The sequence below is a fragment of the Somniosus microcephalus genome, chromosome 28, assembly GCF_052327205.1.
Source record: "Somniosus microcephalus isolate GS21.2 chromosome 28, FLI_Smic_1.0, whole genome shotgun sequence".
In the NCBI taxonomy this organism is placed as follows: domain Eukaryota; kingdom Metazoa; phylum Chordata; class Chondrichthyes; order Squaliformes; family Somniosidae; genus Somniosus; species Somniosus microcephalus.
In genome coordinates, this window is record NC_141014.1 from 17,970,459 (window position 1) to 18,042,547 (window position 72,089).

Sequence of the window (72,089 nt, forward strand, 5' to 3'; positions counted from 1 at the left end):
AGCAGGTCCAACAAAAAAGCTGAATTCCAGCGGTGATTGGCCACCCACCCACCACCTTAAACATTCACTCCCTCCGCCACCGGCGTACCGTGGCTGCAGTGTGTACCATCTACAAGATGCACTGCAGCAACTCGCCAAGGCTTCTTCGGCAGCACCTCCCAAACCCGCGACCTCTACCACCTAGAAGGACAAGGGCAGCAGGCACATGGGAACACCACCACCTCCAAGTTCCCCTCCAAGTCACACACCATCCCGACTTGGAAATATATCGGCCGATCCTTCATCGTCGCTGGGTCAAAATCCTGGAACTCCCTCCCTAACAGCACTGTGGGAGCACCTTCACCACACGGACTGCAGCGGTTCAAGAAGGAGGCTCACCCACCACCTTCTCGAGGGCAATTAGGGATGGGCAATAAATGCTGGCCTTGCCAGTGACGCCCACATCCCAGGAACGAAAAAAAACATTCTTCTCCAACCAAGAACACTATGGCCCAGATCTCGCTGGAGCGGGCCATCCCGCGGCGTGCCTCCATTAGTTAGACTTTCTCCCTCACCCTTCAGCTTGAAAAATGTCTGCGCCGCAAATTGCTGGAAGTGCGAGCTGATAACGGCGCGGCGACGAGAACGAGGAATCTGAGACCTCGGTGAATGGTCGCACCAACAGTCTATCTCCTCAACCAATGAGATTTAAGGATTGAGAAAGAAGCAGAGGAACGACGGAGAAGGAAATCGGGTGAATTAGAGTCAAATTAGATACAGAAAGAGAAATACAGAGAGGGAAAGAAAGATTGGATTAAGAGAGAGAGAGAAAAACAGAAAGGAAAAGTAAGACTTTTTTTAATGTAATTTTAAATTTTAAAAATCTCTAACAATAATTTACTACCTGCAGGAGTGAGACTCCACAGTTTCAATTGTTCCCTCTCTGGGCCAGAGAGGTTGAGTGGCATAAATCTCGCCCTTAAAAGAGTCCTTATGTTGTTAAGTACCAGCACAAACTTTCTGCGGAGAATTTAATTTGCTTTAACAGCATCAATGCAGCAATTTATTGCTTCTCACGGCGAGGTTGTCGGCGCGCTCCAGTTTTTGCGAGGCTAACGGCCGATCGGCGCAAATCCTCCAGCAACTTGTGGCGATTCGCAACTCTCGGGGTAGCTCTTCCTTGCCACGTATTGCTGGAGGATTTACACACTCGTAACGGCGAGCCCCATTAAACTCACCTTTGTATTCTCAGCAAATTCATGATCTTTGCAGCCAGGGAACATCATCCAAAAATCTTGTTAAACTAAAATCCAGGAACTGCCATTCAACCTCCTGAATGAGAATTACAAGTGTCTGGGCTCCACTTAGTGAGAAAGATCTCAATTATGCAGAGAGCGTCTTCCTTTGATGAATCTGGCTCGTGCTGTGTTAATTACACAGCAGTGATCGATCCAGAACGCACACACACATCTCACAGCAGAGTCCCGTTCTCTCCCTCCCCACCACGACTGCACTCTATCTCGCCCTCGTATCTGGCCCGCGCGCGGGAGCCACACGATGTGACAGCTGGGACGGAGCCGCGGTGAGTGAAGGGCCCATCGCCGAGGACTGAGGTAGGTTTCGGCTGACTTTCATTTGCAAAAAATAACGCAAAATATGGATGGCGGGTGTTTTTCACCTCACAGGGTGAGCCAAGAGCCAAACTAGGGTCGTATTCCCTGGAATTTAGGAGGTTAAGGGATGACCTTATCGAAGTTTTCAGGATATTAAGGGGAACTGATAGGGTAGATATAGAGAAACTATTTCCGCTGGTTGGGGAGTCTAGGACTAGGGGGCAGAGTCTAAAAATTAGAGCCAGACCTTTCAGGAGTGAAATTAGGAAACACTTCTACACACAAAGGGTGATAGAAGTTTGGAACTCTCTTCCGCAAATGGCATTTGATTCTAGATCAATTGTTAATTTTAAATCTGAGATCGCTAAGATTTTTGTTAACCAAAGGTATTAAGGGATTTGGGGCAAAGGCGAGTACATGGAGTTAGTCCGCAGATCAGCCATGAGCTCACTGAATGGCGGAACAGGCTAGATGGCCTACTCCTGTTCCTAAGACAGTGAACGTTCGTGGGCTGTTCCACCATGAGTGCATCATATCCAAGCCTGTTGTTGCTGACTTCACCCGAACCACCTACACAGGCAGGGCCGTTGGAGGGTTGATAGGGAGTGGGATCCCTGGACCATTCTCCCCTCTGTTGCCCTGATTCAGATAAATGCTGAAGCCTGGGATTAATCCCAAGGCCTGCCTGGTCGGCATGGCTCACCACCACACAGCGCGGCACCCCTGACCGTCAAAGCCAACAGGCAGCCCTGTCCAGACACTTCGCTCCAAGCATTAGTCAAACGGTTTAACATTCAACGCAGGGTTTTATTCTTAAGATCGCCTGTTTAATTTTTAACCCCTTTTGAGAAAGCGAGTTGATTCTGTACCCGAGGTGTTTCTGCTGTCAGTTACATCAGTGAGTTAAAAAAAAATACACCAGGTTTCAGCTGATGTCACTGGGCTTGACGCTGGGGAATTGACAGCTTTATATAAGGAATCTTCAGCAATATGGGACACAGATAATGCAGAGAAGCAGTGTCAGTGGTTTTTCTGTGAGTGAGGTCTTTGTCCCTTCTCCCTCAATAAGAGCTCCTGGCAAAAGACAAGTCTTCATTGCCAGAGAACTGGGAAATTGCCTTTTTCACGAGGTGGTGCTGATTCCTGCTCGTACGCTTGAGTGATCTGTGGAGTTCAGAGACCAGAAAGGAAAGAGAGAGAGAGGGAGTGAGAAAGAGGTTGGAGAGAAAGAACTAGTAGTAGCAAGAGAGACGAGGAAGGGGAAAGGGACAAGTAAAGAGAGACAAAACGAGAGAGAGGAGGAAGCGACCAAGACAAAGAAGTCTGGAGAAAAGGAGGGACAGAGAGTGAAAGATGGATAAATAGAAATCGAGAAACAAGGGGAAGAAACAGAACGAAGAAAAGGGGCAAGAGGGAGAGAGACAGATAAGGAAAGCGAAGGGCAGAGAAAAGAACGTGAGGAGAAACGGAGAGAGCAAGAAAAAGAGAATGCTTTTAATAGCCGTAGATGCGCACTCGAAATGGCCTGAGGTCATCAAAATGTCCTCCACCACCACGGAGAAAACTATTGCAGTCCTGCGGACCATTTTTGCCAGGAATGGCTTGCCAGAACAGATTTGCTCCGATAACGGACCACAGTTTGTGTCCGAAGAGTTCCGGAGGTTTATGAAGAAGAATGGGGTAAGGCATTACACATCCGCCCCGTATCATCCAGCCACAAATGGATTGGCTGAAAGGTTCGTACAAACCTTTAAGAAGGCAATAAAGGCTATGTACAATGACAACATTCCGCTGCAGCATAAGGTGGACAATTTCCTGTTCGCCTACCGGAATGCGACACATGCAGTCACCAACCAGGCCCCGGCCATGATGTTCTTTAACCGAAGGTTAAGATCTCGCCTGGATTTGCTCAGACCAAACGTACGAAGAGATGTTGAGAGTAAGCAATTCCAGCACATCCATGAGAAGCCAACAAGGAGCTTCAATGTAGGGCAACCAGTCTTGGCCCGCGACTACCGAACAGAAAAATGGCAGCCAGGAACGATATGCACACGGCAGGGCCCACTAATGTACACAGTGGACGTTGGGGAGAACATCGTGAGACGCCATGCTGACCAGATCCTAGAGTCACAGGAACAAGTCAACCCCATGTCTCGCCCATACGTACCTGGTGAGGAACCCGACGTACAGGTCGCATCTACCCCAGAAACAGTAGCATCGGAAGCTGATGACCCAATCGACGACAGGGTGCCAGAATCGTCTCCGCACCAAGAGCGAGACACTCGGGAAAGGCGCTATCCAGAAAGTATCAGGAAGCCTCCCCAAAGACTGAATATATAAATGGACTATTTTCAGCTAACGTTGTATGTTAAAAGTGTTAATTGTAATTAGTTTGATATTTAATTGTTAAATGAGTGTTATGGTACTGTTAATCTAAAAGGGGAGGAATTGTAATGTATATACCTTTAAGGGGGGAACTACTTTTTACAGCTCATGTATACTGCAGTACCGGCAGTAACCACACCTGTATATAGCACTGAGTAGTAATCTGTACAGTTCAGTTCCAGAGTGAGCCACATTGAGTAAACACCTGTTGTACCTCTCTCCTGCAGTCTTGTGTCTTACTACTGACGGACACAATATCGACCGGCGATTTTTTTTCCTGAATTTTTATTGCCAATTTGTTATTTTCAGATTTATATTTCAAAGTTGGTTCTAAGCTCCTATTTCATTCGATCTCTCGTGTTGCAGGATCCCACCGGATTTCATTCCATTTGGCAGCCAATTGTTCCATACAATCTGCCCTCTTCCTGATTGGACTCGTGTTCCACCGCCTTAGGACGAGAGGCCAGACCGAGGCCCTGTCTGCCTGTTTGGGGGGTCCCCAGGCTCTATTTGAAGAAGAGCAGGTCCAACAAAAAAGCTGAATTCCAGCGGTGATTGGCCACCCACCCACCACCTTAAACATTCACTCCCTCCGCCACCGGCGTACCGTGGCTGCAGTGTGTACCATCTACAAGATGCACTGCAGCAACTCGCCAAGGCTTCTTCGGCAGCACCTCCCAAACCCGCGACCTCTACCACCTAGAAGGACAAGGGCAGCAGGCACATGGGAACACCACCACCTCCAAGTTCCCCTCCAAGTCACACACCATCCCGACTTGGAAATATATCGGCCGATCCTTCATCGTCGCTGGGTCAAAATCCTGGAACTCCCTCCCTAACAGCACTGTGGGAGCACCTTCACCACACGGACTGCAGCGGTTCAAGAAGGAGGCTCACCCACCACCTTCTCGAGGGCAATTAGGGATGGGCAATAAATGCTGGCCTTGCCAGTGACGCCCACATCCCAGGAACGAAAAAAAACATTCTTCTCCAACCAAGAACACTATGGCCCAGATCTCGCTGGAGCGGGCCATCCCGCGGCGTGCCTCCATTAGTTAGACTTTCTCCCTCACCCTTCAGCTTGAAAAATGTCTGCGCCGCAAATTGCTGGAAGTGCGAGCTGATAACGGCGCGGCGACGAGAACGAGGAATCTGAGACCTCGGTGAATGGTCGCACCAACAGTCTATCTCCTCAACCAATGAGATTTAAGGATTGAGAAAGAAGCAGAGGAACGACGGAGAAGGAAATCGGGTGAATTAGAGTCAAATTAGATACAGAAAGAGAAATACAGAGAGGGAAAGAAAGATTGGATTAAGAGAGAGAGAGAAAAACAGAAAGGAAAAGTAAGACTTTTTTTAATGTAATTTTAAATTTTAAAAATCTCTAACAATAATTTACTACCTGCAGGAGTGAGACTCCACAGTTTCAATTGTTCCCTCTCTGGGCCAGAGAGGTTGAGTGGCATAAATCTCGCCCTTAAAAGAGTCCTTATGTTGTTAAGTACCAGCACAAACTTTCTGCGGAGAATTTAATTTGCTTTAACAGCATCAATGCAGCAATTTATTGCTTCTCACGGCGAGGTTGTCGGCGCGCTCCAGTTTTTGCGAGGCTAACGGCCGATCGGCGCAAATCCTCCAGCAACTTGTGGCGATTCGCAACTCTCGGGGTAGCTCTTCCTTGCCACGTATTGCTGGAGGATTTACACACTCGTAACGGCGAGCCCCATTAAACTCACCTTTGTATTCTCAGCAAATTCATGATCTTTGCAGCCAGGGAACATCATCCAAAAATCTTGTTAAACTAAAATCCAGGAACTGCCATTCAACCTCCTGAATGAGAATTACAAGTGTCTGGGCTCCACTTAGTGAGAAAGATCTCAATTATGCAGAGAGCGTCTTCCTTTGATGAATCTGGCTCGTGCTGTGTTAATTACACAGCAGTGATCGATCCAGAACGCACACACACATCTCACAGCAGAGTCCCGTTCTCTCCCTCCCCACCACGACTGCACTCTATCTCGCCCTCGTATCTAGCCCTCGCGCGGGAGCCACACGATGTGACAGCAGGGACGGAGCCGCGGTGAGTGAAGGGCCCATCGCCGAGGACTGAGGTAGGTTTCGGCTGACTTTCATTTGCAAAAAATGGGCAACGCAAAATATGGATGGCGGGTGTTTTTCACCTCACAGGGTGAGCCAAGAGCCAAACTAGGGTCGTATTCCCTGGAATTTAGAAGGTTAAGGGGTGATCTGATCGAAGTTTTCAGGATATTAAGGGGAACTGATAGGGTAGATAGAGAGAAACTATCTCCGCTGGTTGGGGAGTCTAGGACTAGGGGGCAGAGTCTAAAAATTAGAGCCAGACCTTTCAGGAGTGAAATTAGGAAACACTTCTACACACAAAGCGTGGTAGAAGTTTGGAACTCTCTTCTGCAAACGGCAATTGATTCTAGATCAATTGTTAATTTTAAATCTGAGATCGCTAAGATTTTTGTTAACCAAAGGTATTAAGGGATTTGGGGCAAAGGCGAGTACATGGAGTTAGTCCGCAGATCAGCCATGAGCTCACTGAATGGCGGAACAGGCTAGATGGCCTACTCCTGTTCCTATGTTCCTAAGACAGTGAACGTTCGTGGGCTGTTCCACCATGAGTGCATCATATCCAAGCCTGTTGTTGCTGACTTCACCCGAACCACCTACACAGGCAGGGCCGTTGGAGGGTTGATAGGGAGTGGGATCCCTGGACCATTCTCCCCTTTGTTGCCCTGATTCAGATAAATGCTGAAGCCTGGGATTAATCCCAAGGCCTGCCTGGTCGGCATGGCTCACCACCACACAGCGCGGCACCCCTGACTGTCAAAGCCAACAGGCAGCCCTGTCCAGACACTTCGCTCCAAGCATTAGTCAAACGGTTTAACATTCAACGCAGGGTTTTATTCTTAAGATCGCCTGTTTAATTTTTAACCCCTTTTGAGAAAGCGAGTTGATTCTGTACCCGAGGTGTTTCTGCTGTCAGTTACATCAGTGAGTTAAAAAAAAATACACCAGGTTTCAGCTGATGTCACTGGGCTTGACGCTGGGGAATTGACAGCTTTATATAAGGAATCTTCAGCAATATGGGACACAGATAATGCAGAGAAGCAGTGTCAGTGGTTTTTCTGTGAGTGAGGTCTCTCTGTCCCTTCTCCCTCAATAAGAGCTCCTGGCAAAAGACAAGTCTTCATTGCCAGAGAGCTGGGAAATTGCCTTTTTCACGAGGTGGTGCTGATTCCTGCTCGTACGCTTGAGTGATCTGTAGAGTTCAGAGACCAGAAAGGAAAGAGAGAGAGAGGGAGTGAGAAAGAGGTTGGAGAGAAAGAACTAGTAGTAGCAAGAGAGACGAGGAAGGGGAAAGGGACAAGTAAAGAGAGACAAAACGAGAGAGAGGAGGAAGCGACCAAGACAAAGAAGTCTGGAGAAAAGGAGGGACAGAGAGTGAAAGATGGATAAATAGAAATCGAGAAATGAGGGAAAGAAACAGAACGAAGAAAAGGGGTAAGAGGGAGAGAGACAGATAAGGAAAGCGAAGGGCAGAGAAAAGAACGTGAGGAGAAACGGAGAGAGCAAGAAAAAGAGAGAGAGAGGGAGAAGGAGAGAAATAGAGAGAGAGAGGGGGAGAGGGAGAGAAATAGAGAGAGAGAGTATATACCCAACAAATGTCAAATCGATTGACACCTACAGAATGTTGGAAAACTGTACCTTTTTGCTATGTAAGCTTTGGCAATATGGTTCTCTGTAAACTTTCATGCCAATAAAGCATTTGAACTGAACTGAACTGAACTGAGAGAGGGAGAGAAGGAGAGAAATAGAGAGAGAGGGGGAGAAATAGAGAGAGAGAGGGAGAGAAATAGAGAGAGGGAGAGGGAGAGAAATAGAGAGAGAGGGGGAGAGAAATAGAGAGAGAGGGAGAGAAATAGAGAGAGAGAGGGAGAGAAATAGAGAGAGGGAGAGGGAGAGAAATAGAGAGAGAGAGGGAGAGAAATAGAGAGAGAGGGAGAGAAATAGAGAGAGAGAGAGAGAGAGGGAGAGAAATAGAGAGCGAGAGGGAGAGGGAGAGAAATAGAGAGAGAGAGGGAGAGAAATAGAGAGCAAGAGGGAGAGGGAGAGAAATAGAGAGAGAGAGGGAGAGAACTAGAGAGAGAGAGAGGGAGAGGGAGAGAACTAGAGAGAGAGAGAGGGAAAGGGAGAGAACTAGAGAGAGAGAGGGAGAGAACTAGAGAGGGAGAGGGAGAGAAATAGAGAGAGAGAGGGAGAGGGAGAGAAATAGAGAGAGAGAGAGGGAGAGGGAGAGAACTAGAGAGAGAGAGGGAGAGAACTAGAGGGAGAGGGAGAGAAATAGAGAGAGAGAGGGAGAGGGAGAGAAATAGAGAGAGGGAGAGGGCGAGAACTAGAGAGAGAGAGGGAGAGAACTAGAGAGAGAGAGGGAGAGAGGGAGAGAAATAGAGAGAGAGAGGGAGAGAAATAGAGAGAGAGAGAGGGAGAGGGAGAGAACTAGAGAGAGAGAGGGAGAGAAATAGAGAGAGAGAGGGGGAGAGGGAGAGAAATAGAGAGAGAGGGAGAGAACTAGAGAGAGAGAGGGAGAGGGAGAGAACTAGAGAGAGAGAGGGGGAGAGGGAGAGAAATAGAGAGAGAGAGGGAGAGAACTAGAGAGAGAGGGGGAGAGGGAGAGAAATAGAGAGAGAGAGGGAGAGGGAGAGAACTAGAGAGAGTGAGGGAGAGGGAGAGAACTAGAGAGAGAGAGAGAGAACTAGAGAGAGAGGGGGAGAGAAATAGAGAGAGAGAGGGGGAGAGAAATAGAGAGAGAGAGGGAGGGAGAGGGAGAGAAATAGAGAGAGAGAGAGAGGGAGAGGGAGAGAACTAGAGAGAGAGAGAGGGAGAGGGAGAGAGAGAGAGAGGGAGAGAGGGAGAGAGGGAGAGAGAGGGAGAGAAGGAGAGAACTAGAGAGAGAGGGAGAGAGGGAGAGAAGGAGAGAAAGAGGGAGAGAGAGAGAGAAGGAGAGAACTAGAGAGAGAGAGAGGGAGAGGGAGAGAACTAGAGAGAGAGAGGGAGAGAGGGAGAGAGAGGGAGAGAGAGAGAGGGGGAGAGAGAGAGAGAGAGAGGGAGAGAACTAGAGAGAGAGAGGGAGAGAGAGAGAGAGAGAGAGAGAGAACTAGAGAGAGAGGGAGAGAGGGATGGATCGAGAGAAGATCTTACTGTCCTGGGCTGAGAATGGCAGCGATTCCCCAGTGCTGGAGCAGAATTCCACATCGCTGGGTAAGTCTCACCGAGCACTCGGGGACATTTACATTTTTATTTTTGAATTAGCTGGGGTTTTTTTTTCCAAGTTTGTGGAAGTTGAGCGCTGCTGGGCTGGGAACGGTTTTTTAGAGCGGGTTTGTTGTAATCCGTTCTGTGGCTCTGCCCACTCCCCATTCATTTCTTGTATTGATTGGCACCGTGAGACTGTGAGCTGCTATGTTAAAAATACATTTGAGTGACGTTTGCAGATAAGATGCTCCTCGGGTCTTGAGTGTCCTGATAATTAATATACTCAGATATCTGACAGCTACCTGCCGATTTACTGGAGCTGTTTAATTGACACTGGGATTGGATCTTGCTGGGTCTCGATACCCTCCGACTCTCTGCACCACAGCTGGTTGAGGTGAACAGTCCACTCTCAGGAGAAAGATGAGCCACAGACAAAGAAAGAAAGACTTGCATTTCTATAGCGCCTTTCACGACTTCAGGACGTCCCAAAGCCCTTTACAGCCAATGAAGTACTTTTGAAGTGTGGTCACTGTTGGGAAACGCAGCAGCCAATTTGCGCACAGCAAGCTCCCACAAACAGCAATGTGATAATGACCAGATCAGCTGTTTTTAGTGATGTTGGTTGAGGGATAAATATTGGCCCAGGACACCGGGGATAACTACCCTGCTCTTCTTCGATATAGTGGCCATGGGATCTTTTATGTCCACCTGAGAGGGCAGGCGGGGCCTCGGTTTGACATTTCATCCAAAAGACGGCACCTCGGACAGTGCAGCACTCCCTCAGCACTGCACTGGGAGCGTCAGCCTAGATTTTTGTGCTGAAGTCTCTGGAGTGGGACTTGAACCCACAACCTTCTGACTCAGAGGCGAGAGAGAGTGCCGCCCATTGAGACACGGTATAAAAGGGGCTACTTTGTTCTCTCTTCTCCTGAATGCACTGACACTCACTGGAGTGCAATTTCACAACCGCGCACTGTGCCAGCCGTGGCTCAGTGTAACCGCGCACTGTGCCAGCCGTGGCTCAGTGGACCCGCGCACTGTGCCAGCCGTGACTCAGTGTAACCGCGCACTGTGCCAGCCGTGGCTCAGTGTAACCGCGCACTGTGCCAGCCGTGGCTCAGTGGACCCGCGCACTGTGCCAGCCGTGACTCAGTGGACCCGCGCACTGTGCCAGCCGTGGCTCAGTGGACCCGCGCACTGTGCCAGCCCTGGCTCAGTGTAACCGCGCACTGTGCCAGCCGTGGCTCAGTGGACCCGCGCACTGTGCCAGCCGTGGCTCAGAGGACCCGCGCACTGTGTCAGCCGTGGCTCAGTGGACCCGCGCACTGTGCCAGCCGTGGCTCAGTGGACCCGCGCACTGTGTCAGCCCTGGCTCAGTGTAACCGCGCACTGTGCCAGCCGTGGCTCAGAGGACCCGCGCACTGTGTCAGCCCTGGCTCAGTGTAACCGCGCACTGTGCCAGCCGTGGCTCAGTGGACCCGCGCACTGTGCCAGCCGTGGCTCAGTGGACCCGCGCACTGTGTCAGCCCTGGCTCAGTGGACCCGCGCACTGTGCCAGCCGTGGCTCAGTGGACCCGCGCACTGTGTCAGCCGTGGCTCAGTGGACCCGCGCACTGTGCCAGCCGTGGCTCAGTGGACCCGCGCACTGTGCCAGCCGTGGCTCAGTGGACCCGCGCACTGTGCCAGCCGTGGCTCAGTAGACCCGCGCACTGTGCCAGCCGTGGCTCAGTGGACCCGCGCACTGTGCCAGCCGTGGCTCAGTGGACCCGCGCACTGTGCCAGCCGTGGCTCAGTGGACCCGCGCACTGTGCCAGCCGTGGCTCAGTGGACCCACGCACTGTGCCAGCCGTGGCTCAGTGTAACCGCGCACTGTGCCAGCCGTGGCTCAGTGGACCCGCGCACTGTGCCAGCCGTGGCTCAGTGGACCCGCGCACTGTGCCAGCCGTGACTCAGTGGACCCGCGCACTGTGCCAGCCGTGGCTCAGTGGACCCGCGCACTGTGCCAGCCGTGGCTCAGTGGACCCGCGCACTGTGCCAGCCGTGGCTCAGTGGACCCGCGCACTGTGCCAGCCGTGGCTCAGTGGACCCGCGCACTGTGCCAGCCGTGGCTCAGTGGACCCACGCACTGTGCCAGCCGTGGCTCAGTGTAACCGCGCACTGTGCCAGCCGTGGCTCAGTGTAACCGCGCACTGTGTCAGCCGTGGCTCAGTGTAACCGCGCACTGTGCCAGCCGTGGCTCAGTGTAACCGCGCACTGTGTCAGCCGTGGCTCAGTGTAACCGCGCACTGTGCCAGCCGTGGCTCAGTGGACCCGCGCACTGTGCCAGCCGTGGCTCAGTGTAACCGCGCACTGTGTCAGCCCTGGCTCAGTGGACCCGCGCACTGTGCCAGCCGTGGCTCAGTGGACCCGCGCACTGTGCCAGCCCTGGCTCAGTGGACCCGCGCACTGTGCCAGCCGTGGCTCAGTGGACCCGCGCACTGTGCCAGCCGTGACTCAGTGGACAGCAGGCTCAGCACCGGGTCAGAAGGTTGTGGGTTCAAACCCTCTTCCATTCCTTTGTACGCTTTCATTTATTAGTTTTAAACATATTGGGGATGAGGGGTGGGGGAAAGGCCGTTTCACTGAACGGGGCAGCTGGAGAAAACAACAACAACTTGTATTTATATAGCACCTTTAATGTAGTAAAACGCCCCAAGGCGCCTCACAGGAGCGTTACCAAACAAAATCTGACACCGAGCCAGATAAGGAGCTATCAGGGCAGATGACCAAAAGCTTGGTCAAAGGGGCTGTGTCATTTATCTTGCGTCCCCTCACTACCACACTTTCTCCGCCTTTCCCTTTTCTCCTCCCCTTTTCTTCCCCTTTCTCCCACTTTTCTCTCGCTCCCCCCCGCCCCTTTTCTCCCCCCTCCCGCCCCCTTTTCTCCCCCCTCCCGCCCCCTTTTCTCCCCCTACCCCTTTTCTCCCCCTCCCCTTTTCTCCCCCTTTCTCCCCCTTTTCTCCCCCCTCCCTCCCCCTTTTCTCCCCCTCCCCTGTTTTTCTCCCCCCTCCTCTCCTCAAGGTGCTGATCCCTGCTTGCTTACAATTCCCACCGCACTGGCTCCCCGTGGGGGAGCTTAGACAATGAATGTCAGCAGGCTGTTCAACCATTGGGGGCTTCACAGCTGAACCCAATCTGGTCCTCACCCGGCATCCACACACGGCGTTTCCCAGCAGGACAGGGGTCACCGGAGAGACCACCAGGACGGGGAGGGGGGTCTTTTTAAATTGCCCGAGCCCGGGGCTGTTGAGGCAGGTTGAGCGCTGCCCTGCCTGAGAGCAGCTTACTCCGCACAGACCAGGGGTTGGGTTACCCGCATTCCTGGAGACCTTGGCCATTTATTATTTTAGGGCAGCTGGGTCTCTGGCCAAGATCGCGAGTTCCAACTGATCAAGAGCGTCTCCCCTCGAGCCTGCTCCGCCATTCAATGAGATCATGACTGATCATCCAAACTCAGTACCCTGTCCCTGCTTTCTCCCCATATCCCAACCCAGACACACGTGCGTTCCAGCAGGGTATTGACCAGGAGTGGGGACCTTGGCTGATTTTCTCCCTCCCTGAGCCAGTGGTACTGAGGGCAATGTTACTTTCCCTGCTGCCACCCAAGCTGAGAACAGCGAACTCCGCACAGACCAGGGAGCCAACTAGGATCATCTATTTCTAAGATCAGCCAGAACCAGCGAAGCCATCGAGAGAGCCTCTGACTGTTTGTTAACAGGCGTAAGCCCTCCTCCTCTCTGCATTGACTTCTGACGGTGGGACACCTCTTAAGACTATATTGTGTTTTGAGATCAAGGACACACCATGGACATCATGGATGTGTTGGCTGTGGCTCAGTGGGTAGCACTCTCGCCTCTGAGACAGAAGGTTGTGGTTTCATAGAACCATAGAGTAGTACAGCACAGAAGGAGGCCATTCAGCCCATCGAGTCTGCGCCGGCTCTTTCGAAGAGCGATCCAGTCAGTCCCACTCCCCGCTCTTTCCCCATATCCCTGCAATTTTTTCTCCTTCAAGTATTTATCCAATTCCCTTTTGAAGGCTACTATTGAATCTGTTTCCACCGCCCTATCAGGCAGTGCGTTCCAAATCCTTACCACTCGCTGCGTAAAAAGGTTCTTCCTCACGTCGCCTCTGGTTCTCGACCCTTCAGCCACTGGAAACAGTTTCTCTTTATTTACTCGATCTAAACCCTCCATGATTTTGAACACCTCGATCAAATCTCCTCTTAGCCTTCTCTGCTCCAAGGAGAACAACCCCAGCTTCTCCAGTCTATCCACACAACTGTAATCCCTCATCCCCCGAACCATTCTAGTAAATCTCTTCTGCACCCTCTCCAGAGACTTGAACACAAAAATCTAGGCTGACACTCCCAGTGCAGTACTGAGGGAGTGCTGCACTGTCGGATGAGACGTTAAACCGAGGCCCCGTCTGCCCTCTCAGGTGGACGTAAAAGATTCCACGGCCCTATTTCGAAGAAGAGCACAGGAGTTCTCCCCAGGGTCCTGGCTAATATTTATCCCTCAAACATCATCATAAAATAAACAGATTATCTGGTCATTTATCACATTGCTGTTTGTGGGATCTTGCTGTGTACAAATTGGCTGCTGCGTTTCCTACATTACAACAGTGACTACACTTCAACAACAACAACTTGCATTTATATAGTGCCTTTAACAAGAACATAAGAAATAAGAGCAGGAGTAGGCCATACGGCCCCTCGAGCCTGCTCTGCCATTCAATAAGATCAAGGATTTTCCATTTTGGATACTGCTGGGGGAGATGGTTTCTCAGGGGAATGCAGCAAGAGCCAAGTCCGTGGCACTACGAGTGGCTCAGCTTCACAGGAGGGGAAGAAAAAGAGTGGGAGAGCAATAGTGATAGGGGATTCTATCGTAAGGGGAACAGATAGATGCTTCTGTGGCCGCAGATGTGACTCCAGGATGGTATGTTGCCTCCCTGGTGCCAGGGTCAAGGATGTCACTGAACGGCTGCAGAGCATTCTGAAGGGGGAGGGCGAACAGTCAGAGGTCATGGTTCACATTGGTACCAACGACATGGGTAGAAAGAGGGATGAGGTCCTGCAACAAGAATTTAGGGAGCTAGGTAGCAGATTAAAAAGCAGGACCTCAAAGGTTGTAATCTCTGTATTACTCCCGGTGCCACGTGCAAGTGAGTATAGGAATAGGAGGATAGAGCAGATGAATGCGTAGCTAAAGAGTTGGTGCAGGAGGGAGGGCTTTAGTTTCCTGGATCACTGGGTCTGCTTCTGGGGAAGGTGAGACCTGTACAAGTCGGACGGGTTGCACCTGAACCAGAACGGGACCAACATCCTTGCGGGGAGCTTTGCTAGTACTGTTGGTGGGGGGGGGGGGGGTTTAAACTAACTTGGCAGGGGGATAGGATACAGAGTGGAGCTATAGTAGGGAGTGATGCACAGCCAAATATAGAGGAAAAAACAAGTCAGCCTGGAAGGCAGAGCAAATATGTAACGGCATAAGGGAGTATAGCAAGGCTGGATGGCATTTATTTTAATGCAAGGAGTCTTGCGAGTAAGGCAATCAAATTGAAGGTGTTGAGGAACACATGGGAGTATGATATTGTTGCGATCACAGAGACATGGCTGAGGGAGGGGCAGGACTGGTAGCTCAATATTCCGGGGTTTAGAATCTTCAGGCGAGACAGAGGGGGGTGTAAAAGAGGAGGGGGTGTCGCAATATTAATCAAGGAATCAATTACTGCTGTAAGGAGGGATGATATCTTAGCAGGTTCCTCTAATGAGGCAATATGGGTAGAACTTAAAAACAAAAAGGGGGAAGCACTTTGCTGGGAGTGTACTATAGGCCCCCAAACAGTCAGGGGGAGATAGAGGAACAGATATGTAGGCAAATCTCAGAGAAGTGTAGAAATAATAGGGTAATAATAGTAGGGGATTTTACTTCCCCAATATTAACTGGATAGCCAGAGTGTGAAAGGCTTAGAGGGTGCAGAATTCTTAAAGTGCATCCAGGAGAGCTTTTTGAGCCAGCATGTAGAAAGTCCTACAAGAGAGGGGGCGGTACTGGACCTAATTCTAGGGAATATAGCCGGGCAAGTGGTAGAAGTGTCAGTGGGAGAGCATTTTGGTGACAGTGACCATAATTCGGTGAGATTTAAGGTAGTCATGGAAAAGGACAAAGATGGACTGGAAATAAAGGTTCTAAATTGGGGGAAGGCCAATTTTAATATGATAAGGCAGGATCTGGCCAAAGTGGACTGGGATCAGCTACTTGTAGGAAAATCCACATCAGAGCAGTGGGAGTCATTCAGAAAGGAAATAGAGAGAGTACAACGCCAACATGTTCCCGTAAAGGTCATGGGTGGGACCAACAAGCCCAGGGAACCCTGGGATGTCAAGGGATATACAAGAATGGATTAGGAAAAAAAGGGAGGCTTTTGGCAGATACAAAGGACTAAAAACAGTGGAAGCCCTAGAGGAGTATAGAAAGTGCGGGGGGGTACTTAAAAAATAAATTAGGAGCGAAGAGGGGGCACGAAAAAACACTGGCAGGCAAAATAAAGGAAAATCCCAAGGTGTTTTATAAGTATATTAAGGGCAAGAGGATAACCAGGGAAAGAGTAGGGCCCATTAGGGACCAAAGTGGCAATCTGTGTGTAGAGCTGGAAGATGTAGAGGTTTTAAATGAATATTTTGCATCTGTGTTCACTATGGAGAAGGGTGATATAGGCATAGAAATCGGGCAGGGAGATTGTGATATACTTGAACAAATTAATATTGAGAGGGAGGAGGTACTAGCGGTTTTAGCGGGCTTAAAAGTGGATAAATCCCCAGGCCCTGATGGGATGTATCCCAGGCTGCTGTGTGAGGCAAGGGAGGAGATTGCAGGGGCTCTGACACAAATTTTCAGAACCTCTCTGGCCACAGGGGAGGTGCCAGAGGACTGGAGAACAGCTAACATAGTACCATTGTTCAAGAAGGGTAGTAGGGATAAACCAGGAAATTACAGGCCAGTGAGCCTAACATCAGTAGTAGGGAAATTATTGGAAAAAATTCTGAGGGACAGAATTAGTCTCCACTTGGAGAGGCAGGGATTAATCGGGGATAGTCAGCATGGCTTTGTCAGGGGGAGATCATGTCTGACCAATTTGATTGAATTTTTCGAGGGGTGACTAGGTGTGTGGATGAGGGTAGTGCAGTTGATGTAGTCTACATGGACTTCAGTAAGGCTTTTGACAAAGTCCCACATGGGAGACTGGTCAAGAAGGTAAGAGCCCATGGGATCCAGGGCAATTTGGCACACTGGATCCAAAATTGGCTTAGTGGCAGGAGGCAGAGGGTGATGGTCGAAGGTTGTTTTTGTGACTGGAAGCCTGTGTCCAGTGGTGTACCGCAGGGATCGGTGCTGGTTCCTTTGCTGTTTGTAGTGTACATTAATGATTTAGATATGAATGTAGGAGGTATGATCAGTAAGTTTGCAGATGACACGAAAATTGGTGGAGTGGTAAATAGTGAGGAGGGAAGCCTCAGGCTACAGGACAATATAGACGGGCTGGTCAGATGGGCAGAACAGTGGCAAATGGAATTTAACTCTGAAAAGTGTGAGGTGATGCATTTTGGGAGGACAAACAAGGCAAGGGAATACACAATGAATTGTAAGATCGAGGAAGGACAGAGGATCAGAGGGACCTTGGTGTGCATGTACATAGATCCCTGAAGGCAGCAGGACAGGCAGATAAGGTGGTTAAAAGGGCATATGGGATACTTGCCTTCATTAGCCGAGGTATAGAATGTAAGAGCAGGGAGGTTATTATGGAGCTGTACAAAACGCTAGTTAGGCCACAGCTGGAATACTGTGTGCAGTTCTGGTCGCCACACTATAGGAAGGATGTGATTGCATTGGAGAGGGTGCAGAGGAGATTCACCAGGATGTTACCTGGACTGGAGCGCTTCAGCTATGAAGAGAGACTGGACAGGCTTGTGGTGTATGTAACCGTTCCACCTTTAAGAGAACTATTTTAAGAGTTGCACTACTTTATCTTGGCTGCTGTATACTGTAATACCGGTGGTGACCACACCGGTATATAAGTGCTGTGTAATGATTTATTGGGCAGTTCCGCCCTGACCTTCGACTAGTAAAGACCTGTTAAAATTTACTCTTGTGGTCTGTGTAGTAATTCTCACTATAACACACAGACTTAACAGTGGCGACGAGGACGATCTTACCCTGCGGCAGAGATACATCCAAGGCAGTTGACGGGCGTTGAGAGGAGGCATCCGCCCTCATCATCCTGCTGAGAAAAGACGCAGGTCTGAAGAGCAAAGGAAGAATCCTGACACGAAGTCTTCCATCAGCAACAGGCAGTGATCACCCCTTCTATCACGGTGGTGGGTAAGCCGATCAGCGACGAGTAGCAAGTCGGCCACGTTGGCTGTGAAGTAGGGGAGGGAAAAACGGAGGATATAAGGGCGGAGAACTCGACCACGGCCAGGGAAAAGAGCCGGACAGAAGTCGGGGCCAGAGGCGCTGAGACTGGGGCAGCGTAAGGCACGGGAGCCGCGGTGAATGCAAACGCAGCCGGTGTAAAAGACCGGGCTGCAAGCGGGCTGGGAGACGCAACAGCGTCGAGAGAGAGCTCGACCGCGACCGGTGAAAAAGGCCGGGCAGCTACCGAGGCCGCGAGGCGCAGCGACCGGGTCAGTGTAAGGCGCGGGAGAATTTTTTTTTTTAAAAACCGCGGAGAACTCAGCCGCAGCCGGGGGAAAGGACCGGACTGCAAGAGGGGCTGGGAGGCACGATTTGAAAACCGCTGTGGGAGGGCGAACGCAGCAATACGGCAATCGCCATTACAGCCAGCGGGGGAGAAAGGCAAACTCGTAGGCGGGGGAAGAAGACAAGCGTGGGAAACCGCCATTTTGAAAAAAAAAATAAAAGAAAAATTTCTTTTTGTTTCTCAAGAAGATTGCGAGGATGCCTAAGCGTGGTAACATCAACGATTTTGATCCCGATGTTGAAGATTGGGCCACGTATGTAGAACGCATAGAGATATATTGTAAGGCAAATAAAATATCAGATGAAGATAAAGCACTAACCTTACTAAACTCAATGGGTGCGAAGACATACGGGCTATTGAAGCATCTTCTATCACCAGCTAAACCGGCGGATCAGACTTTCGCTAAAATTGTTGCTGTCCTGAAAAATCATTTGAACCCCACACCGCTGATGTTAGCGGAACGATTTAAATTTTATGCGAGAACGCAACTGAAAGAGGAAAGCAACGCGGAGTATTTAATTGAACTGCGTAAGCTAGCGAAATACTGTCAGTTTGGGGAAAGTCTGACAGAGGCACTAAGAGACAAATTCGTGTGTGGATTGTCGAAAGAAGGAACACAAAAGCGGCTGCTTGAAGAGAATGATCTTACACTTGATAAGGCTGTCACTATTGCAGCATCGCACGAAGCCGCAGCGAGAAGCACTGCGGAAATGCAGCTGAAGGCAGCGGTACTCAGCGTAGATCAAATGGCTTTGGGTACAACGAAATGTTATCATTGTGGGAAGACAACACACGATCAGAACCAATGCTGGTTTAAAAACCAGGAATGTAGAAAATGTGGCAAGCTTGGTCACATAGCTAAAGTATGCCGGTCAGGAAAGAAGACCAGCAACAAAAAGTCACCGCAGAAAAAGTGCAGAAAGGTACATAAGGTGGCTGAGAAGAGTTCGGATGAACAGAATTCGGATTCAGACTCCAACAACAAGGAACTGGGTAGTCTGAGAATTCACAATGTGAGTAAGGAAGCTGACCTACAAACTATCTGGGTCACACTGCAGATAGCAGGAGTCCAAGTGAAGATGGAATTGGACACCGGATCGGCGTTGACGGTCATGAATAAGCAAGATTACAAAAGGTTATTCACACATATTCCCCTACGGGATATGGAGATAGTATTGCAGACATACACGGGGCAAAGAGTATACCCCATCGGAAAGATAAAAGTCAAAGTGATACACAAGGGCAAAGAACACCAAGGAATGGACTTATATGTACTACCTGAGGGAGGTCCACCACTTCTGGGATGGGAGTGGATCAGGAAAATAAATATGGACTGACACTCCCTAAAAGCAATGATGGTAGATTCCGGAAAAAAAATGTCAAACCTGAACGATTGTCCAGAATATTGGATGAGGCTAAAGAGGTGTTCCAACAGGGACTGGGAACACTAAGAGGAATTAAGGCAAAAATCAAGATTGCAGAACATGCAAACCCAAAATTTTTCAAAGCCAGACCGGTACCTTATGCGATACGACCTGCTGTGGAAGCTGAGCTGGAAGGGCTAGAACGTTCCGGAGTACTGTCTAAGGTGGACTGGAGTGAGTGGGCCACGCCCATTGTTCCCGTCATGAAGCGTTCATCGAGTAACAAGCCAGGGGAACCGGGGAAGGTCCGCATCTGTGGAGACTTCAAGATCACAGTTAATCCGGTGCTTCACACGGTGCAATATCTGCTTCCGCGGATTGAGGATATCTTTGCTTCATTGTCTGGCGGGAAACACTTCACCAAGATAGACCTGGCGCAAGCATACTTACAGATGGAAGTCGAGGAAGAGTCGCGCCAGTATCTCACAATCAACACGCACAGAGGCTTGTATCGATATAATAGACTGGTTTTTGGAGTGGCTTCGGCTCCAGCAATTTGGCAGAGGGCCATGGAGCAGGTATTACAGGGAATTCCAAACACTCAATGTTACTTGGACGATATCCTGATTACAGGAGATGACGATGAGGAACACCTTGCAAATTTGAAACTGGTGCTCACCAGATTGAAGGAATATGGACTTCGAGTTAATCGCCAGAAATGTGAGTTCTTTCAGAAACGGATCTCGTACTGTGGTCATGTCATTGACCAGGAGGGGCTGCACAAGTCACCTGACAAGATCGAAGCTGTTGTGAAGGCTCCCGCTCCGGAAAATGTATCCCAGTTGAGGTCGTTCCTAGGGTTGATTAACTATTACCATAAGTTTCTGCCAAATCTATCCACGGTGCTGCACCCGCTGAATGCTCTTTTGCAGAAAGAAGTACCATGGAAGTGGAGCGAGGACTGTAAGAAGGCCTTTCGCAAAAGCAAGGCATTGATCACCTCAGAGGAAGTGTTGGCTCATTTCAACCCAACGCTACCTATTCGTTTAGCTTGTGATGCTTCTCCTTATGGTATTGGAGCAGTACTCTCACACAAGTTGCCAAATGGCTTGGAAAGGCCAGTCGCATTTGCATCCAGATCATTGACCTCCGCTGAGCGCAACTATGCTCAGATAGATAGGGAGGCTCTCAGCCTGGTGTGGGGAGTAAAGAAGTTTAATCATTACCTGCAGGGCCAGAAGTTTACACTGCTGACAGACCACCAGCCGTTGGTATCCATATTCAACCCTAAAAAGGGCGTTTCCATTATGACAGCGCAAAGGCTACAGAGGTGGTCCCTTTTCCTAGGGGCACACCAATATGACATAGAATACAAAGGATCAAAACAGCATGGGAATGCTGACGGTTTATCGCGCCTACCGTTGCCAGCGGTAGAAGAGGCGCCTACAGTGGACCCAGTGGAGATGTTCCACTCAACCATAGTGGAATGTCTACCAGTAACAAATTCTACCATCGAAAAGGAAACGAGAAATGACCCGACTCTCTCATGAGTCTACGATTTAACGGTGAAGGGATGGCCAGCACATGGCGAACCAATGTTCCCAGCATTCTCGCAAAGAAGAGAGCAGCTGTCAGTGTGCCGAGGAACTTTGATGTGTGGATCCAGAATGGTGATTCCACCCAAACTCCAGCATAAAGTGCTAAAGAAGCTTCACGAGGGGCATCTGGGTGGAGTGAAAATGAAGAACCTAGCCAGAGCGTTTGTGTGGTGGCCAGGTATCGATGGAGACATCGAAGAAATGACCAAGAGCTGTCTAGGATGCCAGAAGGTCCAAAACGCCCCACCACAAGCCCCTCTACATCCATGGGAGTGGCCCTCATCTCCATGGCAAAGGGTACATATCGACTTTGCTGGTCCATTTATGGACTCAATGTTCTTAATCGCGGTGGATGCACACTCCAAGTGGCCGGAGGTAATAAAGATGTCCTCCACCACCACGGAAAAAACCATCACAGTATTAAGGACCATATTTGCCAGGAATGGGCTGCCGGAACAGATCTGTTCTGATAATGGACCGCAATTTGTGTCCGAAGAATTCAGGAAGTTCTTAAAAAACAATGGGGTTAAGCACTACACGTCCGCCCCATACCATCCCGCCACCAATGGATTAGCTGAAAGGTTTGTCCAGACCTTCAAGAAGGCCATAAAGGCCATGGGTAATGAAGACATAAATCTACAACATAAGGTAGATAACTTCTTGTTGGCGTACAGGAATGCAACACGTGGTTACAAACCAAACTCCCGCCATGATGTTTTTCAATAGAAGACTAAGATGCCGGCTGGATTTGATCAAGCCAAACATCAGAAGGGACGTAGAGAACCGGCAATTTCAAGGCATGAATGAAAGGCCAACTAGAACCTTCCAGATAGGTCAACAAGTTTTGGCCCGGGACTACCGTACCGAGAAATGGCAGCCTGGAACTATTTGCACACGACTAGGACCGCTGATGTATACCGTGGACATTGGTGAAAGCATAATAAGGCGCCATGTTGACCAGATCATAGAGTCATCCGAAAAGGGACAACCTACTCCACAACTCTATACGCCTAATGATGAAGCAGAGATACCCATAGTATCTACCTCTGATCCGGTGATACTGGAATCAGATGAACCCGACACTGGCATTCAAGCCAAATCGACCTTGCCAAAAGAACCTACTACACCACCGAAAACTACTACACCACGAGGCGTTATCCGGACCGAGTCAGGAAGCCTCCAGAGAGACTGAATCTGTGAACTGTTTTTACATGAAGTTGTGTATATATGTTATTATGTTATGTTAATGGGGAATATATACTGTTGAGCTAAAAAGGGAGGATTGTGGTGTATGTAACCGTTCCACCTTTAAGAGAACTATTTTAAGAGTTGCACTACTTTATCTTGGCTGCTGTATACTGTAATACCGGTGGTGACCACACCGGTATATAAGTGCTGTGTAATGATTTATTGGGCAGTTCCGTCCTGACCTTCGACTAGTAAAGACCTGTTAAAATTTACTCTTGTGGTCTGTGTAGTAATTCTCACTATAACACACAGACTTAACAAGGCTGGGGTTGTTTTATGAGGGGCATAGATAGGGTAGATAGAAAGGAACTTTTCCCTTAGTAGAGGGGTCAATAACCAGGGGGCATAGTTTCAAGGTAATGAGCAGGAGGTTTAGAGGGGATTTGAGGAAAAACTTTTTCACCCAGAGGGTGGTTGGAATCTGGAACTCACTGCCTGAAAGGGTGGTAGAGGCAGGAACCCTCACAACATTCAAGAAGCATTTAGATGAGCACTTGAAACGCCATAGCATACAAGGCTACGGACCAAGTGCTGGAAAATGGGATTAGAATAGACAGGGCTTGATGGCTGGCGTGGACACGATGGGCCAAAGGGCCTCTTTCTGTGCTGTATAACTCTATGACTGTATGGCTGATCATCGACCTCAACTCCACTTTCCCGCCCCATCTCCATATCCCTTGATTCCCCTAGAGTCCAAAAATCTATCGAGCTCAGCCTTGAATAGACTCAAAGACTCAGCATCCACAGCCTCTGGGGCAGAGAGTTCCAAAGATTCACAACCCTCTGAGTGAAGAAATTCCTCCTCATCTCAGTCTTAAATGACCGACCCCTTATCCTGAGACTATGCCCCCTAGTTCTAGACTCTCCAGCCAGGGGGAACAACCTCTCAGCATCTACCCTGTCAATCCCCCTCAGAATCTTGTATGTTTCAATGAGATCACCCCTCATTCTTCTAAACTCCAGAGAGTATCGGCCCATTCTACACAACCTCTCATCATAGGACAGCCTCTCATCCCAGGAATCAATCTAGTGAACCTTCGTTGCACCGCCTCCAAGGCAAGTATATCCTTCCTTAGATAAGGAGTCCAAAATTGTGCACTGTACTCCAGGTGTGCTCTCACCAAGGCCCTGTTACGTAGTAAAACACCCCAAGGCGCTGCACAGGAGTATTTTAAGACAGCATTTTTTTTAATGGACTGTAAATTGCTTTGGGACATCCTGGGTTGTGAAAGGCGCTATGGAAATGCAAGTCTTTTGTCTTTTTAAGGTGAAAGTAGTTTGCTGTTTGCTTGCGTTACTGTTACTGGTTGCCATTGATTGTTTTACAGATGTTCCACATCAGTTCTCTTACACCAGTATCATCCTGCCTTCCGTGTTTGGGATCATCTGTCTCTCTGGGATCATTGGGAACTGTATCGTCATCATTACGGTCAGCAAGAAGTCTAAGTTTCACTGGTGCAGCACAGTGCCAGACATCTACATTGCCAACCTGTCCATTGTGGACCTGCTCTTTCTACTGGGAATGCCCTTCCTCATCCATCAGCTGGTAGGCAATGGTGTGTGGCACTTTGGCGAGACTATGTGTACAATCATCACTGCCATGGATGCCAACAGCCAGTTCACCAGTACCTATATCCTTACCGCTATGTCCATTGACCGCTATCTAGCTACTGTCCACCCCATCTCATCTTCTCGCTTTAGGAAGTCCTCCATTGCAACGTTAATCATATGCCTGCTTTGGTTTCTCTCGTTCATCAGCATTACCCCAGTCTGGATGTACGCCGGGTTGATCCCTTTCCCCGGGGAGGCGGTTGGGTGCGGCATACGTTTGCCCAACCCTGAAACCGACATCTACTGGTACACCTTGTACCAGTTCCTCTTGGCCTTTGCTGTGCCCTTCATGGTGATCAGTGCGGCTTACGTCAGGATCCTACAACACATGACCTCCTCGGTCGCACCCACCGCCCAAAGAAGTGTCCGACTGAGGACAAGAAAGGTCACACGGACTGCCATTGCCATCTGCTTGGTGTTTTTTATTTGTTGGGCACCCTTCTACATATTGCAGCTCGCCCAACTCTCCATTGCCAAACCTACGCTGTCCTTTTATTACGCCTACAACATAGCGATAAGTCTTGGCTACGCCAACAGCTGCCTCAACCCATTCGTCTACATCACCCTGTGCGAGACTTTCCGAAGAAAGCTGGTTCTAATGGTGAAGCCCCCCCATCGCCAGAGACACGTCAGCAGCCTGCAAATCCCTGACAGCCATCTAGAAATGAGGCACGAGATCTCATCCCGTGAGGAGGACAGGTAGAAGGTGAAACTAGGGCCGTGAGCAGGGCCAAGCCTCAGGTTGGACAAGGTTTGAATGGCCTCATTCCCACATTACAACAGTGACTACACTTCAAAAATACTTCATTGGCTGTAAAGCGCTTTGGGACGTCCTGAGGTCATGAAAGGCGCTATAGAAATGCAAGCCTTTCTTTTTTATCTTTTCATTCAGAGACTTTTGTGAGCTTTGTATACTGTAAGCAGGCCCCGTAACCACTCCAGCACTTCAATATCTGGACCTATTTAGCAAACCTGTGTATTCAGGAGTCAATTGAATCAATCAAGGATTGATTACATTAAGTGGCTTCACAGGTTAAGCCCTCTGCATCATCATATAAAGGACTTAAGCCCCTCCTGTAGATAGAATCATAGAAAGTTACAGCACGGAAGGAGGCCATTTTGGCCCATCGTGTCCGCGCTGGCCAACAAAGAGCTCTCCAGCCTAATCCCACTTCCCAGCTCTTGGTCCGTAGCCCTGCAGGTTAGAACATCCCAAGTGCACATCCAAGTACATTTTAAATGTGGTTAGGGTTCCTGCCTCTACCACCCTTTCAGGCAGTGAGTTCCAGACCCCCACCACCCTCTGGGTGAAGAAATTTCCCCTCAAATCCCCTCTAAACCTTCCACCAATTATTTTAAATCTGTGCCCCCTGGTTTCTGACCCCTCTGCTAAGGGAAATAGGTCCTTTCTATCCACTCTATCTAGGCCCCTCATAATTTTATACACCTCAATAAGGTCTCCCCTCAGCCTCCTCTGTTCCAAGGAAAACAAGCTCAGCCTATCCAGTCTTTCCTCATAGCTAAGATTCTCTACTCCCAGCAACATCCTTGTAAATCTCCCCTGTACCTCCTCTAGTGCAATCACATCTTTCCTGTAATGTGGTGACCAGAACTGCACGCAGTACTCTAGCTGAGGCCTAACTAGTGTTTTATACAGTTGTTGAATATATTCAAGACAGAGATCGATAGATTTTTGGACACTAAGGGAATCAAGGGATATGGGGATAGGGCGGGAAAGTGGAGTTGAGGTCGATGATCAGCCATAATCTTATTGAATGGCGGAGCAGGCTCGAGGGGCCGAATGGCCGACTCCTGCTCCTAATTCTTATGTCCCTCAGGGAGGGTGGGTGAGGCAGCATGATTATGGTAACAGTCTAGGGTGGGCACTAACAAGGCTGATCTGTGTCTTAACTCCATTAACAAATTAGGGAGTGGGGGATCAGCCACGTTTACCGCTCCTAGTTGTTATCCGGTGACCCCCTGATGGGCGTTTGCAGCTCTGGGTGTTGGGTTCGAACAGGACTGGGCTCGACTGTGACGCCCCAGTGGTTGAATAACCTAGCTGCTGTCAAGGCCCACAAATAAACAAAACCCACTTGGATGAAAAAAAAGGAGGGATGGGAGGAGAAAACTGGCAAGAGAGAGAAAATGAATGTGACTCACATCAACTGAGAAGATGGGCAAGTGTCACCAGACCTCTGTCGCTGCCTCTCACAGCAGGTACCAGGAGATATAGCAACAGAGGAACAGGAGGAGGCAATTCAGCCCCTCGAGCCTGTTCTGCCATTTAATTAGATCACGGCTGATCTGTATCGTAACTCCATTTATCCGCCTTGGTTCCGTCACCCTTAATACCCTTACCCAACAAAAATCTATCAATCTCAGGTTTGATATTTTCAATTGAACCCCCCGCTCCCCCCCTCCCCCCGGCCTCTACAGTTTTTTGGGGGAGAGAGTTCCAGATTTCCGCTGCCCTTTGTGTGAAGAAGTGCTTCCTGACATCACCCCTGAACGGCCTGGCTCTAATTTTAAGGTTATGCCCCCTCGTGGGTGTGATTGACATTGACTCAAGGTCCAATCCCACCCCTTCTCGCTGTCCTAGCCATTGTTCTATTGCTTCCATAGTCAGTCTGGATGAGGTCAGAGGCCAGTTGTCTGGAAAATCATGGGAGCGAATCCCTATCCTGCACCTGTTGGCCGCCCCAACACCCTTTCTGTTACCACGGCAGCGTGTGAGAGTTTGCGATGGACCTCGGAGATCGGCGGCAAGGTGGAGTTGAGGTAGAAGATCAGCCATGATCTTATTGAATGGCAGAGCAGGCTCGAGGGGCCGAATGGCCGACTCTTGCTCCTAATTCTTATGTCCCTCAGGGAGGGTGGGTGAGGCAGCATGATTATGGTAACAGTCTAGGGTGGGCACTAACAAGGCTGATCTGTGTCTTAACTCCATTAACAAATTAGGGAGTGGCGGATCAGCCACGGTTACCGCTCCTAGTTATTATCCAGTGACCCCCCCGATGGACGTTTGCAGCTCTGGGTGTTGGGTTAGAACGGCTGCTGCAGAGCTTGACACAGCGTGAGCTCAAGTCAAGAACTTGTGAGATGGAAAGTCACCGGGTTGGGGGGTGGGCGGGGTGGGGGGTGCGGTTTGCTAACCTCTGCACCCCGATTCCCGGTACGTGTTTAGGCCACTCGAAGCTCTGCACTGAAACCCTGCTTCATAAACTCTCTCTCGGTGAGGCCTCCATCAATGGCGCACACCAACATACAATGGCCAGTCAGGATGCCATTCTGGAGAATCCTTTCAATGCTGTCCTCATAGACAGACTAAGTGAGTGGGTAAAGCTATGGCAGATGGGATTCAGTGTGGGCAAGTGAAAGGCCATCCACTTTGGACCCAAGAAAGGCACATCAGAGTATGGTGGGAAACTAGGAACTGTGAAGGAGCGGAGAGATTTGGGAGTCCCAAAGTACGCACATCACTTAAAGCTAGTGCACGGGTACAAAAAGCAATTAAAAAGGCTACTGGAATGTTGGCCTTTATCTCCCTGGGGCTGGATTACAGAGGGGAGGAAGTGGTGCTTCCGTTGTCCAGAGCCTCGGTCAGACCCCATCGGGAGCACAGCGTTCAGTTCTGGGCCCTCAGGAAGGAGATAGTGCCCTTGGAGGGGGGGCAGCACTGATTCACCAGAACGATACCCGGGGTTAAAAGGGTTAAATTAGGAGGACAGGTTGCATCGACTAGGCTTGTATTCCCTCGAGTACAGACGATTGAGGGATGATCTGTTCGAGGTAATTAAAATGTTAAAAGGATTCGATAGGGTAGAGACGGAGAAATTATTTCCTCTGGTGGGGGAATCCAGAACGAGGGGACATAATCTTGAAATTAGAGTGAGGCCATTTAGGAGTGAAATTAGGAAGCACATTTTCACACAACGTGTAGTAGAAATCTGGAACTCTCTCCCCACCAGGCTCTGGATGCTGGGGGTCAGTTGGTGCTTTCAAGATTGCGATCGATAGACTTTAGTTGGGTAAGGGTATCGAGGGATATGGAGCAAAGGCTGACGAAAGAGATAGAGAATATGATGAAGCAGAAAAAGCGCACGTATGACAGATGTCAGGTTGCAAATACATCTGAGAATCAGGCTGAATATAGAAAGTTCAGAGAAGAAGTGAAAAAGAAAATAAGAGGGGCACAGAGAGGGTATGAGAATAGAATGGCAGCCAACATAAAAAGTAATCCAAAAGTCTTCTATAGGCATATAAATAGTAAAAGGCTAGTAAGAGGAGGGGGTGGGGTCGATTAGGGACCAAAAAGGAGACCTATGCATGGAGGCAGAGGGTATGGCTGAGGGACTAAATGAATACTTTGCATCTGTCTTTACCAAGGAAGAAGATGCTGCCATAGACATAGTAATGGAGGAAGTAGTGGAGACACTTGATAAGATAAAAATTGATAAAGAGGAGGTATTAGAAAGGCTGGCTGTACTTAAAGCAGATAAATCACCAGGAGCAGATGGGTTGCATCCTAGGATGCTGAGGGAATTGAGGAAGGAAATTGCGGAGGTACTGGCCATAATCTTCCAATCCTCCTTGAATATGGGGATGGTGCCAGAGGACTGGAGAATTGCAAATGTTACACCCTTGTTCAAAAAAGGGTGTAAAGATAAACCCAGCAACTACAGGCCAGTCAGTTTGACCTCGATAGTGGGGAAGCTTTTAGAAATGATAATCAGTGACAAAATTAACAGTGACTTGGACAAGTGTGGATTAATTAAGGAAAGCCAGCACGGAATTGTTAAAGGCAAATCGTGTTTAACCAACTTGATGAGTTTTTTGATTAGGTAACAGAGAGGGTTGATGAGGGCCATATGGTTGATGTGGTGTATATGGATTTCCAAAAGACATTGGATAAAGTGCCACATAACAGGCTTGCCAGCAAAGTTGAAGCCCATGGAATAAAAGGGACAGTGGCAGCCTGGATACAGAATTGGCTCAGTGACAGGAACAGAGAGTAGTGGTGGACGGTTGTATTTCGGACTGGAGGAAGGTATACAGTGGTGTTCCCCGGGGGTCAGTTCCAGGACCACTGCTTTTCTTGATATATATAATGACTTGGACTTGGGTGTTCAGGGCACAATTTCAAAATCTGCAGATGACACAAAACTTGGAAGTATAGTGAACAGTGAGGAGCATAGAGATAGACTTCAGGAAGACATAGACAGGCTGGTGAAATGGGCGGACATGTGGCAGATGAAATTTAACGCAGAAAAGTGTGAAGTGATGCATTTTGGTAGTAAGAATGAGGAGAGGCAATATAAACTAAAGGGTACAATCCTAAAGGGGATGCACGAGCAGAGAGACCTGGGGGTATGTGTGCACAAATTGTTGAAGGTGGCAGGGCAGGTTGAGAAAGCAGTTAAAAAGGTTTACGGGATCCTGGGCTTCATAAATAGAGGGATAGAGTACAAAAGTGTGGAAATTATGATGAACCTGCATAAAACACTGGTTCAGCCCCAACTGGAGTATTGTGTCCAATTCTGGGCACCACACTTTAGGAAGGATGTGAAGGCCTTAGAGAGGGTGCAGAAAAGATTTACGAGAATGATTCCAGGGATGAGGGACTTCAGTTACGTGGATAGACTGGAGAAGCTGGGGTTGTTCTCCTTGGAGCAGAGAAGGTTGAGAGGAGATTTGATAGAGGTGTTCAAAATCATGAGGGGTCTGGACAGAGTAGATAGAGAGAAACTGTTCCCATTGGCAGAAGGGTCGAGAACCAGAGGTGACGTAAGAAAAAACTTTTTTACGCAGCGAGTGGTTATGATCTGGAATGCACTGCCTGATAGGGTGGTGGAGGCAGATTCAATCACGGCTTTCAAAAGGGAGTTGGATAAGTACCTGAAGGAACGAAATTTGCAGGGCTACGGGGAAAGGGCGGGGGAGCGGGATGAGCTGTAGTGCTCTTGCAGAGAGCCGGCACGGGCTCGACGGGCCGAATGGTCTCTTTCCGTGCTGTAACCATTCTATAAGGCGGGTAGATGGAGTTAAGACACAGATCAGCCATGATCTAACTGAATGGCGGAACAGGCCCGAGGGGTTGAAAGGCTTCCGCCTGTTCCTAATGTTCCTCATGCAATCTTTCTCCCCTTCCCCAATTTCTCCTCCTACCCACCCTTCCGTCAGAGGTAACTCGGTAGATGGTGCCAGGACCATGCCTGGTAGCCATTCTTCAGGTCCAAGCTTCAACAGTGAGTGTCGGTGTCCTGACACCATTGCTGTTTGATCCTGACCATTCCTTCACCTGATGTTTGTACATGTGGCCTCCCAGGATTATCCAGATAGAATTATCACCAGTTATTGAAAAAAAAATGGTAAGAGACAGACCTGAAACTCTCCGCTAGAGTGCTGCTCTCCTAATCAGAGTGAGGGAACAGGGAGCACGCCAAGGGTTCAAGATTATGAAGACAATTGACCAAGTGTTCAGAGCGGTGAAGGGCTCAAATACCATTAGAATTAGTTTGATCATAGGGAAAGTTTTCTACAAAATGGTAAGTGAGTTGTGGAATGAGTTATGAGGGTTTGAGAGATAATTCATTGAGGGACGTGGCGAGAGGTGGGTGGGGTTAATCTGTCAAAAAAAGGAATGGTGTTCTTAGAGTCTAAAGACCTTAACCTGCCCAGAAAACGTCTTATATTTTTAAGGAATTGAACTGATGCATGATTACCTCTATCTGTAGCCCTGGGTATATGTGATTTGATCAGTACTCTGTTGTACGCTTTTGCTGCTCTCTCTGTTCTGTGTCTGTAGCGGACAATAAATCACTCTCTTCACATCCATGTCGTTTCTGGTCAACAATCAATTAATCCTGCAAGAACAAGAAGGGTGGCGGGTGTGTGTGTTTGTGTCTGTGTGTACGAGTGGGCACAGGGAGCTGTACCCCAGTCCGAGCGGGCACAGGGAGCTGTACCCCACTCCAGGCTGGCACAGGGAGCTGTACCCCACTCCGAGCTGGCACAGGGAGCTGTAACGCACTCCAGGCTGGCACAGGGAGCTGTAGCCCACTCCAGGCTGGCAGAGGGAGCTGTAGCCCACTCCAGGCTGGCACAGGGAGCTGTACCCCAGTCTGAGCAGACACAGGGAGCTGTACCCCAGTCTGAGAGGGCACAGGGAGCTGTACCCCACTCCAGGCTGGCACAGGGAGCTGTACCCCACTCCAGGCTGGCACAGGGAGCTGTACCGCACTCCAGGCTGGCACAGGGAGCTGTACCCCACTCCAGGCTGGCACAGGGAGCTGTACCCCACTCCAGGCTGGCACAGGGAGCTGTACCCCACTCCAGGCTGGCACCTACAGGAGAGGGAGGGAGAAATTTAAGGGGGTGTGGAAACCAGGCTTGACTTTTCCCTGTGTACAATCTGAAGATGATTTTATTGGCGGAGACAGCGCCCCTTTAAGAAGAGCGGTACTTTATTACAATAGAGACGACGTCTCAGTCCCTGCTGTAACTGGTCTCTTGTATATTCATCTTCCTCTTTCATCTCCGCACTCCGTCGCCCATCTTCAAAGTGGCTTATAATACCTCGGCCGCCCAGATCTCTTTGATCTCTCGCTTGTACTGCGAATTAAAGTGGCACTAACGCTTTTAACCCCGTTCAATTAGTGTCTCCACTCAGCAGGCCTGTGTCACCTGAGCCCAGAGCTCCCAGCGCCATCAGGCACGGTGAGGGCGAGTGATTTGGGAAGGTGGGAGCGAGACCCTGGGGATTTCTACCCTGGCTGTGAGCCGGGCCCTTTGCTGCCCGGCTCCCGCTTCTCCCCGAGGCAGTGAAGGGGGCCGCTTTCTGAGTGAGCGGGGGTCAGCTCGGCCGGTCGCTGTTGGCAGCTCGCACCCCTCCCCCGATGGTCAGAGACGCACTGGGCCGCGGGGTGGGGGGGTGTCACAGGGTCTGCACCCTCGCTTGGCCAAGGTATTGGAGAGAGACTGGTGCCCATTGTACCTTAGCCAGGCAAGGACTCCACACTCTCAGAGGCAGCAGGTAAAAAGCAAGATAAGTCCAACTAAAAATGTAAAATTTAGGGACAAGTTCAATCAACTTCGCAAAAAAACCAGGGGGGGTAAATCAGAAATTTTTTTTACACAGCGAGTTGTTGTGATCTGGAATGCGCTGCCTGAAAGAGCGGTGGAAGCAGATTCAATAGTAACTCTCAAAAGGGAATTGCATAAATACTTGAAGGGGAAAAGTTCACAGGGCTGTGGGGAAAGAGCAGGAGAGTGGGATTAATTGGACAGCTCTTTCAAAGAGCCGGCATAGGCACGATGGGCCGAATGGCCTCCTTCTGTGCTGTACCATTCCATGAACTTACGTGCACAGTCCCGGGCGTGAATAACGCCGCTGATATATTTTAAGTAACAGCTCCAGTGGCAAAGTGGTAGTGAATGGATGAGTCTCACGCGAGCAGAGATGGAGGCCAGAACAGCGCAAATCGCCAACCAACGAGCTGAATCGACCACCGTTCTCCTCCAACGTTTCAAGACCGGGACCTAGGCAGGCGGGGAAGAACTCTTCTCTCCGAACCTGGAAGCAGTTGAACGACATACCGAGAAAAAAATGAGATGCCACTGTGATGGATGCTGGGACTTGTCTAGTTTCACGTAAGATCCATGGGGGGGAGGGGGGATTGACCTTCTCAGGCCTGTTTTTTGGGTGCAAGATTCGGGTTTGGGGAAACCAATTTCCAGGTGCGATTTCCCATGCCTGATCCCCACACCCACCCCCCATCTGAAAATGCACTGGCGGCCAAACTCCCACTCGCCTGCCTGAAACAGCTGTTAGGTCCCTTCAATATGCAGCACGGTGGCATAATGGTTAGCACTGTTGCCTCACAGCGCCAGGGACCCGGGTTCGAATCCAGCCTTGGGTGACTGTCTGTGTGGAGTTTGCACATCCTCCCCGTGTTTGCGTGGGTTTTCTCCGGGTGCTCCGGTTTCCTCCCACAGTCCAAAGATGTGCGGGTTAGGTTGATTGGCCATGATAAATTGACTCTTAGTGTTAGGGGGATTAAATACGTGGGGTTACGGGGATATGTGTTGGTGTAGGGGTTACCGGGATCGGGTGGGATATGTGTTGGCGCAGGCTCGATGGGCCGAAATGGCCTCTATCTGCACTGTGGGGTTTCTGTGATTCTGTGAATATGCTAACCGGGGGCGTAAGATGGCCGCTCCGCTCAGCCTTCCCGGCTGATTAACCAGCGGTGCTTAAAGGGACCCAGGAGGGCGCCACAGAACAGGTAAGTTCCTTAGGTGTTACCTCACTGGGGAGGAGGAGGAGGGGCAGCGCCGTTGCTCTCTGCTCCACCGCAATACTGCGGGCCGCTGACGGGCCAGCTTAGCTGTATCCCACCCCCCTCCACCTGCTCGGGCCTCCCCCACCCTCGGACTTACCTGTGGGCCGGCTCGCCGTCTGATAGGCCAGCCCCCAACGGGATGTCCAACTGGCATCCACAGTTCGCCGTTGTTATGGAGATGAGGCCCAACCTTGGGCCTTTGTTTTCTGGCAAGTGGGCCCACTTCCCACCAGTTCCCGGCGCGAAACCAATTTCTCCCCCCATTATCATTTTATATTGTCTTAGGTATTGGAATACTTAAACGGAAGCCATGACAGTTGTGTATAGGCGGATTATGGGAACCAGATTCATTAGCATAGCCTGGAGCCAGTTCTACCCCACTTGATTATCCAAAGAAAGTTACAATCTTTGAACAACTGGTGTCAAGACGCAATATGCAGTGGGTAGCAGCCTTGCTTCTGAGTCAGAAGGTTGTGGGTTCAAGTCCCACTCCAGAGACTTGAGCACAAAAATCCAGGCTGACGCTCCCAGTGCAGTACTGAGGGAGTGCCGCACTGTCGGAGGTGCCATAGCCCCGCCTCTCCTCACTAGCCCCGCCTCCCCCAAGCCCCGCCCAGCGTTGCCGCATTATGGGGCGGCCTAGGCGGCTGGAGGAGCTGCGGTGAGCCTGACTCGAGTAACTCGAGAGCCGGATAAGAACTGGAGGCTGAGCTGGGACAGGCTGGGGACCCGGGCCTAAATAATCCCAACTAAATAATATCCACTGAATAACATCCCATAATATCCACTGAATAACATCCCCTAATATCCACTGAATAACATCCCATAATATCCACTGAATAACATCCCATAATATCCACTGAATAACATCCCAAAATATCCACTGAATAACATCCCCAAATAGCCACTGAATAACATCCCCTAATATCCACTGAATAACATCCCATAATATCCACTGAATAGCACCCCTTAATATCCACTGAATAACATCCCATAATATCCACTGAATAACATCCCATAATAGCCACTGAATAACATCCCATAATAGCCACTGAATAACATCCCAAAATATCCACTGAATAACATCCCCTAATATCCACTGAATAACATCCCATAATAGCCACTGAATAACATCCCATAATATCCACTGAATAACATCCCATAATAGCCACTGAATAACATCCCATAATAGCCACTGAATAATATCCCCAAATAGCCACTGAATAACATCCCCTAATATCCACCGAATAACATCCCATAATATCCACTGAATAGCATCCCATAATATCCACTGAATAACATCCCCTAATATCCACTGAATAGCATCCCATAATATCCACTGAATAACATCCCATAATATCCACTGAATAACATCCCATAATATCCACTGAATAACATCCCCTAATATCCACTGAATAACATCCCCTAATATCCACTGAATAACATCCCATAATATCCACTGAATAACATCCCCTAATATCCACTGAATAACATCCCATAATAGCCACTGAATAACATCCCATAATAGCCACTGAATAATATCCCCAAATAGCCACTGAATAACATCCCCTAATATCCATCGAATAACATCCCATAATATCCACTGAATAGCATCCCATAATATCCACTGAATAACATCCCCTAATATCCACTGAATAGCATCCCATAATATCCACTGAATAACATCCCATAATATCCACTGAATAACATCCCATAATATCCACTGAATAACATCCCCTAATATCCACTGAATAACATCCCCTAATATCCACTGAATAACATCCCATAATATCCACTGAATAACATCCCATAATATCCACTGAATAACATCCCATAATATCCACTGAATAACATCCCATAATATCCACTGAATAACATCCCATAATATCCACTGAATAACATCCCCTAATATCCATTGAATAGCATCCCATAATATCCACTGAATAACATCCCATAATATCCACTGAATAACATCCCATAATATCCACTGAATAGCATCCCATAATATCCACTGAATAACATCCCATAATATCCACTGAATAACATCCCATAATATCCACTGAATAACATCCCATAATATCCACTGAATAACATCCCATAATATCCACTGAATAACATCCCCTAATATCCACTGAATAGCATCCCATAATATCCACTGAATAACATCCCATAATAGCCACTGAATAACATCCCCTAATATCCACTGAATAACATCCCATAATATCCACTGAATAGCATCCCCTAATATCCACTGAATAACATCCCATAATATCCACTGAATAACATCCCATAATATCCACTGAATAACATCCCATAATAGCCACTGAATAACATCCCATAATATCCACTGAATAACATCCCCTAATATCCACTGAATAACATCCCATAATATCCACTGAATAGCATCCCATAATATCCACTGAATAGCATCCCATAATATCCACTGAATAACATCCCATAATATCCACTGAATAGCATCCCATAATATCCACTGAATAGCATCCCATAATATCCACTGAATAGCATCCCATAATATCCACTGAATAACATCCCATAATATCCACTGAATAACATCCCATAATATCCACTGAATAACATCCCATAATATCCACTGAATAACATCCCATAATATCCACTGAATAACATCCCATAATATCCACTGAATAACATCCCCTAATATCCACTGAATAACATCCCATAATATCCACTGAATAGCATCCCATAATATCCACTGAATAGCATCCCATAATAGCCACTGAATGACATCCCCTAATATCCACTGAATAGCATCCCATAATATCCACTGAATAACATCCCATAATATCCACTGAATAACATCCCATAATATCCACTGAATAACATCCCCTAATATCCACTGAATAACATCCCCTAATATCCACTGAATAACATCCCATAATATCCACTGAATAACATCCCATAATATCCACTGAATAACATCCCCTAACATCCACCGAATAACATCCCATAATATCCACTGAATAACATCCCATAATATCCACTGAATAACATCCCATAATATCCACTGAATAACATCCCATAATATCCACTGAATAACATCCCCTAATATCCACTGAATAACATCCACCGAATAACATCCCATAATATCCACTGAATAACATCCCCTAATATCCACTGAATAACATCCCATAATATCCATTGAATAACATCCCAAAATATCCACTGAATAACATCCCATAATATCCACTGAATAACATCCCAAAATATCCACTGAATAACATCCCAAAATATCCACTGAATAACATCCCAAAATATCCACTGAATAACATCCCATAATATCCACTGAATAACATCCCATAATATCCACTGAATAATATCCCCAAATAGCCACTGAATAACATCCCATAATATCCACTGAATAGCATCCCATAATATCCACTGAATAACATCCCCTAATATCCACTGAATAACATCCCATAATATCCACTGAATAACATCCCATAATAGCCACTGAATAACATCCCATAATATCCACTGAATAACATCCCATAATATCCACTGAATAGCATCCCATAATATCCACTGAATAACATCCCATAATATCCACTGAATAACATCCCATAATATCCACTGAATAACATCCCATAATATCCACTGAATAACATCCAATAATAGCCACTGAATAACATCCCTTAATATCCACTGAATAACATCCCATAATATCCACTGAATAACATCCCATAATATCCACTGAATAATATCCCCAAATAGCCACTGAATAACATCCCATAATATCCACTGAATAGCATCCCATAATATCCACTGAATAACATCCCCTAATATCCACTGAATAACATCCCATAATATCCACTGAATAACATCCCATAATAGCCACTGAATAACATCCCATAATATCCACTGAATAACATCCCATAATATCCACTGAATAGCATCCCATAATATCCACTGAATAACATCCCATAATATCCACTGAATAACATCCCATAATATCCACTGAATAACATCCCATAATATCCACTGAATAACATCCCATAATAGCCACTGAATAACATCCCTTAATATCCACTGAATAACATCCCATAATATCCACTGAATAGCATCCCATAATATCCACTGAATAACATCCCATAATATCCACTGAATAGCATCCCATAATATCCACTGAATAACATCCCCTAATATCCACCGAATAACATCCACCGAATAACATCCCATAATATCCACTGAATAACATCCCCTAATATCCACTGAATAACATCCCATAATATCCACTGAATAACATCCCAAAATATCCACTGAATAACATCCCATAATATCCACTGAATAACATCCCAAAATATCCACTGAATAACATCCCATAATATCCACTGAATAATATCCCCAAATAGCCACTGAATAACATCCCCTAATATCCACTGAATAACATCCCAAAATATCCACTGAATAACATCCCATAATATCCACTGAATAACATCCCCTAATATCCACTGAATAACATCCCATAATAGCCACTGAATAACATCCCATAATAGCCACTGAATAACATCCCAAAATATCCACTGAATAACATCCCATAATATCCACTGAATAGCACCCCTTAATATCCACTGAATAACATCCCATAATAGCCACTGAATAACATCCCATAATATCCACTGAATAACATCCCCTAATATCCACTGAATAACATCCCATAATAGCCACTGAATAACATCCCATAATATCCACTGAATAACATCCCATAATAGCCACTGAATAACATCCCATAATAGCCACTGAATAATATCCCCAAATAGCCACTGAATAACATCCCCTAATATCCACCGAATAACATCCCATAATATCCACTGAATAGCATCCCATAATATCCACTGAATAACATCCCCTAATATCCACTGAATAGCATCCCATAATATCCACTGAATAACATCCCATAATATCCACTGAATAACATCCCATAATATCCACTGAATAACATCCCCTAATATCCACTGAATAACATCCCCTAATATCCACTGAATAACATCCCATAATATCCACTGAATAACATCCCCTAATATCCACTGAATAACATCCCATAATAGCCACTGAGTAACATCCCATAATAGCCACTGAATAATATCCCCAAATAGCCACTGAATAACATCCCCTAATATCCACCGAATAACATCCCATAATATCCACTGAATAGCATCCCATAATATCCACTGAATAACATCCCCTAATATCCACTGAATAGCATCCCATAATATCCACTGAATAACATCCCATAATATCCACTGAATAACATCCCATAATATCCACTGAATAACATCCCCTAATATCCACTGAATAACATCCCCTAATATCCACTGAATAACATCCCATAATATCCACTGAATAACATCCCATAATATCCACTGAATAACATCCCATAATATCCACTGAATAACATCCCATAATATCCACTGAATAACATCCCATAATATCCACTGAATAACATCCCCTAATATCCACTGAATAGCATCCCATAATATCCACTGAATAACATCCCATAATATCCACTGAATAACATCCCATAATATCCACTGAATAGCATCCCATAATATCCACTGAATAACATCCCATAATATCCACTGAATAACATCCCATAATATCCACTGAATAACATCCCATAATATCCACTGAATAACATCCCATAATATCCACTGAATAACATCCCCTGATATCCACTGAATAACATCCCATAATATCCACTGAATAACATCCCATAATAGCCACTGAATAACATCCCCTAATATCCACTGAATAGCATCCCATAATATCCACTGAATAACATCCCATAATAGCCACTGAATAACATCCCCTAATATCCACTGAATAACATCCCATAATATCCACTGAATAGCATCCCCTAATATCCACTGAATAACATCCCATAATATCCACTGAATAACATCCCATAATATCCACTGAATAACATCCCATAATAGCCACTGAATAACATCCCATAATATCCACTGAATAACATCCCCTAATATCCACTGAATAACATCCCATAATATCCACTGAATAGCATCCCATAATATCCACTGAATAGCATCCCATAATATCCACTGAATAACATCCCATAATATCCACTGAATAGCATCCCATAATATCCACTGAATAGCATCCCATAATATCCACTGAATAGCATCCCATAATATCCACTGAATAACATCCCATAATATCCACTGAATAACATCCCATAATATCCACTGAATAACATCCCATAATATCCACTGAATAACATCCCATAATATCCACTGAATAACATCCCATAATATCCACTGAATAACATCCCATAATATCCACTGAATAACATCCCCTAATATCCACTGAATAGCATCCCATAATATCCACTGAATAACATCCCATAATATCCACTGAATAGCATCCCATAATATCCACTGAATAGCATCCCATAATAGCCACTGAATAACATCCCCTAATATCCACTGAATAGCATCCCATAATATCCACTGAATAACATCCCATAATATCCACTGAATAACATCCCATAATATCCACTGAATAACATCCCCTAATATCCACTGAATAACATCCCCTAATATCCACTGAATAACATCCCATAATATCCACTGAATAACATCCCATAATATCCACTGAATAACATCCCATAATATCCACTGAATAACATCCCATAATATCCACTGAATAACATCCCCTAATATCCACTGAATAGCATCCCATAATATCCACTGAATAACATCCCCTAATATCCACTGAATAACATCCCCTAATATCCACCGAATAACATCCACCAAATAACATCCCATAATATCCACTGAATAACATCCCATAATATCCACTGAATAACATCCCATAATATCCACTGAATAACATCCCATAATATCCACTGAATAACATCCCATAATATCCACTGAATAACATCCCCTAATATCCACTGAATAGCATCCACCGAATAACATCCCATAATATCCACTGAATAACATCCCCTAATATCCACTGAATAACATCCCATAATATCCACTGAATAACATCCCAAAATATCCACTGAATAACATCCCATAATATCCACTGAATAACATCCCAAAATATCCACTGAATAACATCCCAAAATATCCACTGAATAACATCCCAAAATATCCACTGAATAACATCCCATAATATCCACTGAATAACATCCCATAATATCCACTGAATAATATCCCCAAATAGCCACTGAATAACATCCCATAATATCCACTGAATAGCATCCCATAATATCCACTGAATAACATCCCCTAATATCCACTGAATAACATCCCATAATATCCACTGAATAACATCCCATAATAGCCACTGAATAACATCCCATAATATCCACTGAATAACATCCCATAATATCCACTGAATAGCATCCCATAATATCCACTGAATAACATCCCATAATATCCACTGAATAACATCCCATAATAGCCACTGAATAACATCCCTTAATATCCACTGAATAACATCCCATAATATCCACTGAATAACATCCCATAATATCCACTGAATAATATCCCCAAATAGCCACTGAATAACATCCCATAATATCCACTGAATAGCATCCCATAATATCCACTGAATAACATCCCATAATAGTCACTGAATAACATCCCATAATATCCACTGAATAACATCCCATAATAGCCACTGAATAACATCCCATAATATCCACTGAATAACATCCCATAATATCCACTGAATAGCATCCCATAATATCCACTGAATAACATCCCATAATATCCACTGAATAACATCCCATAATATCCACTGAATAACATCCCATAATATCCACTGAATAACATCCCATAATAGCCACTGAATAACATCCCTTAATATCCACTGAATAACATCCCATAATATCCACTGAATAACATCCCATAATAGCCACTGAATAACATCCCATAATATCCACTGAATAACATCCCATAATATCCACTGAATAACATCCCCTAATATCCACTGAATAACATCCCATAATATCCACTGAATAGCATCCCATAATATCCACTGAATAGCATCCCATAATATCCACTGAATAACATCCCATAATATCCACTGAATAGCATCCCATAATATCCACTGAATAGCATCCCATAATATCCACTGAATAACATCCCATAATATCCACTGAATAGCATCCCATAATATCCACTGAATAACATCCCATAATATCCACTGAATAACATCCCCTAATATCCACTGAATAACATCCCATAATATCCACTGAATAGCATCCCATAATATCCACTGAATAGCATCCCATAATATCCACTGAATAACATCCCATAATATCCACTGAATAACATCCCATAATATCCACTGAATAACATCCCCTAATATCCACTGAATAGCATCCCATAATATCCACTGAATAACATCCCCTAATATCCACTGAATAACATCCCATAATATCCACTGAATAGCATCCCATAATATCCACTGAATAACATCCCCTAATATCCACCGAATAACATCCACCGAATAACATCCCATAATATCCACTGAATAACATCCCCTAATATCCACTGAATAACATCCCATAATATCCACTGAATAACATCCCAAAATATCCACTGAATAACATCCCATAATATCCACTGAATAACATCCCAAAATATCCACTGAATAACATCCCATAATATCCACTGAATAATATCCCCAAATAGCCACTGAATAACATCCCCTAATATCCACTGAATAACATCCCAAAATATCCACTGAATAACATCCCATAATATCCACTGAATAACATCCCCTAATATCCACTGAATAACATCCCATAATAGCCACTGAATAACATCCCATAATAGCCACTGAATAACATCCCAAAATATCCACTGAATAACATCCCATAATATCCACTGAATAGCACCCCTTAATATCCACTGAATAACATCCCATAATAGCCACTGAATAACATCCCATAATATCCACTGAATAACATCCCCTAATATCCACTGAATAACATCCCATAATAGCCACTGAATAACATCCCATAATAGCCACTGAATAACACCCCCTAATATCCACTGAATAATATCCCCAAATAGCCACTGAATAACATCCCCTAATATCCACTGAATAACATCCCATAATATCCACTGAATAGCATCCCATAATATCCACTGAATAACATCCCCTAATATCCACCGAATAACATCCACCGAATAACATCCCATAATGTCCACTGAATAACATCCTATAATATCCCATAATATCCACCGAATAACATCCCATAATGTCCACTGAATAACATCCTATAATATCCCATAATATCCACCGAATAACATCCCATAATATCTCTCTCAGGTGGATGTAAAAGATCCGGTGGCACTATTTCGAAGAAGAGCAGGGGAGTTCTCCCCGGTGTCCTGGGGCCAATATTTATCCCTCAACCAACATCACTGAAACAGATTATCTGGTCATTATCACATTGCTGGTTGTGGGAGCTTGCTGTGTGCAATTTGGCTGCCGCGTTTCCCACATTACAACAGTGACTACACTTCAAAAAAAGTATTTCATTGGCTGTAAAGCACTTTGGGATGTCCTGAGTTCAATAAATGTTCGTATCATATCATTACAGTTTCTACTTGGAGTAAGACATCAGGGCACATGGTGTGTAACTCCTCATATGTACGCCTGTAATTGAAGCAATTTGATTCAAAGAAAGTCTTTAACTTTGAGTAATTGTTGATAAAAAGATCTCTGGCCCTACGGTACAGCAAAACCATCTTCAAGCAGCCATTTCAATTTTCAATGTGGTGCTTGGAAACCATTTTAGGACGGGGACACCACCACTTTTGGAAGACATGCAAAATTCAAACACCTGTAACAAGGTGCGAACTCTTTTATCGCCACAACTCTGGGTTTTCTTTTCTTCAAATCCAGCCTGTGGCAAGGAGAAGGTTCTCCAGGACAATGCATTTTCACCCTTGGATTAGCGTTTGAGCCCATCCTAAACAACTGAGATACACGCCACCTCTCCTCAATATCTATTAAGGATCCTAATTGAAGGAACGTCTCAGGAATCACTGGCCAGAGTTGTGAACGGGGTGAGACAGTCGTACACCGGAGTTAAAGGTGTCGAGAAAACTCATCTCCGCATCCTCATTAAAACAGTGCCTACACTTCATTGGCTGTAAAGCGTTTTGGGATGTCCTGGGGTTGTGAAAGGCGCTGGAGAAATGCAAGTTCTTTCTTTCCATATTGAGGATAGAATAAAGGGGTGGATTTGGGCTGGGCTCCTTCTGATTGTCCACTGGAACTCCAGAGGAACCCCCCCAAAAAAAACCAAGACCAACGCCCGTTAGCTCCAGCATTTCTGAGAATCTTTCACTGCAGTTACGCCTGAGGACAAGGAGAACTCCCTGCAGAAATTCAACATCCCCCCACCCCCCACCCCGCCAAGTGTTTAACAATCGTAGGAGATGGGAAGGGCCCAGATCTGATCCCCAGTTTCTGCTGAGTTTGTAGATCTCAGCTTAGGGAGATCAGAAGAGGCTCTACAATTGGTCTCAGTGCCCTGGGTTGGGGAGGGGGGAAGGACCCGCCAGGGACCTGCTCCTGGTCACTAACGTGGGGCGGGGACCGGATTGGGGGCTTGCCTGTGACATCTTCCCACAGTCAGTTCTGGGCCCCGAACCTCAGGAAGGATATACAGTATTGGCCTTGGAAGGGGGCCAGCTCAGATTCACCAGAATGACACCGGGGCTAAAACGGGTTAAATTATGAGGGCATATCTACCCCTTTATTCTATCCTCAGTATGGAAAGAAAGAACGTGCATTTATTTAGCGCCTTTCACAACCTCAGGATGTCCCAAAGTGCTTTGCAGCCAATGAAGTTGCCTAGACTAGGCTTGTAGTTCCTTGAGTTTAGAAGGTTGAGGGGTGACCTGATCAAGGTGATTAAAAATGACGAAGGCATTTGATAGGGTAGATACGAACAAACTATTTCCTCTGCTGGGGGAGTCCAGAACAAGAGGACACAACCTTCAAATCAGAGCCAGGCCAGTTAGGCGTGAAATCAGGAAGCAACTCTTCACACAAAGGGTAGTGGAAATCTGGAACTCTCTCCCCCAAAAAGCTGTGGATGTTGGATTAATTGGAGCTTTAAATACTAAGAGTGATAGATTTTTGTTGGGTGAGGGTATTAAGGGTTACGGAACCAAGGCGGGTAGGTGGGGTTGAGGTACAGATCAACCATGATCTAATTGAATGACGGAACAGTATCGAGGGGCTGAATGGCCTCCTCCTGTTCCTACTGTTGTGTATGTAATATGTGTGCTACTTTGAACCTATGGACAGGACTGCACTACTTGTTGGGCGTAGTGATACGCAGTACCACTCCTGGCCATAGGGGTATAAATAGTACTGTGGGTACTGATCCCCCTCAGTTCCCGCCTGTGGGCATGAAGTAAAGACCTATGTATAGTCCCTACCTCCAACCAGTAAAGACCTGTTTGAGTTATACGTTTAAGTCTTTGTGTTAATTGTTCAATACAATACACATACTTAACACTGGCGACGAGTCGGTTCGAACCCTGCGGCAGTTATTCCACAGCGGCTTCGTCCAAAGACAGGACGTTGAAGAGAGGTTCCAATCCTCAACACCCCACTGAAAACTGAAGGGCAGCAGAAATCCTGACAGCTTCCAGCGACTGGAAGCGACAGGCATTAGGACCCTGAAGCCTCCATAACCTCGTGGGTAAGCCAGAGCCCGGGAGGGCGCGAGCGGGTAAGCCAGAGCCCGGGAGGGAGCGAGCAAGAGCCGCCGAGCGGGTGAGCCAGAGGCCGGGAGCCGCTTCAAGCGGGAGGCGCTTAGCGGGCCAGCGATCGCACCGGTGATAAGGGCTGAGAACCGTTTCGGGCGGGCGGCGCACCAGCGATCGCACAGGAGATAAGAGCCGCAGTCGGGCTGAAAGTCAGCGACGAGAAGCGCGGGAAAACCGCCATTGAAGTGGGCGGGGAGAGCGAGAAGTGCGGGAAAGCCGCCATTTTTCGCGGGAAAACCGCTGGGGAAGAAGGCAGAAGCGGGAAAACCGCCATTTTGTGGGCGGAGGACGACGGCAAGAGCGGGAAGCCGCCATCTTGAATAACAGTAAAAAAAAAATCTGAGAAATTGCAAATCTGATAAAGTACTACAATGCCTAAACACGGGAATATTAGCAACTTTGATAGTGACATCGAAGATTGGGCCATATATGTTGAACGAGTTAAAAATTATTGTAAGGCCAATAAAATTCGTGAGGCTGATAAAGCACTAACATTATTAAATTTAATGGGTGCGAAGACATACGGGCAATTGAAACACCTGTTATCACCAGATGAACCGGCGGATAAGACGTTCGATGAGATTGTTACTGTCCTGAAAGATCATCTAAACCCCACGCCGCTGATGCTAGCGGAACGATTTAAATTTTATGACAGAAGGCAGCTACAGCATGAAAGCAATGCTGAATATTTGCTGGAATTGCGTAAATTAGCGAAATATTGTCAGTTTGGAACGGGACTGACAGAGGCACTTCGAGACAAATTTGTGTGTGGTTTATTTAAACAGGATACACAAAAGCGACTGCTCGAGGAGAATGAGCTGACGCTTGAGAAGGCGGTCACTATGGCAGCAGCACACGAAGCCGCAGCGAGAGGCACGGCAGTAATGCAGCTACGGTCACCGGAGCTCAGTGCACACAAATTGGGTGTGAGTTCTGGCAAATGTTATCGTTGTGGAAAGACAACGCATGATCAGAACCAGTGTTGGTTTAAAAACCAAGAATGTAGAACTTGTGGTAGGCTTGGACATATAGCTAGAGTATGCAGGTCAGGGAAGAAGACCAGCAACAAGAAGTCACCGCAAGGAAAATACGCAAAGGTACACAAGGTGACCGAACAGGAGTCCGATTCAGACGCTAGCAGTAATGAACTGGCTAGCTTAAGAGTACTCAACGCTGGTAAGGGTGCAGACCTCCAGACAATTTGGGTCACTCTTCAGATAGAAGGAGTCCAAGTAAAACTGGAATTGGACACTGGATCGGCATTGACGGTCATAAATAAGAAAGATTACGGAAAGTTATTCCAACATATTCCCCTACAGGATACGGGGATTATATTGAAAACATACACGGGGCAAAGAGTGTACCCCATCGGGAAAATAGAGGTTGCAGTGGTCCACAAGGGCGAAGACAGTCAAATAATGGACTTATATGTGATATCTGAAGGAGGTCCTCCACTACTAGGACGGGAGTGGATTAGGAAAATGAATATGGACTGGCATTTCCTACAAACAATAACGAGTGAGAACTCGGTGAAGATAGTCGGCCCAGACTCTGGAACGGATGATGGTAAGCCCAACTCAGGTGCAAAAGACAAAGTTTCAGCACAGAATTCCACTGAGCAACAACAACATAGTTTAACTGTGGATTCTGAGTCTGGCAAGTCTACTGATGTGCCCATTTCTGAGGGACACCGGGCTCGAACTCAACTCCATTTCAAACTACAACAGCAATTAGAACAAATGCTTCGCCGTTTTGAGCAAGAGTTGAATGCAACGAAAGAGTTCTTTGATATAGAGTTGGAGAATCTGGAAAGACAACAGAAGCAGCTGATGGAGAAAATGGAGCAGGAGCACACAAAACGTCTGATGTCAGAGGAGTTAACGGTCAGCCAACTCCTGCATATGCTGAAGGACAGGACTCTGAAATGGGAAAAACTTGAACATGAACTTCAATATTCAAACGAAAGGGGTTCGGAGCTCTCAAAGGTTATTGGAAGAGCTGAGGTGGCAACACAGACTGAGATGACTGCAACAGAGCAGCCCTTGGATGCCAAAAGTACGCTGACTCACGTCAACGTAGAACAACAGACCGCTGAAACAGCTGCTCCGGTAGAGGGATTGCATAGTCCGATCAATCAATCTCCAAAGGAAGTTGAAGTATTAAAATCACAAATGAGGTCACTAGTAAACGACTTGCTGAAAGCCCAGAAAAAGCTGGATGCAGAGGTACACATGAAGAAGTCTCTTCAGGAAAGATGTCTGGATTTGGAACAAGAGCTGGCTAACGTCCAGCTGGGTATGGAGGAAATAGACGACCCTCTCACTGGTCTAGCTCAGGACGACACCGAATATTACGATGTCCTGTCCTGCCCAGCTTGTAACTTCGACTCCCAAAGTGCAGAAATCATGGAGGAGCACCAAAAGTCTACGGAACATCGGGAGAAGCTGGCTCTACGACGGAAACAGGAGGAAGAGAAGGAGGAACTGCGCATGCAGCTGGCAGCTGTGGCAGCTGACAATGGAGCCCAGAGAGTCTCCAAGAAGCAGAAAAGGAAAAGTAAAAACAGAAGATGACCCATCTGAACCATTATCACCTCTACCAGATCACACACGTGGTCCCTCCGAACGGAGCCAATTCAGTTCGGAAGTTCAAACTGTTAAATCCATGGAAGGACTATTGAATGAGTCACTCCAGCAACGTGAACCGACTACACCACAGAGATTGAATCTGTGAACTGTTTTCCGCAGAGACTGAATCTGTGATCTGTTTTGACATGAAGTTATCTATGTATCTATGTTATTCTGTTATGTAAACCTGAAGTTATATATGTATATATGTTATTACGTTATGTTAAATGGGGAGATGACTGTAAAGCTAGGAAGGGAGGAATGTTGTGTATGTAATATGTGTGCTACTTTGAACCTATGGACAGGACTGCACTACTTGTTGGGCGTAGTGATACGCAGTACCACTCCTGGCCATAGGGGTATAAATAGTACTGTGGGTACTGATCCCCCTCAGTTCCCGCCTGTGGGCATGAAGTAAAGACCTATGTATAGTCCCTACCTCCAACCAGTAAAGACCTGTTTGAGTTATACGTTTAAGTCTTTGTGTTAATTGTTCAATACAATACACATACTTAACACCTACGCCTGCCGACACTCGCTACCTAGGCTGGCACATGAAGAATGGCCTCTCACGCAAGTTACCCGAGGGCTCCTGATGCCCAACGGCCAACACCTTAAGGAAAGGAGGGGTGGAAAGGGGACAGGGAATTAACGAAATGATGGAGAGATGGCACCTGACATTTTCAATACCATTTCTGACAGAAATATAATTGACTGAAAGGGTTAACAATAGTCGACTCCACGAAGGCACTCAGCACCATGAGCCTCGCACATTACTAGGAATAGAACCGTGAATTAGCTTGGATCAGTTGTGCTGATTAAATTGAAAATGAAATTGAAATGAGATTGCTGGAGTCTGTCAGGGGTGAGTGGGCTCTTATTATGAAAATCAGAGGAATGTAGGCTGGAGGATGCGATCAGATCAATGGATTGTGAGTGGAGGCATGTTCTGTTTTAATTTAAGCAAGCGATACTCCTTGACGCTCTGATTGAAATGATCCGTTATTAATATCAACGAGGAGGAGCAGCATTGAATTGTTACTTGAAGCATTCATGCTGTGAAATTTTGAGATTTGAACTGGCTTAGGAACTTAGGGACAGGAGGAGGCCATTCAGCCCCTCGAGTCTGTTCCGCCATTCAATGAGATCATGGCTGATCTGTACTGCAACTTCATTTGCCTGCCTTAGTTCCATGTTCCTGGATGCCCTGGTTAGAGTTGGGTTGGGTTCCTGATTCTCAATCTAGAGGTTGCGTGCTTGAGTTTCAGGCTCAACCCGTTGTTTTTCCCAGAGTCTTTCAGCAGAGGTGCCATTTTGAATTTGTGTCTATCTCGGGAGTGTCCGACACCGAGAGATGTGGTCCCCAATATTCACAGCCCTCTTCCAAAGAGCCTACAGCTCAGAAACAGGCCATTCGGCCCAACTGTGCAGTGCCTGCCGTGGCTCAGTGGGCAGCACTCTCGCTCTCTGAGTCAGAAGGTTGTGGGTTCAAATCCCACTCCAGGGACTGGAGCACATAAATCCAGGCTAACACTCCTGAGGGAGTGCGGCACTGTCGGAGGTGCCGTCTTTCAGATGAGACGTTAAACCGAGGCCCTGTCTGCCCTCTCAGGTGGATGTAAAAGATCCCATGGCACTATTTTAAAGAAGGGTTTCGACCTGAAACATTGACTCTGTTTCTCTCTATGGATGTTGCCTGGCCTGCTGAGTTTTTCCAACGTTTTCTGTTGTTAAAGATCCCGCGGCACTATTTTGAGGAAGAGCAGGGGGAGTTCTCCCCGGTGTCCTGGGCCAATATTTATCCCTCAACCAACATCACTAAAACAGATTATCTGGTCATTATCACATTGCTGTTTGTGGGAGCTTGCTGTGCACAAATTGACTGCCGCATTTCCCACAATACAACAGCGACTCCACTTCAAAAGTACTTCATTGGCTGTAAAACGCTTTGAGACGTCCGGTGGTAGTGAAAGGTGCTATAGAAATGCAAGTCTTTCTTAACTGGTCTGTGCCGGTGTTTATGCTCCACACGAGCCTCCTCCCACCCTACTTCATCTAACCCTACCCTTCTATTCCTGTCTCCCTCATACGCTTGTCTAGCTTCCCCTTAAATGCATCTATACTATTCACCTCAACCGCTCCCTGTGGTGGCGAGTTCTACATTCGCACCACTCTCTGGGTAAAGAAGTTTCTCCTGAATTCCCTATTGGATTTATTCGTGACTATCTTATATTGATGGCCCCTAGTTTTGGTCTCTCCCACAAAAGTGGAAACATTTTCTGTACGTCTACCCTATTGAACCCTTTCATAAACTTAAAGACTTCTATCAGGTCACCTCTCAGTCATCTCTTTTCTGGATGCAGGTCAGATGGAATGGCCTGGAGTAATCTCTGCCGAATATACATACAAAATTATCAGACAGGAAAAGACCGGCTAGTCCATCAAGCCTGTCCCACACCATGATTGAAGGATGCAGCATCATGACCAGGTATTTCCTACTCATCGCAGCCATGTCACCTCCTGGGAGAGGTAATAAACACCCGCCCCCCCAAGAAAACCCAGAGCCAATAGGGGAAAAAATACCCTTGTTGGGATCGACAGAAATCAACAGGCTGAGACTTTCTTTTGGTTAAGGACAAAATGTGTCCTGCTTTTATCACATCTCCACATGGACTGAACAACCTCAGCCCCGTGCAGGGCTACAAGCAGGGGCTATGACTCATCACGTAACCCAACACTCTTAAAGGGGCCCTGCACGAATAACCCAACCCAGCATGTACATACCACAGCATTGCTATACAAAGTGAATTGTGTTAGTTACATATAACAGCATTGGGTACACATTGTGTTATTGTCCCTTTGTGGCCTCCGCCACATACGTCCCCCCAGAATTCACAAGTACTGGCAATGTCAGTCGTCGGGGGGGCTGGATCAATCGGTTGGAAAGGCTCCTCGATTCCGGGGTGGAGACCGGGGGGTTCGTCGGGGGGACCTCGGGCGCTCGGTGGTGAAGGGAGGGCGTGGAAAGTGGAGGTCGGCCCCGTCTCGGGGGCTGTGCCAACTCAACGGGTCGGTCCAGATCCAGGTGGGCCAGCTTGAGGCGGTTGACGGAAATGCAGTCCGGCTTGCCGCCGACATCTACGACGAAGGTCTTGTCCCCGGTTTCCAAGACGTGGAATGGCCCATCATAGGGTGGCTGCAGAGGTCCCCGGTGGGTGTCGTGGCGGACGAAAACGTACTCCGCCGCACGAAGGTCGAGTGGAACGTGGGACTGCGGGAGGCCGTGCTGCGATGTGGGCACCGGAGCGAAAACCTTGGCGTTGTCTAGAAGGTCAGACCGCTGACTGGCTGCGGACCAAGGCTCCATTGCGTTGGGGACAAAATCCCCGGGAACCCACAGCGGCTGTCCATAAACGAGCTCGGCGGACGAGGATTGGAGGTCCTCCTTGGGAGCGGTCCTGAGTCCCAGCATGACCCACAGAAGTCTGTCGATCCAGCCATCGTCCCGGAGGCTGGCTCGGAGCGCGGCCTTCATGGAGCGATGGAACCGTTCGCACAACCCGTTGACCTGAGGGTGGTAAGCTGCGGTGCGGTGGAGTTTCAACCCGAGGCCTCGGGCGACGGCGTTCCAGAGCTCTGACGTGAACTGAGGCCCCCGGTCGGAGGAAATGTCAGATGGGGCGCCGAACCGGGTGACCCAAGTGCTGATGAACGCCCGAGCCACATCGGCGGCCGTCGTCGAAGACAGCGGGATGGCTTCCGGCCATCGGGTGGTTCTGTCGACCATTGTGAGGAGGTGGGTGAACCCACGGGAAGGCGGCAGGGGCCCCACCAAGTCCATGTTAACGTGGTCGAACCGCCTCTCGGGTACAACAGCGACTCCACTTCAAAAGTACTTCATTGGCTGTAAAACGCTTTGAGACGTCCGGTGGTAGTGAAAGGTGCTATAGAAATGCAAGTCTTTCTTAACTGGTCTGTGCCAGCGTTTATGCTCCACACGAGCCTCCTCCCACCCTACTTCATCTAACCCTACCCTTCTATTCCTGTCTCCCTCATATGCTTGTCTAGCTTCCCCTTAAATGCATCTATACTATTCACCTCAACCGCTCCCTGTGGTGGCGAGTTCCACATTCGCACCACTCTCTGGGGAAAGGAGTTTCTCCTGAATTTCCTTTTGGATTTATTCATGACTGTCTTATATTGATGGCCCCTAGTCTCTCCCCCACAGTGGAAACATTTTCTCTACGTCTACCCTATTGAACCCTTTCATAAACTTAAAGACTTCTATCAGGTCACCTCTCAGTCTTCTCTTTTCTGGATGCAGGTCAGATGGAATGGCCTGGAGTAATCTCTGCCCAATATACATACAAAATTATCAGACAGGAAAAGACCGGCTAGTCCATCAAGCCTGTCCCACACCATGATTGAAGGATGCAGCATCATGACCAGGTATTTCCTACCCATCGCAGCCATGTCACCTCCTGGGAGAGGTAATAAACACCCGCCCCCCAAGAAAACCCAGAGCCAATAGGGGAAAAAATACCCTTGTTGGGATCGACAGAAATCAACAGGCTGAGACTTTCTTTTGGTAAAGGACAAAATGTGTCCTGCTTTTATCACATCTCCACATGGACTGAACAACCTCAGCCCTGTGCAGGGCTACAAGCAGGGGCTATGACTCATCACGTAACCCGACACTCTTAAAGGGGCCCTGCACGAATAACCCAACCCAGCATGTACATACCACAGCATTGCGATACAAAGTGAATTGTGTTAGGTACATATAACAGCATTGGGTACACATTGTGTTATTGTCCCTTTGTGGCCTCCGCCACACCCTGGATAATTCCTCTCTGACCCCCCTCAGGCGATTGAAACTGTTGCAGGAGATCACACAGACCCAGCGTGATCTAAACATGAACTGAACACGTCTGTATTTCTGGGTTGAGGCCTGATGTTTCCCCAGGTGCGGGCCCTGCCCCTCGACAGGGGCCCAAGCCCAGAATCGGGGACGGAAATCCAGCATCTGCTGCAGACCCTTGTCCGTAAACACCAGCCAGAAGGTCCCTAGCCCTCGGACTGGAGGTGAGGAGCGGCGGGGAGGTTGGGCGGGCCTGGCACAGTTAATCGCCAACCTCTTCTCATCTGAAAGACGGCACCTCCGGCAGTGCAGCACTCCCTCAGTACTGCCATGGAGGGAGTGCAGCGAAGATTCACCAGGCTGATACCTGGGATGGCAGGAATGACGTATGAGGAGAGATTGGGTCGATTGGGCTTATACTTGCTGGAGTTTAGAAGATTGAGAGGGGAACTCATTGAAACTTATAAAATTCTAACAGGACTAGATAGACTAGATGCAGGAAGGATGGTCCCGATGGCGGGGGAGTCCAGAACCAGGGGTCACAGTCTAAGGATAAGGGGTAAGCCATTTAGGACTGAGATGAGGAGGAATTTCTTCACCCAGAGAGTGGTGAACCTGTGGAATTCTCTACCACAGAAGGCAGTTGAGGCCAATTCATTAAATATATTCAAGAAGGAGTTGGATATATTTCTTAAGGCTAAAGGGATCAAGGGATATGGGGAGAAAGCAGGAACAGGGTACTGAATTTGGATGATCAGCCATGATCTCATTAAATGGTGGAGCAGGCTCGAGGGGCCGAATGGCCTAGTCCTGCTCCTATCTCCTATGTTTCTATGTCTCTATGCGCTGGGAGTGTCAGCCTCTGAGCCCTGCTGTAACCGTTTTCTGCCCCTTGCCCCTCTCTTTTGTGCCCATGAACTGGGTGTTTCCTGGGTGCAAAGGAGTGGAGGATATTGGGGCCATTATCACCCCAGTTAACACTTGGCGTTGCTCAAGAGCTTCTTGCTCTTTGTGGTTCATCACCGTGTGGGCTAAATGTGCCAATCTACTCGGCAACGCGTCTGAGACGCCAGGAATGTGCCAGATTTGGTCCGAAATCTGTGCTGATCTGCTGATGTGGACCCTGAAATTGGTCCCCAACGCTCCCGGGATTATAAGAGGAGCAGGATTCCTGCTACTGACTGGAGTCCAGTGACCCAGTGAAGGGGCAAGCGCCGTCGGCGTGGGTGGTGGGTGAGATCTGAGCCACGCTCGGCGACGGTGCCCTTCGTAGTGGCGCTGCCCGCTGGCAACCGATGGCGTAGGCTCGGTAAAGAAGAACGTCGACTAGTCTGAGGTACCAGTGAGCTGCTGAACCCCAGTAAGAGTTAACACCATCAGAAACACGGGGAGAGGGGGAGGAATCGTGGTGGGGGGGGGGGGGGCGGGGCGGGATGGGGGGAAAACCCCAGTAAAAGAGTTTAGTTTTTGAAAGAAAGAAAGACTTGCATTTCTATAGCGCCTTTCACAACCTCAGGACATCCCAAAGCGCTTTACAGCCAATGAAGTACTTTTTGAAGTGTAGTCACTGTTGTACGGTAGGCAATACAGCAGCCAATTTGTGCACAGCAAGCTCCCACAAACAGAAATGTTATAATGACCAGATCATCTGCTTTAGTGATGTTGATTGAGGGATAAAGATTGGCCAGGACACCGGGGAGAACTCCCCTGCCGCGGGACCTTTTACATCCACCTGAGAGAGCAGACGGGGCCTCGGTTTACCGTTTCATCCGAAAGCTCCCTCAGGACTGCACTGGGAGTGTCAGCCTAGATTTTTGTGCTCAAGTCCCTGGAGTGGGACTTTGAACCCACAACCTTCTGACTCAGAGGTGAGAGTGCTGCCCACTGAGCCACGGCTGACACATTTGTGTGGGCACCATTTCTCATCTTTAAATTAAAAACACTATTAATTCTGAGTGTGTACAGCATCGATGGAAAATCGGTTGGGCTGTAGAATATCTTAAATCTATTTTCCATTTATTGTGACCTTTATTCCAACTTGTATAACTAGCTTGTCACTCCAACAGCTGTCTACGAATATATCCAGATCTCTTTTTGGAAAGAAGAAAATGTACTTAATTACTATAATTACATTTTGATTAAATGCGCTTCGATTTAATCACTTTGATATCATCACCACAAGATGAATAAGAGCCTGAAATCTTTCTATCTAATTAAAAGTCGAGTGTGCACCCAGAGACTGTGGGAAAGGTTCCATCTCCCGGCTAATTATTACATGGACAAGGTCTCTGTTGCATCGGAAATGCTGATTGTCTCAAATACCAACCGGATATCTGTGCACACAGATATCACAGAGCAGATGTCACTCACCAGATGTCACATTTTGTTACAGATGAAAAACTAAAAGAAGCAGCTGCCTCTGGACTACAGCACGAAACTGACCAAACAACAATTAAACTCCGAGTGACCACAGCTAGCATTTACAACAATTAAACTCTGAGTGACCACTGACGGCATTTACAACAATTAAACTCTGAGTGACCACAGCTAGCATTTACAACAATTAAACTCTGAGTGACCACAGCCAGCATTTACAACAATTAAACTCTGAGTGACCACAGCTAGCATTTACAACAATTAAACTCCGAGTGACCACAGCCAGCATTTACAGCAATTAAACTCCGAGTAACCACAGCCAGCATTTACAACAATTAAACTCTGAGTGACCACTGTATTGATTTCTTTGTGGGTTCAATAACGACTCATTTATGAAAGAGAAAGTTGTTTTAATCTAAAGTCTATTCAACTCTTTTTAACAGCCTTTACAGAGCACACCATGCTGTGATGCATCTAGAATCAAACTGAAAGTAAAAGCTTGTCAGCCTGCTTGTCTGTGTCATGTGACCTCTGCTGCTCAGGCACAAGCAATCAAAAACACAGACAAATATGCTGTAAGGCATAAGTAATCAAACACAGACAAATATCATCACTATTTGCTGATATCATTACATCTCCCTTTCTTAAAACAAAAGTATTTTACTTTTAACTAACAACATTTAATGAACTTACATTATCATTATGATCAAGGTTTTTTACCCTTGCTTTGTGTGTTCACATGAAATATGTCAATACACTAGAACTTGAAGAAAGAATAAGATAACATTACTTCCTTCTATAACAATAGCCCTTAAATTTGCTCAATGAGTCTCTCAGGAGGCTTCACGTGTCTTGAGGATTTTCTGATTGATTGTCCTTGAATCTGAGTTGTTGCCTCAGATAATTGGTTCTCAGCTGTGTGATCAGGTTGTTCAACAGTATCAGTCTCTTGACCTGCTGTGGCTGGTCCCATGAGAAGATCTCAACGATTTCTTCTCAGAACAGCACCCTCATCTGTCTGAATGGTGTATGATCTTGGTTGAACTTCACTCAGGACAGTTCCCTTCTGAGTCCATGTGTTTGTTTTGTCTTTGAACCTTACTTGGTCACCAGTGTGGAGTTCAGGTAGGTTTTGTGTTCCTCTGTCATAATAGTACTTTTGCTTTTCTTTCTGTTCTTTGAACTTCCTCACTTTCTCCCCCTCTTTTGTTTTCAGGAGGTTCTCCGGGATGGGTAGGTTTGACCTTAGCCGACGTCCCATCAGGAGTTGGGCTGGTGACATACCACACTCGAGCGGCGTTGTACGGTATACAAGCATGCTTTGGTAGAAGTCAGTTCCACTGTCTTTTGCCTTGTACATCAGTCTTTTCACTGTCTGGACCGATTTTTCCACTAGTCCATTGGACTGTGGATAGTGAGGACTTGACATTGTGTGGACAAAGTCCCACTCTTTGGCAAAGTGTCGGAAATTTGCATTGTTAAACTGGGGTCTGTTGTCTGTGAAGACCTCGCTTGCCACGCCATGTCTGGAGAATATGGCTTTCATACTTCTTATCACAGCTTCTGCAGTGGTGGTGTACAGTCTACAAACCTCTGGATACAGGGAGTAATAGTCTGTGACGACAAGATAGTCCTTCCCTTGACATACGAACAGGTCAGCGCCTACCTTCTGGTAAGGTCTGTCTGGTGCTGGGTGTGGCTTTAGTGGTTCTACTGGATTGCTTGCTCGATATTTCAGGCTTATTGTGCAGTTTGACACCTCATTTGTCACATCTTGGTTGATTCGTGGCCAGTACATCACCTCTCGTGCTCTTTTCTTACACTTTTCGATTCCCAGATGTCCTCCATGGATCTTTTTTAGCATCTCTCTTCTCAGACTCTTTGGGATAACTATTTTACTTCCTTTGTAGATGATGTCTTCGACCACTGATAGTTCCGCCCTGCAGTTCCAGTACTCTGCTATATCAGGTGAGCAGTCTTGCTTCATGTTGGGCCATCCATCCAAGATGCTTTTTCTCAGTCGTCTCATTGTTTCATCTTTGTTTGTCTCAGTCTTTATGAGCTCCATTTTTGCATCTGCTATGGGCAGTGCACTTGTGATCATGTCCACGTAGGCATTCACTTTTTCATCCATTGTGGTGTTTGCGGGCTCACTTGGGTCAACAGCTCTGGACAACGTGTCTGCTGTATACATCAGCTTACCCGGTGTGTACGCAACATTCAGTGTATAGCGTTGCAGCCTGATCATCATTCTTTGTATTCTAAGCGGACAGCTATTTAGTGGCTTTTGGAACAATGCAATCAAGGGCTTATGGTCAGTCTCTACACTGATTGCTTGTCCTGCCACAAACTGGTGAAATCTTTCACAGGCGTATGTGATGCTGAGCAGCTCCTTTTCTATTTGAGCATATCGCGTCTCCGCGTCTGTCATTGAGCGCGATGCATATGCAATAGGTTGCCAGTAGTCATATTGTTGCAGAAGAACGGCACCGAGCCCACTCTGTGATGCATCTGATGATATCTTGATGGGTCTCGCTGGGTCATAAAACCTCAGAACTGGTTCCTCTGTGAGCAGTTTCTTTAGATCGCTCCATGACTTCTCATGCTCATGATTCCATTCCCATTCTATGTTCTTTTCAGTTAGTCTTCTCAGTGGCGCTATTTTTTCTGAGAGGTTGGATATGAATTTACCCATGTAGTTGATCATTCCATTAAACCTCTGCACGTCCTTTTTGCATTGTGGCCTTGGCACATTCTCAATGGCGGACACCTTTCTGGGATCTGGTTTGATGCCCTCACTGCTAAGGATATCTCCCACGAATGTCAGTTCTGTCACCCCGAGCTGGCATTTCTCTCTATTCAGCTTCAGGTTTGTTTTCCTTGTTGCTTCCAGCACTTTTTTCAGTCTCTCGTCATGCTCAGTTCTCGTGGTTCCCCATACTATGATGTCATCCATTGATGTATCAACTCCCTCCAGGTGCTCATAGATCATATGGATAGTCTTGTGATACACTTCAGGAGCTGAGGCAATGCCAAATGGTAACCTTAGGAATCTGTATCTGCCAAATAGAGTGTTGAACATGCACAGTCTTGAACTTGCTTCGTCCAGCTTCATCTGCCAAAATCCTTAGGACGCATCTAACTTGCTGAAATATTTTGCATTTGCAAACTGTGCCATGATTTCCTCATGCGTAGGAAGCTTGAAGTGCTCTCTCTTTATTGCTCTGTTTAGATCTCTTGGATCCAGGCAAATTCTGAGCTTTCCATTCTTTTTGTCCACTACGACGAGGGAACTCACCCACTCAGTTGGCTCATCTATCTTCTGAATCACGTTCAGGCTTTCCATCCTTCAGTTGCTTTTGAAGAGCAAACGGAACTTTTCTGCATGGATGTATGACCGGTGTCATGCTTTTATCTACTCTGATCGTGTGTTCTCCTGGAATGCAGCCTAGACCCTTAAATAGGTCTTTGTACTCTTTCATGAGTTCATCATAGACTGTCTCTCCTTCGCTTTCCACAACAAGGACTCTCTTTACCAGGTTCAGTCTCTCACAGGCTTTTAAACCTAGTATGGCTTGCACATCCTTTGGCACCACGATTAATGCTAGCGTGTGCTCTCTGTCCTTGTGTGTTACTTTGACAATGCATTTTCCTTTCACTGGTATATCAGTACCTGAGTATCCGGTCACTTTCACTTGTATTCCATGTATCTTTGGTCTGGGTCTAATTCTCTTAAAATCGGTCTCTGATATCACATTAACTTGTGCTCCAGTATCCAATTTAAATGGAATGTGTATGTCGTTCACTTTTAGTGTCAACATCCAGTCTCTTTCTTTTCTTTTGTTTTCAGACACAACATCTACATAGAATTCCTCTATCTCGCTTTCATCTACTGTATGGACCTTGCTTTGTTGCGCTTGGTTCTTACAGCAACGGGCATAATGGTTGTTTTTGTTGCATCTATTGCATGTTTTACCATATGCTGGACACTTTCTTGGTGGATGCTGTGTACCGCATCGACTACATGACTTCCGATTGTCCCTTTCATTTTCGTTTGCTGGCCACGTCTCTTTTTTCACATTGGCGCTCTCTTTGTTAAATGGTTTGTATCGTTCTTTCTCACTGCATCCACGTTGCAGCTACTGTCACTGAACAGTTCCTTTGCCTGCAACTTCACAGTCTCTGTCGCCTTACACAGTGCTATGGCTTTTCCCAGGTCTAGATCTTGCTCTCTTAGCAGTCTTTCCCTTAGACCATTATCTGGAATACCACACACCAGTCTGTCTTTTATCAGCGAGTCTGTGAGTCCCCCAAATTCACACGATTTGCTCCGGTTTCTCAGTTCAGTCACATACTGATCAATAGTCTCACCGATTTTCTGTACACATGTGAAAAATTTGTGCCTCTCAAAGGTCACGTTGCGTTTAGGTATGCAGTAGGCCTCAAACTGTTCCATTATTTTATCTAGCTTCATTTTGTCTCCATCAACAGCAAATATGAAATTATTATATACCTCCAGCGCTTCATCACCCACGACATGTAAGAACAGTGACGATTTCTGTTTATTACTTTTCTTGTCAGCTCCGATTGCCGCTAAATACAACTCTAAACGTTGTTTGAACCTTCTCCAATTTTCAGCCACATTACCTGACAACTGAAGCGTCGCCGGTGGGAGTAAACCTTCCATTTTTCACTTCGTTAGCTATTCTCGAATGGTAAGCAACGATGTTCTCTTCTGGCTTGCTAATATGTGGAGAGCTGATTTCGCTTACTTGCCACAACTCCTTTCACTGTCCCATCGAGTTGGTAACTTCAGATTTTTTCTCTTTCAGCCACTTCTGACATCATGTATTGATTTCTTTGTGGGTTCAATAACGACTCATTTATGAAAGAGAAAGTTGTTTTAATCTAAAGTCTATTCAACTCTTTTTAACAGCCTTTACAGAACACACCATGCTGTGATGCATCTAGAATCAAACTGAAAGTAAAAGCTTGTCAGCCTGCTTGTCTGTGTCACATGACCTCTGCTGCTCAGGCACAAGCAATCAAAAACACAGACAAATATGCTGTAAGGCATAAGTAATCAAACACAGACAAATATCATCACTATTTGTTGATATCATTACAACCACAGCTAGCATTTACAACAATTAAACTCCGAGTGACCACAGCCAGCATTTACAGCAATTAAACTCCAAGTGATCACAGCCAGCATTTACAACAATTAAACTCCGAGTGACCACAGCCAGCATTTACAACACTTTAACTCCGAGTGACCACAGCCAGCATTTATAACAATTAAACTCTGAGTGACCACAACCAGCATTTACAACAATTAAACTCTGAGTGACCACAGCCAGCATTTACAACAATTAAACTTCGAGTGACCACAGCCAGCATTTACAGCAATTAAACTCCGAGTGGCCACAGCCAGCATTTACAACAATTAAACTCCGAGTGACCACAGCCAGCATTTACAACAATTAAACTCCAAGTGACCACTGATAGCATTTACAACAATTAAACTTTGTGGCCTTAAATGGATGGAGCTTATCCTAATGGAGATATAAACCCCAAAGGGACACAGACCCTAATGGAGATATAAACCCTTGGTGTTCAGAAGGACCTGGGCGTCCTTGTACATGAATCACTGAAAGTTAACACATGCAGGTACAGCAAGCAATTAGGAAAGCAAATGGTATGATGGCCTTTATTACAAGAGGATTTGAGTATAAGAGTAAAGACATCTTACTGCAATTATATAGGGCCCTGGTGAGACCACACCTGGAGTATTGTGTACAGTTTTGGTCTCCTTACCTAAGGAAGGATATACTTGCCATAGAGGGAGTGCAACGAAGGTTCACCAGACTGGTTCCTGGGATGGGGGGATTGTCCTATGAGGAGAGATTGAGTAGACTAGGCCTATATTCTCTAGAGTTTAGAAGAATGAGAGGTGATCTCATTGAAATATACAAAATTCTTACAGGGCCTGACAGAGTAGATGCAGGGAGGATGTTTCCCCTGGCTGTGGAGTCTAGAACCAGGGGTCACAGTCTCAGAATAAGGGGTCGGCCATTTAGGACTGAGATGAGGTGAAATTTCTTCACTCAGAGGGTGGTGAATCTTTGGAATTCTCTACCCCAGAGGGCTGTGGAGGCTCAGTCGTTGAGTATATTCAAGACAGAGATCGATAGATTTTTGAATATTAAGGGAATCGAGGGATATGGGGATAGTGCAGGAAAGTGGAGATGAGGTAGAAGATCAGCCATGATCTTATTGAATGGTGGAGCAGGCTCGAAGGGCCAAATGGTCCTATTTCTTATGTTCTTATGTAAAGGGACACAGACCCACAGACCCTAATGGAGATATAAACCCTACAGGGACACAGACCCTAATGGAGATATAAACCCTACAGGGACACAGACCCTAATGGAGAAATAAACCCTACAGGGACACAGACCCTAATGGAGATATAAACCCTACAGGGACACAGACCCTAACCAGCGACATTGCTGGTACAGAGCATGTATTCAGAGCTCTGCTGAACACAGGTGTGTGGTGAAGTCAGGCAGACTATGACTGATCGGCTTTTAGCGAGTTTGCCCCTGGTATTCATTTAAATGTAAATCAGTTTGTATTAACAGTCTTAACAAGAGGACCAAAGTGACTAAAGTGACTGCCTTTCCACAGCCCCTGGAAGCTGTTTGTGTGTCGGTGTGGCATTCCCAGACAGAAAGAGTGTCAGACAATGTCTATACACCAGTCCCTGCGGGAAGCACTGTTTGCTGCTAATTAATGCACATCACTGGTACTGAATGAACTGAGCCGGCACCAGTCTGAGGGAAATAAAGAGCAATTCATCGCCGAATAGACACGCTGATGACTGATGGCAGCTCTCGGAGTGTTTCGCCCTCCCTGATTTCTCCCCTCCCCTCTCCCTGCTGGGATATGAATCCAATGGCCCTGCAGTCCCTCTGTTGCCTCATTCAAAGTGTCCACTCCTCCTGTGTCAGCTTGCACAGTGAGCAGGAGCAGGCTATTGAACTGTGGTGGCAGCATTGGAGCCAAGCACAACCCTGCCCTCACCCCACGCCCACAACTGGCACTCAGCCCCCACCCCTGGATGGCCGTCAGCTGTGGGAGCATGGCTGAGTCCTGGAACCTCCCATAGCAATTCTTCAACCGGCAATTAGAGGCAATCAGAGTGATTACAGGCTGGAATCTGATCGAGGGGTTCGGGGGTTGGGGGGGGGGTTTATATATAGGATAACAGATACTCAGGAGTGAGCTACAGGCTGGAATCTGATCGAGGGGTTCGGGGGTTTATATGTAGAATAACAGATACCCAGGAGCGAGCTACAGGCTGGAATCTGATCGAGGGGTTCGGGGGGTTTATATATAGAATAACAGATACCCAGGAGCGAGCTACAGGCTGGAATCTGATCGAGGGGTTCGGGGGTTTATATGTAGAATAACAGATACCCAGGAGCGAGCTACAGGCTGGAATCTGATCGAGGGGTTCGGGGGGTTTATATATAGAATAACAGATACCCAGGAGCGAGCTACAGGCTGGAATCTGATCGAGGGGTTCGGGGGTTTATATATAGAATAACAGATACCCAGGAGCGAGCTACAGGCTGGAATCTGATCGAGGGGTTCGGGGGTTTATATATAGAATAACAGATACCCAGGAGCGAGCTACAGGCTGGAATCTGATCGAGGGGTTCGGGGGTTTATATATAGAATAACGGATACCTAGGAGCGAGCTACAGGCTGGAATCTGATCGAGGGTTTGGGGGTTTATATATAGAATAACAGATACCCAGGAGCGAGCTACAGGCTGGAATCTGATCGAGGGGTTCGGGGGTTTATATATAGAATAACGGATACCCAGGAGCGAGCTACAGGCTGGAATCTGATTGAGGGTTTGGGGGTTTATATATAGAATAACAGATACCCAGGAGCGAGCTACAGGCTGGAATCTAATCAGGTGATTTTTCTATATATAGAAATACAATAGCTGTTTAAAAGGAGAGAAACTCTGAGACCGATCACTTGTCTGTCCTACGTGAGCTGTTCTCAGCTGGTGTGGTCTGAATGCGATGTAACTGACCCCAGCGTCGCTGGGCTGTGAAGGCAAACAGGCCAGCCTTCCTCGCCATCCGCCAGTGACACCCCACGGGAAAGTGTGTGAATTGGGTGAGGTCAGGATTGGACCTGTGATGCTGCCCATAGTCGAATATGCTGCTGCCCAGGCTAACACACCTGAACAATGGGGGAGGTGGTGGGAGGCCCGTGGAAATGCAATCCGATAATCAATGTCCTCAAGCAAGGGAGGGGCTGGGGGAGGGGGGTGTGGAGGGGTGCAAACTAAATGGAGAAAGGGCAGGAGCCCAACGTGAGGCAAATGGAACTCGCTTTGCGCAGAATCAGTTTCTGTAAAATATGCCAAGTCCATGTCTGATCACACACACCAGGAGCAGCGCTGAGAGCGGGCAGAGATAAACCCCAACACCAGGAGCAGCGCTGAGAGCGGGCAGAGATAAACCCCAACACCAGGAGCAGCGCTGAGAGCGGGCAAAGATAAACCCCAACACCAGGAGCAGCGCTGAGAGCAGGCAGAAATAAACCCCAACACCAGGAGCAGCGCTGAGAGCGGGCAGAGATAAACCCCAACACCAGGAGCAGCGCTGAGAGCGGGCAGAGATAAACCCCAACACCAGGAGCAGCGCTGAGAGCGGGCAGAGATAAACCCCAACACCAGGAGCAGCGCTGAGAGCGGGCAGAGATAAACCCCAACACCAGGAGCAGCGCTGAGAGCGGGCAGAGATAAACCCCAACACCAGGAGCAGCGCTGAGAGCGGGCAGAGATAAACCCCAACACCAGGAGCAGCGCTGAGAGCGGGCAGAGATAAACCCAACACCAGGAGCAGCGCTGACAGCGGGCAGAGATAAACCCCAACACCGGGAGCAGCGCTGAGAGCGGGCAGAGATAAACCCCAACACCGGGAGCAGCGCTGAGAGCGGGCAGAGATAAACCCCAACACCAGGAGCAGCGCTGAGAGCGGGCAGAGATAAACCCCAACACCAGGAGCAGCGCTGAGAGCGGGCAGAGATAAACCCCAACACCAGGAGCAGCGCTGAGAGCGGGCAGAGATAAACCCCAACACCAGGAGCAGCGCTGAGAGCGGGCAGAGATAAAACCCCAACACCAGGAGCAGCGCTGAGAGCGGGCAGAGATAAACCCCAACACCAGAAGCAGCGCTGAGAGTGGGCAGAGATAAACCCCAACACCAGGAGCAGCGCTGAGAGCGGGCAGAGATAAACCCCAACACCAGGAGCAGCGCTGAGAGCAGGCAGAGATAAACCCCAACACCAGGAGCAGCGCTGAGAGCGGGCAGAGATAAACCCCAACACCAGGAGCAGCGCTGAGAGCGGGCAGAGATAAACCCCAACACCAGGAGCAGCGCTGAGAGCGGGCAGAGATAAACCCCAACACCAGGAGCAGCGCTGAGAGCGGGCAGAGATAAACCCCAACACCAGGAGCAGCGCTGAGAGCGGGCAGAGATAAACCCCAACACCAGGAGCAGCGCTGAGAGCGGGCAGAAATAAACCCCAACACCAGGAGCAGCGCTGAGAGCGGGCAGAGATAAACCCCAACACCAGGAGCAGCGCTGAGAGCGGGCAGAGATAAACCCCAACACCAGAAGCAGCGCTGAGAGCGGGCAGAGATAAACCCCTGTGATGAAATATGCCTTCATCAACCCATGTGTTTTACCTGCTTGTATTTTACCTGCTTGTATTTTTACCTGCTTGTATTTTACCTGCTTGTATTTTACCTGCTTGTATTGTGAACCGCCCCCTTTTGTTCCTATTGTGTGTTTTGGCTACGCCCCTGTCTTTTGCCATATAAAGGTCTCAGGAGCTGTATGAGTCATTTACTACCAGACGAACCCGATGTGGGAAGACCTGCTATACTGCTATGTTCTTAGTGATTAAAAGCCTTCAGTTGAATCCTTGTCTTTGAGTCATTGATGGCATATCAATTTTAATCACTAAAACACCAGGATGGATCGACTCTTGAAACCAGAGTGCTTGGATCTGGACCCCCATGCCTCAGACGCAGCCACACAGTTCGGACACTGGTTCCAATGCTTCAAATTTTTCATTGCAAACTCATCCACTGCCATAGCCGCAGCCGAAACCGCTACCGGAGACATGAAACTGGGAATCCTGCGAAACTGGGTGAGCCATCGGGTCTCCCCTCTCATCCAAGATGCCACCAGCTACGAGGAGGCCTGCACCATCCTGAAGGCCCACTACGCGCGGCCGATAAACGTGGTGTACGCCAGGCATCTTCTGACTACTCGCACGCAGCGGCATGGTGAGTCACTAGAGGACTTTATACTAAACCTAAAAGTACTGGGCAGAGACTGTAACTGTAAGGCCGTGTCTGCCATCGTGTACACGGAGGAGCTGATTCGAGACTCCCTTATTGCGAGCCTCAGTTCAAACTATATTCGGCAGAAACTGTTTGAAAAGGAGGGACTGGACTTAAAACAGGCTATAGATATAGCGCGATCGCTGGATATGGCCCAGAAGAACTCTGAATCCTGTTCCTCAGGCCACGCAGCCCACTCCGCCTCGTGCGTGCCGTGGGGGCCGCCATCTTGGAAGCCATCTTCACCTCCCAGGTCTCAGGCCAGCCCAGCACCATCGGAGCCCCAGCGCCCACCCAGGAGCCCCACTACTGCTGCGATGCATCGGGGCCTGAAATGCTACTTCTGCGGCCAGGACAAACACTCCAGGCATCTGTGCCCAGCGAAGGGCACCACCTGTTTTAAATGCGGGAAGAAAGGACATTTCAGCAAAGTCTGCAGAGGGAACCCTGCCTCCAACTCCACCACCGCTGCGTGCGCGCCGTGGGAGCGGCCATCTTGGAAGCCATCTTGTCCACCCTCATGGAGTCCACCATCTTGCCCCGACTACACAGACCTCCAGGACCCACTGGTGGCCTCGATCACAGTGGATCAATCCAGGCCACATCCGTTGTCTAACTCGATGATGGACATAGAGGTAAACGGGAACAAGGTTAAATGCTTGATTGACTGCGGGAGCACCGAAAGCTTTATTCATCCTAGCCTGGTAAAATGACTTTCTCTAACGATAGTCCCCACACAGGGCAAAATCGCCATGGCCGATAAGACTCATACCTCAAAAATTACAGGTTTCTGCGCGGTTATGTTGTCGGTAAAAGGCAATGATTACAGAGATTTTAAACTATTGATAATGCCAGATCTCTGTGTGAGCGTGATCTTGGGTCTGGACTTCCAGTGCCACCACCAAAGTATCACGCTTACCTACGGTGGGTCCCAAACGCCCCTCACAGTGTGCGGTCTGGCTACCCTGAAGGTCAAGCCGCCCTCTCTGTTCGCCAACCTCGCACCCAACTGTCGACTCATAGCGACCAAGAGTAGGCGGTACAGCTGGGAGGATAGACGGTTCATTGCGTCGGAAGTAGAAAGACTCAAGCGGGAGGGTATCATCGAATGCAGTACCAGCCCGTGGCACGCCCAGGTAGTAGTAGTCAAGGGTAGCGAAAAGAAGCGGATGGTGATAGATTATAGCCAGACGGTTAATCTATACACCCAGCTAGACGCCTACCCTCTGCCCCGCATAGCGGATATGGTTAACCAAATCGCGCAATACCGTGTGTTTTCCACCATCGACCTAAAATCGGCATACCACCAGCTCCCCATTAGGCCGGAGGACAGTCCATACACCGCCTTCGAGGCGAACGGACGTCTCTACCACTTCCTCAGAGTCCCCTTTGGGGTAACGAATGGGGTCTCGGTCTTCCAGCGGGAGATGGACCGCATGGTCGATGAGAACCAGTTAACAGCCACCTACCCATACCTAGACAACGTCACCATCTGCGGCCACGACCAGCAAGACCACGACTCGAACCTCGCGAGATTTCTGAAAACCGCCCTCAGACTCAATCTCACCTACAACGAGGATAAGTGTGTCTTTAGCACCACGCGCCTCTGCATCCTGGGCTGCGTGGTGGAAAACGGGGAAATCGGTCCGGACCCCGACCGATTGCGCCCCCTACGGGAGCTACCCCTACCAAACACTCCCAAGGCCCTGAAAAGGTGCCTGGGGTTCTTCTCCTATTACGCCCAATGGGTCCCCAATTATTCCGACAAGGCCCGTCCCCTCCTGAAATCAACATCCTTCCCGCTCACGGCCGAGGCCCACGCTGCCTTCAACAGCATTAAACACGACATTGAGAAGGCCGCGCTGCGGGCAGTGGACGAAAACATCCCTTTCCAGGTCGAAAGTGATGCGTCCGACTTCGCTTTAGCAGCCACCCTCAACCAGGATGGGCGGCCCGTAGCCTTTTTCTCAAGAACCCTCCAAGGGCCCGAGATCAGGCACTCCTCGGTAGAGAAGGAGGCCCAGGCCATAGTGGAGGCAGTGCGGCACTGGAGGCACTACCTAGCCGGCAAACGCTTCACCCTGCTTACCGACCAGCGGTCGGTAGCCTTCATGTTTAACAACAAACAGAGGGGGAAGATCAAGAACGACGAAATTCTCAGGTGGCGGACCGAACTCTCCACGTTTGAGTACGACATAATATATAGGCCGGGGGCCCTCAACGAATCCCCCGATGCCCTATCACGAGGGATGTGTGCCAGCATCCAGGGGGACAGGCTACAGGGCCTCCACAATGGCCTCTGCCACCCGGGGGTCACCCGGCTATTCCACTTTATAAAATCCCGTAACCTGCCCTATTCCATCGAGGAGGTCCGGTCTATGACCAGGGACTGCTGCACCTGTGCAGAATGCAAGCCCCGTTTTTTCAGACCCGACCGAGTCCACCTGATCAAAGCTACACGGCCATTCGAGCGCCTGAGCTTAGATTTCAAGGGACCACTCCCCTCCACCGACCGCAATGTGTACTTTCTCAACATTGTGGACGAGTACTCCCGCTTCCCATTCACCTACCCCTGCCCAGATATGACCAGTGCCACGGTCATCAAGTGCCTCGGCAACCTGTTTTGCACGTTCGGCATGCCTAACTACATCCACACTGACAGGGGGGCGTCGTTCATGAGCGATGAACTGCGCCAATACCTGCTGTCGAAGGGGATAGCCACGAGTCGGACCACTAGTTATAACCCCCGGGGTAATGGGCAAGTGGAGAGGGAAAACGCGACAGTGTGGAAGGCGGTCACCTTAGCACTAAGGTCTAAAGGCCTCCCCACCTCCCGCTGGCAGGAGGTCCTCCCAAACGCACTCCACTCGATAAGGTCGCTACTGTGTACTGCTACTAACGCCACTCCTCACGAGAAGATGTTTGTTTTTCCCCACAAATCAACCTCAGGAGTATCCCTACCCTCGTGGCTCTCCACCCCAGGGACAGTCCTGTTACGGAAGCATGTGAGGGGCCACAAAACGGATCCCCTCGTGGAGGCAGTACACCTACTCCACGCAAACCCACAGTACGCGTACGTCAAGCACGCCGATGGGCGTGAAGACACCGTGTCCATAAAGGACCTCGCCTCGGCAGGAAGCGACGACGACGACCCATCACCACCACCCCCAGAAGAACCTCCACCATCCCCAGAGGTATCCTCACCACCCCCAGAAGTACCTGCAACACCCCCAGCACATGGGTATGCCCAGGAGGGCACCACGGACTCCCGGTCGGAACCCGAGGTACTGTTGCGACGTTCAGGAAGGACTATCACACCCCCGGACAGACTAAATCTGTAGAAGGGGTGAATGTGATGAAATATGCCTTCATCAACCCATGTGTTTTACCTGCTTGTATTTTACCTGGTTGTATTTTTACCTGCTTGTATTTTACCTGCTTGTATTGTGAACCGCCCCCTTTTGTTCCTATTGTGTGTATTGGCTACGCCCCTGTCTTTTGCCATATAAAGGTCTCAGGAGCTGTATGAGTCATTTACTACCAGACGAACCCGATGTGGGAAGACCTGCTATACTGCTATGTTCTTAGTGATTAAAAGCCTTCAGTTGAATCCTTGTCTTTGAGTCATTGATGGCATATCAACCCCAACACCAGGAGCAGCGCTGAGAGCGGGCAGAGATAAACCCCAACACCAGGAGCAGCGCTGAGAGCGGGCAGAGATAAACCCCAACACCAGGAGCAGCGCTGAGAGCAGGCAGAGATAAATCCCAACACCAGGAGCAGCGCTGAGAGCGGGCAGAGATAAACCCCAACACCAGGAGCAACGCTGAGAGCGGGCAGAGATAAACCCCAACACCAGGAGCAGCGCTGAGAGCGGGCAGAGATAAACCCCAACACCAGGAGCAGCGCTGAGAGCGGGCAGAGATAAACCCCAACATCAGGAGCAGCGCTGAGAGCGGGCAGAGATAAACCCCAACACCAGGAGCAGCACTGAGAGCGGGCAGAGATAAACCCCAACATCAGGAGCAGCGCTGAGAGCGGGCAGAGATAAACCCCAACACCAGGAGCAGCGCTGAGAGCGGGCAGAGATAAACCCCAACACCAGGAGCAGCACTGAGAGCAGGCAAAGATAAACCCCAACACCAGGAGCAGCGCTGAGAGCGGGCAGAGATAAACCCCAACACCAGGAGCAGCGCTGAGAGCAGCAGAAATAAGCCCCAACACCAGGAGCAGCGCTGAGAGCGGGCAGAGATAAAACCCCAACACCAGGAGCAGCGCTGAGAGCAGCAGAAATAAGCCCCAACACCAGGAGCAGCATTGAGAGCGGGCAGAGATAAACCCCAACACCAGGAGCAGCGCTGAGAGCGGGCAGAGATAAACCCCAGCACCAGGAGCAGCGCTGAGAGCGGGCAGAGATAAACCCCAACACCAGGAGCAGCGCTGAGAGCGGGCAGAGATAAACCCCAACACCAGGAGCAGCGCTGAGAGCAGGCAGAGATAAACCCCAACAGCAGGAGCAGCGCTGAGAGCGGGCAGAGATAAACCCCAACACCAGGAGCAGCGCTGAGAGCGGGCAGAGATAAACCCCAACACCAGCTGTGACCGGAGAGGGTGAGTCACGGTGCGTTCCTCGTGTTTTTTTTTATTCGTTCCTGGGATGTGGGCGTCGCTGGCAAGGCCAGCATTTATTGCCCATCCCTAGTTGCCCTTGAGAAGGTGGCGGTGGTGAACTCAAACACACTAGTTTTGTCTGAAACTGCGTTCTTTCTGATTGTTGTCATAATAATGTTTCTGACTCAACTGTTTCTGTTCAACTCTTGAGGCCAAATTTGGTTGAACAAGACTCAATCGTGTTCTCAATCTCCTCTTCATCAAGAGTTCTGCTGGGGTTTATCCAGTTGTAGTGTACGGAGTAGTTCTGTGCTTCAGCAAGAAATTTGCCAAACGATGCTTCATGCTGTGTCCCGAACAGCACTTGCTTTTTGAGAGCTTCTTTTACTATTCTGACTGACCTTTCGGCTGCTCCGTTTGAAGCTGGATGATCTGGTGGAACAAGAGTGTGTTTGACACCATTCCATTTCATGAATTCTTGGAATAGAGCAGAACGGAACTGTGGGCCATTGACAGAAACAAGCTCTTCAGGTAAGCCATGACATGCAAAGATAGACCTCAACTCGTCTGTGGTACGTTCAGTTGTAGTATTCGAACCATGTGTTTCACTTCAATCCACTTTAAGTGACTATCTACATGTACCAGGAAATAATCATTTGCTTTCTCACAGAAGTCTACATGTACTGAAAAGGTCTACTTGGCCATGACCAGGGTTGTAATGGAGTTTTGGGTGGTTTGTTTCTGCAATTTTGGCAAACGCTGCACTTGCTGACAAGTGATTCAAGATCACTGTCCAATCCAGGCCAGTAAACAAAGCTACTTGCGATTGATTTCATACTGACGATCCCTGGATGTTCAATATGAAGTTCGGCCAGAATTCTATCTCTCAACGAAGTAGGTCCCACCACTCTGTTTCCCCACTTGATACAACCTTGCTCACAAGACAATTCAGTACGACGGCTATGGAATGGTTTCAATTCTATGTCCAGAAACTGATCAGTCCATCCAGTCAAGGTGTTTTCAGACACTCTTTTCAGTTCTGAGTCCCTTTGCGTCTCATCTGCAATCTCGGTTGCATTCACGGGAAAGTCTTTGTCAACTGCACCTAGCGTAAAAATCTCACCTTCACTCCCAATACACAAGTCTTCATGTGGCAACCTGGACTGCGATTGCGTTTTGCTTTGAAGTGTGATATTCAATCGTGTAGTCATATTGTGACAACAACACTGCCCAACGTTGCATTCTTGATGCGGCCATTGCAGGGATGGCAGATTTGGGCCCCAATATTGCTAGGAGCGGTTTGTGATCGGTTATCATGGTAAACTTTCTGCCGATCAGGAACTGTTGGAATTTCTTGATTCTAAACACTATGGCGAGTGCTTCCTTTTCAATTTACGCTTAGTTTCTTTCGCTCTTTGTGAGGGTTCGCGATGCGAACGCGATTGGCCGTCATCCATTACGTGGCTTATGACAGCTCCCACACCATAGCTAGAAGCATCACACGCTAATTTAAGCTCACGCTCTGTGTCATAGTGCACAAGTAGAGCACCACTAGAGAGACTTCTCTTACACGTGTCGTAAGCTTCCTGTTGCACTTTCGTCCACTTCCACTGGACATCCTTCTTGAGGAGCTCGTGCAATGGAGCTAACATGGTCGCTAACTCAGGTAAGAAACATGCGTAGTACTGGACCATTCCAAAGAAAGATCTTAACTCAGACACGTTCTGTGGCTTTGGAGCATTGATGATAACATCAACCTTTTCCTTCGCTGGTTGCAAACCATTTGCATCAACTTTCAGACCAAGGTACACAACCTTGGGCTGCACAAAAGCACATTTGCTCATTTTCAATTTGACATTGTAGGAATTCAACCTTTGAAGCACTAAATCTAACACGTCTAGATTTTCTTCCTCACTGCTTGTTGCGATCAGCACATCGTCTTGATTGCATAAGCAATTTGGAACTCCTTGCAAAATCTTATCCATCGTAGCCTGGAAGATTTTGGGGGAGGACGTTACACAATACGGCAGCTTGGTGTATGAGTACAGTCCCTTGATATTGAGATACTGTTGATTCTCTTTCAGCTGAGCGTAAGCTTGCGACAGGTCAAGCTTGGAGAAAACCTTTGACCCA

General features: G+C 47.7%; 1 protein-coding gene across 1 annotated transcript; it reads left to right on the plus strand.

Moving 5' to 3' along the window:
* Positions 1-8,835: 8,835 nt before the first annotated feature.
* On the plus strand, positions 8,836-25,607 carry LOC147099019 (melanin-concentrating hormone receptor 1-like). Its single transcript, XM_085969261.1, has 2 exons — positions 8,836-9,266; positions 23,607-25,607. Exons 1-2 carry the CDS (start codon positions 9,185-9,187, stop codon positions 24,590-24,592), a joined length of 1,068 nt encoding a protein of 355 aa, XP_085825387.1. The 5' UTR covers positions 8,836-9,184; the 3' UTR covers positions 24,593-25,607.
* Positions 25,608-72,089: the final 46,482 nt, after the last annotated feature.

Excerpts from the sequence above, each read along its gene's own strand:
- LOC147099019 (XM_085969261.1), top strand. The coding sequence starts at position 9,185 with ATGGATCGAGAGAAGATCTTACTGTCCTGGGCTGAGAATGGCAGCGAT. Across the intron at positions 9,267-23,606 it reads GCAGAATTCCACATCGCTGG|ATGTTCCACATCAGTTCTCT; the intron begins GTAAGTCTCACC and ends ATTGTTTTACAG.